At 42.9% G+C, this 72,089-nt stretch overlaps 1 long non-coding RNA gene across 2 annotated transcripts; it reads left to right on the top strand.

The window, feature by feature from the left end:
* The first annotated feature begins 43,374 nt into the window (after positions 1-43,374).
* LOC116783905 lies at positions 43,375-55,162 on the top strand. Of its 2 annotated transcripts, none has more exons than XR_004355892.1 (3): positions 43,375-43,493; positions 43,804-43,867; positions 55,028-55,162. It is a non-coding gene; the product is annotated as an uncharacterized LOC116783905 (long non-coding RNA). The 2 variants fall into 2 exon arrangements; XR_004355893.1 differs by lacking the exons at positions 43,375-43,493; positions 43,804-43,867 and adding exons at positions 46,714-46,761; positions 48,343-48,455.
* The last annotated feature ends 16,927 nt before the right edge of the window (positions 55,163-72,089 follow it).

The raw sequence follows: 72,089 nt of genomic DNA, 5'->3' as shown, positions 1-72,089 counted from the left end.
TCCCTGGTTGCCACACAGATGCCATCATTTGGGAATCTCAGCATCAGCCATTACCGTGGAATACGACAGCGTCCAGTGAGACACGTTGGTCAATGGAGCTGAAAAATAATTCACAACTCCAAAGTTGTGAATAACTTTGCCCTTGTTGAACATCTGTGATTAAATCCCAGTCTCTTTATGTGTGGTTGTGCTGAATTCAGTCCCAAAATAAACCCAGTCATTGCTGAGGAACACTCGGGCATCGTTGTCTCCGTGTCCAACGGATGGTGACGTTGCAGGAAACCATCGGGGAGGGGAATGTTAGAGCCAGCACTGGGTGCTGGGGATGCTCCTCTCTGCCCAGCCCCTGCACTCCAGGATTCAGGCAGGTGGAGCTCTGCTAATGGAGTGGGAATCAGCAGAGAGGGAATTGGGCCAAAAGACAAGAAACTCTCATGTGGTGCTGAAGAGGCTCCACAGCAGCCAAAAGGAGAAGACACAGGCTCAGCTTCCTTTCTGGAAGCACTGCAGGTGGTCAGGGCTGGCTCCAGGAGGGGGCATTTCCCTTTCCACAGCTCTCTGAGGAGGTTCAGAGGGAATGGAGAGCTGCTGTCACCAACCCCTGGGTTATCCCAGAGCAAAGCGCACGGGGGCTGGAGGCTTTGGAACATGGAAGTTCCCTGTGGATCAGGATTTCTTCTCATTTCCCCTGTTTCAGAGACCCCTGCAAGAGTCCCGCTCTGCACAGGCCTCCTCCCCAGCAAACAAAGGCACCAACATTCAGGGGTGCTGTTCCCTCCTGCCTCCTTAATATGCAAGCTCCTAATAAAAAGGAGATTGGAGGGAAGGAAATAATCAGATCAACTGCTGTCATTTACATCATTTACATTTAATTGCTGCCTTTGCCATTTCAGCACCGAGCACTGAAATGTGCTCGGGGCGCTCGGAGAAACCCAGTTTGGTTCAGTGGCTGTTCTTTAAACAGGACTTATTCCCATCCCAACACAAGATGGAAGGTGCTCCCAAGCAGAAGGAAGAGCACAAAGCACATCCCAGATTTTAGGACGTGCGGGTAATAAATGTAAACGAGCCAATTAGAATATATTGTTTGCTGGGATGAAGCTTCAAAACCCAGGGTGGTTGTACACAACCTGTAGGAGATGAAGTGGAAGCAGTTCAGTGTGTGTAAAATTGATAGGCAGTTTTTATCTTGCTATCCTTTTTATCTGGAGCATCTGAAACTCAGTAAATATATTCACTTGCCCTACTTTTGAGAGTAATTTTTCATCACATTTTCAGTAATTGGATATCACGTATTTTACGGTCCTACTCCGTGTTGTTGGAATAGCCAAAAAAGGAATAAAATGATAAATTGAATTACTTTAGGTTGGGCAGTTTTTATGGGAAAGTAAGATAGGCTGGGTGCCTTAGGTGTAATCCTCTGGACCACGTTTGAAAACTTTCAGGGCAGTAAAAACCCCAATCACTGGCATGCAGTATTTCATCTCTGAAACAGGATATTGTTTACTGAAAGGAAAAAAAAATCAACAGTGTTTTAGTGTAAAACCTGTCTAGATTTTTAATGAAATATTGGAAGGAGGAAATACTTTTGTCCTGGCAAGACCTCAAGAGTGCTTTTCTTAATTTCTCAGTCTATTTAGTTCTCTTATCTAAAGTATGTAAAAGGGATTTTGTATTTCAGTTATGAAAATGTGCATATTTTACGCCACAAAAGAGAACCCTTTTTTTTTTTCCTTTCTTTCCTTTTTTTTTTCCTTTCCTCTTTTGGTAAATATTCTTTCAGAAGAAACACAATCGATGTAGTCAGAGCTAACAAGCAGATGGATGTATTTGAATGCCATTATCTTATGTACAATGATATTATCTCTTTCATGAAAAATTCAGCAGTTTGGGCTGCTTTAGTCAAGGAGAAGGAGGAATTAGGGAAGAAAAAATAGTGAGAAAAACATGATCAGACTTGGAATCCCTGAGGGGGTCACATTGCATCATTTAGCAGCAGAATAACCAATGCAGAAGGAGCAAAGTTGGTGGAGTTGCTGTCTGCTCTCCTTATGGCGTTCTTGGCTCCGAGCTCTCTCCAAGCCCTGCAGCTGTAGGTGGGCAGCTCTTGGGCCTGCTAAAGCATCACACCATGACATTTTTATCATCAGTCTAGGAGAAGAAAATAAATTTGCTAACAGAATATAGTTGGCAGGCTAATACTGCCTTGTCACATTCCAGACATCTCCAGGTCTGGCCTGAGCCAGAGGAAACAAGGACGAGGGCCAAGAAGTTCATGATGGACATGTTATAGAAAGAACAGAAATGCATTCAAAGGGGGAGAGGCTTCTCTGTAGTAGAAATTGGGTATTCCTGGTGATTTCAGAACTGGGAGTACTTGCACCTATGGAATACTTACCACCTGGGGGGTGGAAGGCTCTGTTTCTGTAAAAGCTATTCTTAATCCTCTCTGAGGGCTGCAAAACATTTTACTCCTTTAATTGAAAAAAAAAACCAAAAAACAATGAAACAAAACCAGAATTAAAACTCCCAGTGGAAAGTCAGACCCTGCTCTCAGGTACCTGCTGGATCCAGTACCTCCAGCAGCTGATCCAAACCACTTGTACGCAAAGGATTAGGCTTTGCTCCCTCTGGGAATGGTGTGTGGGAATGTTTCCCACTGCTGCTATTTGGTGCTTGTGGCATTTTCTGCTGCACAAACCTTTATCTCTGTGACCTCCCCAGCAGTGGTTAAATGTGCAGAGTAGAGAAGGTGGGAGTGTCACCACACAGTTTGCAGGGAAGAGCTGGCCAGAGAAATTTAAAGTTCTCCCCAAGCAACTCTAGAGTTGAAGCATGTCAGGAATGGATGTTCCAACCCACAGGTTGCAGCAGGAAAGCCTGTGATGTGGCCACTCTCTTGGGCAGCCTGGCTGTGCCAAATGTTTGGCAGAACAGAGGAATAAACGCTAAAATGGGGAATTTCTCCTGGACACGTTGATGGGCGACAGAAGAGTCGCTGATAAGTCTCACTCCCTAATTTACAGTGTGAGATGATTCCCATCAGAAGGCAGACTGGTAAATGAAATGTATTTTTACTTGCCTATCCAGCCCAGTGGTGTTCTTGAGTCATGAGCTCTGTACTCCAGAAGGATCCTGTTCCAGAGGGTCCCTCTTCTACAGGACATATCCAGCCTCTGCCAGTGCTGAATTTACCTTTGCTTGTGCTAAAGACAAGGAAAATTCAGGGAAATGAATAACTGAAAAAAGACATTATGCAAACAGTGCAACTTTGGGGTGCTGGATGTATCACAGGATGTCTTAATGATGAATGTTTGTGAAAATTATTGTCATAAGTGACCAGGTAGATTGACTGAGCTTCCCAGAACTCAGGGTGTGGGAAGAGATGTGTAAACCCAAATTAGACCTTCAGAAGTCCTTGCCCAACCTTTGGTGTTTATACCCAGTCCTGCTGCCTTTTGCACTGTGATTTGTCATATAAAAATAAGATTTATTTTAGTGTAAGGTCTTGAAAGTCACTGACATGTTCTGATTAACTAAATGGTTTCTCTGTGTTTGAATTTTATTTAAAACAGTACCTCAGGCTTAAGTATAAAGGTTTTTTTAGCCAACCTTAAAATTATTGTGTCTAATCAGGATTTTTTTTCCCCCCAAAATGCTGAGTTACTCAATTCCTGTGTCACGTCCCTTTAGAACAATAAAACTGTTAGTTAGGAAAATATTCAGGTCATTCCTGTAAAAATAACCTCCATTTTTTTTTACTTTTTGATGAAATGGGTTTTGTTGAAAGTGCTGGCATTTGGTGGGCTGAAAGAAAAAGTAGGACTGAAAAAATATTTAATCTAAGTTGTAAAGGAGCTTGGAACCACACCACAAGCATCATAATTAACTTTAATAATTATAAATGTAAATGCAGACAAGCCACAAGGTTTTAATGGTGTGCCACATGCTTCTGCTAATTATTTTAGAGTTTGGACACATTCAGTGCCAGCTAATTATAAACCCTGCTATGGAAATCATCTGTTTATATTAGACTTATTGATCTCTAGTGTTTAAGCAATATGAAAAGGGAAATCTACAGTGCTGTACCATCTGCTTTGTATTCCTAATTGCTTTTAAAGAATCAAATATAGAAATAGTCAGCTTTTTATACGTTGGGCTTCAAACTCATTCAAGAAACACAGTTTGCAAATCTGAGCGAGCGAGGAAAAGATGGAGCATCACTAATTCCTCTCTTCCCCTCCAACTTTTCCCATCCTTGGGTCTCTGCAGTTCACTGACCTCAAACGTGGCAGGACAAACCCCGTGTCTCCCACAAGTCCCACTCGTTGGTCAGGCCAGCTGAGAAGTTGTGCAGTTTATCATTTACATCTTTTAACTGCACATTTTCTTTTACTCCTGCCATCAAACGCACCTTATGGCCGGGAACATTCCTTGTTATTCCACCTAATGGATACACAAGAAGAGGGGAAGGGAAATTAATGTTCAAACTAACGATCACCTCCTCTGGGAAGTGCTTGGTTTTATGGCAGATTAAGCCTATCGGGCTGCATGATGGGCATTTGCTTGGGGGGGAGGATTCAGACTTTGATACAGTTCTTTCTCTTTCCTTTCTTTCTTTTTTTTTTTTCAGAAGTACCGCTATTATGTATTTCTGCTATTTCACAGTCATTTCTTTGTAAAATTGCTGATTTTCATGCCGTATAAAATAACTGTTGTCAGTGCTTTAACTGCTCGCAGTATCACCTGGGCTGGGATAGGCTCTTTGTTAGATATTTACCGTTCTGTGAGCCTTTGTTGTGGTTTAACCCTGGAGGCAGCAAACACCTCACAGCCACTCCCTCCCTGCTTCCTTTCAGTGGGACGGGGGAGACAATGAGGAAGAAAAAAGAGTAAAATTTGTGGGTTGAGATAAACATGATTTAATAGGACAGAAAAGGAAGGGGAAAAATATACAAAGCAAGTGATGTGCAATGGAATTGCTCATCACCCACTGAGAGATGCCCAGGCAGTTCCAGAGCAATGGCCCCTGCCCAGCTTTCCACACAGTTCCCCCCAGTTTATCCACTGCCCACGTTGTCCTGTGGTTTGGAATATCCCTTGGCCAGGTCGGGGCAGCTCCCTCCCGGCTCCTCGTGCAGCTTCTCACTGGCAGAGCACAGGGAACTCAACAGCCCTCGATTTAAGGTTCAATGTTTTTCTCATCCTAAATCCAAACCACAGCACTGCACCAGCCCCCAGAAAGAAAATTACTTGAATCCCAGCAAAACCCTTTCTTTTGATAAAGTTGGGGGGGGGGGAGAGTTTAAAATTTTTTTCTTTTCTGAAGTCAGAAATTTCCATGTTCTAAAATTAGACATTCTAACGTGACCTAATTGATTTGTTCCCCCAAGACGAGGTGTCTCCTTATGGGGTTCAGCACTCGTTTAGCGGGATGTTGCTTTTGGAGGAACCCTGCAGGGGACACAGGAAGGACAGTGAAGCTGCAGTAGGGTATCTGGGGTGAGTTGTCACTCCCCTGTAAGTTTTGAAGCCCGGGACGTTGTGATAATTTGCACAGGACAGGAGTGTGCCCTAAGAATGCCCAGCTCTTTGACAAATGGAGGATCTGGGCCAGATCCCCGGCTCGTGTGAGTTGTGGCGGCTCGTTGCAATCCGTGGAGCGGTGCCAGGCGGCACCAGCTGGAGTCTGGCAGTGGCCGCCTCAAATTAAACAAGTTAATGCACTTGACTGCTGCACTTAAGGGGTCCTGAACCGCGGCTGCTCCGCCCCGGGGGGAGCTGCTCGCACAACTCCCCGCCTCTCCCAGCTCTGCGAGGTGTCAGTGCTTAGGGTGGGGCACGGTCCTTGAAAACACACCTAAGAGCTGCTGGGTGTGCCATCACCCACTTTTCAAAACATTTTATTCCTCTGTTTCTTGTGTTTGTTGAGTTGCTCTGCTTAGCCTGGCACTTGGAAACAAAACTCTGCCTCTTATGGCTTTGTGCTTATCTTCTCCCAGGGCCCTGAACAGCCTCGTTTGAATCTCTCTGTGTGTACATGAGTAGTGCAGGATTCCATTATTATCGGGGTTTATTGTAATTAGGGCTCCTAGTTTTCTGCAATTCAGCAGGGAAAGAAGTGCAGCTTCGGGTTTCTAGTTTTAAAATTCAGGCTTCTTCCCAAAAGTGAGATACCAAGCAAAGAAGCAACACTGGGATAGGCTTTTGAATGACCTTTCTAGTAAATCTCACATTTATAGTGAACAGTGTAATTTGGAAGCTTTCAGAGAGCTCTCCCAAGTCCTCATCTGTTTTCCAGAGAATGATCACCTTTTTATCCATCAGCACAAACAGTGACAGTGAGAATAACCACTGCCCATGGAGCATCATCCACGTGTTCTCCTGGTGATGGGGAGCAAGTAACAGAGTGTGGCAGGATGGGTTTCCCTTGGTGACAGGTGCTACAGGGCACGCTGGGACAATATGGGGTCTGGGCTGGCAGCTTGCAGTGGGCCAGAGCCTCTGATTCTATATGGAAAGGAAAATATCTCAGTTATCTAGAAGGTTTTTATCTTGTAATCCTATTCCTAGTGAATCCACCAGCACTGCACCTTCCCTAGGGAAAAGCCAGGGGTCCAGTGGAGACCATGCAGGACTGGCACAAGCATCTTCCTTTCTGAGGATGGACACAGGAAGCATTACTGGTTTTTCCTACTCACAGACACCAAATATAATTATTATGACCTGCTCTTGTTCAAGTCCCCTCTTGGAAATCATCACTGGAGTCCGTGATGATCTGTCTACATGTAGTGTTTAACTTCTCCGGAATGTAAATGTTACACCTCTCCTGCAGTACTTCCAGAGGGCTCTCCTGGTGCCATTAGCATTTTAACATTATTATTAAGGACTGGATTACTCACTTTGTACCTTCGGATGGCGAGGAAAATGAAAGTGAAATGTCAGATGCAATTAGGAGAGATGCCACCTCCCGTATTCCCTGGGTTCCTTTGTTTGTCGCCTTTCCACATGACTCCTGTTGGGAATAAACCCGCAGTAGTCCTCAATGAAGTTATCATGGATGAGGCTTGTGCTGTAAGCACAGCTCTGCTGTGGTCTGGATTACTCAGGGCTTTTGAAGATCATAGAAAGCACCTAACATTGCATCCAAAAGGGTCTGCGAGCAGAAAAGAAGCAGCAAATTAATTGCACAGTTTTATCGGATAAGGAAAACACAATTCTAACCTTTCAATAGCCTTCAGCTATAGCTCGAGGTACTGTCATGTTAAATGGTTCAGTCTTAACTTGCCAGAGGTGGGGATTATTGCTAGTGCAGAGGCAACATTTGATGGCAGAAGTTGGAGGTGGAAGTGGTGGTTTTTTGAGGCTGCTCTTGTCTGGGCAAAAGGAATTTGCTCTACAGCCTGAGATGGCAGCTTTGCACTTGGGTTACACAAGTCCTCACCCCCTCAGCCAGCTCACAGGCATCCCACAGATAACCTGGAATGGGAGATTGCTGCCTAAAAGCTCTGCCAGGATCGTGGTGGGACCACAAGCTGGGATGGCTTTGACCATGTTGTAACTCCAAGGCTGTGTCACCCCCCGGGGCGAGGATACGGCTTTGGGCCAGGATGTCTCCATCTGCCTGCACCTGAATGTCGTATCCTCCTCAGGGCAAACAGACAGCCTTTCATGTAGAGGCTGCCATAAAAGCAGTAAAACCTCCGATTTTTGGCAAGCAGAAGCTGTTTAAACTAAACTAAACTGCTGTAAACCAATAATTTTAAGGAGTAAACCAGTGCTAACCTGCATGGCGAGTTGGAGCTGACACGCTGCGAAATGGCAAAGGCATTAAACTCCCCTAAGAGAAGGGCTAGAACAGGAACTTCAGTGACCCTCCAGTACAGTGGGGCTTCCGTGGGACTGTAATTAGGGTTATTGCCATGAAGTCAGGCATATAAATGTTAACATTCTGCTCATTAAAACAGCTCTTTTCCGAGAATTAAGGATTCTGCATTTTACATTCATAAAGTGAATAATATAAACTTAACTTGCAGTTTCTTTGATTGTGTGCTGGAAAGAGTTAAAATTCTCTATGTAGATCACTGTAGTTTTATTATGTAAGATGACCTTAGGAACTGTCATCCCCCTTGAATTTATACAAAGAATTCAAAGTAAAGGTTTTCTAGGTTACACTTCTTTTTTCAACCCTTTGTCCTGTCAGCTCAGTCCTAGATATCTTCATCTGCCGACATGCCCAGATGTGCAATGAATGTTGATTTGAGCTGGCCCCTCAACCCCTCCCTGCTGGTGTCATTAAAACCAGGGAGGTAGCTGCTCCCCTGGCATCTTTGGCAAGGCTTGGCTTTACACTGCGGACTAAATTATTGATGAAGAGCACTTCTGTCGCAGTGTGTTTTACCCACCTTTAAATGAAACAGTGCGGATAGAGCTGTCATTGCCTCCTCACTCCCTGCAACTTCTACATGACATTTATGATGTGGTTCAGATTGCACTGAAGCAATTAATTTCCAGTAGAGCCTGCACTCAGAATGAAGTTCCCTGACAATTACCAAGGGCTGCGTTTGCAGGGAGCACACCACACAGCCATTGATACAGTATACAAAAGAAAACATCACAATGTACTGCCAAGGTTTGTTGGTCTTTTTTTTTCCCCCTGAATCTGATGCTTAGTGCCTGAACACCCTTTTCACGCCACTGCCTTTTCTTAACGATGTGGATGAAGCCTGGTGTTCAGCCCCATGGTTGGGCCTGATCCTGCTGTGAGCTGAGTGTCCTCAGATCCTGCTATGATCAGTAGGACCCAAGTTTTGCCATCTGCTAAGAAAGCTTTACCAAAAATGCCTGTCATTTTTGGTGAGAGACAGCCAACATCTTCACATCAGACATCTGTCTGCACCTGGAAGCAAATCCCATTCCCTAATTCCACACTCAGCCATTAAAGTGGTGCTGGGGCTGTAGGAGCTCCTATTTTATATCTCTTCCAGGTGCTATCTGAACACAAGGACACGTTTTTCCATGGAGAGGGTGTGCTCCTTGCTTAGGATTTGTGCAGGACAAAGAACAGAATGCATTTGGTTTGGATATGTTGTTATTCTCACACTTAACACTCTCCCTCAGACCTTAGGAGTGAGTTTACCACATGATCCGTCTCCCAGTCCGTGATGAGGAAGATTTTTGTCCAGGCTTGGGATTTATAACTTGTTTGTTGCAGAAGGGAACAGTGACCTGGGGACAGGACTAGACCCTCTGCTCCTCTTGTAGTGGAGCCACCAGCTTCCAGAGTAGCTGCCAGAGATGGCCCGGAGTAGCCGTGGTTTTGTAATTCAGCTGGAGCACAGTCAGCTCTGCTGACAGCGCTGTCAAACCAACACGGGGTGAGAATTCCAACTGGCACCTCTGCATCAGGCTGATGGGCACTTTAGGAATGCACAGACAAAAATACAGACAGCCTATTGATGGATAAACTAATGTGTGGACTTGTACTTACATGCTCAGGCTCAGAGGTGACTATTCTGACAACTGAAGCGTTTTGACACAAGTACTTATTAACAAAATGTGTGAACCGGTTTGGAGGAAATGGAATGTGTCTTTACCCAGACCATGAAACAATCTGCTGGAGATTTGGAAAGACTACTGTGTCTTGCCTTTCCTACAGTTCTGGTACTCCTGCAGTGCCTCAGGGGTTGGCAGGATCAGAAGGTGACCTGTGAAATGTGATCTGATGTGGTTTGGCCCAGGGGATGCTCTGGTGTGAGCACTAAGTTCAGCAGAGGTGGATGGATTTAGGAACCTCTCTTTAAGCACCTCCCTTAACTGTCCTGCACTTGCCTGTGATTTTTTTCCCAAATACACGATATTTGAATTTCCTTTGACAAAGAGGCACTGGAAATAAATCAAGTGAAGGTATATTTTCCCCATGACACAATTAGCTAGAATGAAACTAAAAGTTCTCAAAAAACACCCAATGCCTCTGCCCTCCAAACCTGATTTAGACTAGGGTTCAGAGTGGCAGAGCGTCTGAAATATTTTGAGGGAAGAGCTACTTCCTTCTCCTAACAAGGAAGCTCTTTCCCTGCTGCTTATCTCAGTTTTGTGGGGAGCTAAAATGTGTGTGTAACTCACACTCAGAAGTTGCTGTGTCTTCAAGCTGCCTTAAAATATCTCTTTAGGATCTACCAGAGATCAGAATAACTAATGTTGAAATTGTTGGAGCCCGAATAAGATCCTATAAAAAGGGAGTAGGGAATTCACTTGCTCCTCGTGTTTGAGTTGCCCCCTCATGCTGCAGTTGGGGTGAAGCACAAAGACTTGTGGGAAACATTGCAGGATCATGTCAGAGAATGAGGGATGCTCATCCAGGAATTTTAGGAGAGCAAGCAACCTTTAAGGAGCGTTTCAGAACTCCTGTAGATATTTATCACGAGAGTGAGACACGAGGAAAGTCTTCTAACTAAACCATTCACCTTGAAGCATTTTGCCACTTTTGCAAGCTGGGGTTGTAATGCAAGCCTGATACACATTTTTCATGTGAACACACCACCTGTCAATCAGCATTTTGAAACCCCAGTGTCTGTATTTGGCAATCTAAACAAAATTGCTTTATTTTCAGAGCTTTAGGAACTATGAGGGATAAGGTATTTAAGGAAGGAATCACCAAGTGTGTGAAGAAATAGCATAACAGCTCCAGGTTTTTTAATGGAACAGCTTAAAATTTCTTATTGAGTGAAAGTTAATATATTTAAATACATATGAGCAAATTCCCTTGTCTCCTGGAGTTAGGACATGACTGTGCTCTGTAGTAGCACTTTTCTGCTGGTGCTGCAAATGTGCTTTGTACCTGAGTTAAAGAATGTAGGTACAAAGCAGAGAATTAGACCTTGGTATGTAAAACAGGGAGATGATGCAAAGTCATTTGAGTAGGAAATCCTGGGACATTAGTGATGCTCCAAGTGCAAATGTTAGTATGGATTTAACTGCAGAGCTGCTGCTGGGGCCTGGGTAATGTTATTTTAAGGTTAATTTGGAAGCCCCGCTCGGGGTTTTGGCTGCCTCACAGCCACTGTCATTAGTGGAGCCACATGGGTGGGTTCCAGGCTCTGCTCTGAAAACCTCCCTCTCCACACTTGTTTATGTACATGGAAATAAATGAGCAAATAGCCCATCCTTTGAAGAGACGGTGCTGTGTCTAATAACACGGGGATGTTTTAATCCAGTCAGCTGTACTCCCACAAGGCAGCCAAGGAGCTTCAGATGTGAGTTCTGAACCTTCCCTTAATGACAGATTTCTTTGGTCAGAAGCAAGTCAAGCTCTCCCTTTGTCATCCTGGCTTATTTTTCAGTCTTGCTGTCTTTCCACGAGACAGCAGTGAGAGATTGCTATGAAACTAATTAATGTCTGACAGGCAGATCGAACCAAATATCCAAAGGATTCACAGGATAGTTCAGCCCCCTTTACAAAACAGAATGCCACGAGGCAAGGAACATAGAGATGACATTATTATACTAACAAATAGCTGAGGGAATTTTCTTGCTCGTTTTAACCAAATTAGACAATTTAAGACAATTATGGTTAAACTCCCCTCCCACCCTGCAGCTCAGTTACCTTGATGTGTTGGTGGTTGTAAAGAGATACATATGAAATATTACCTAAGAGGGGAGCTGTGTGCTTTAGTGGACCTCTATTGTCTCTCAGAGTGCGACCACAAGGGAGAAATAAGGGTCATGTGTCATATATGCATAGCCAAAGTATAGAAGATTTATGACTTAGTGAATATGTAGATAGGCTGGTGTTCTTGACCAAGCTGGGGAAGCTGTCCTTGAGCGTGGCTCAGGTTTTACGGTTTGAAAAAAAAAAATACTTCAAAGCAAAAAAGAGACAAACAATTATACACGCGGAGTCTTGGAACACTTGGGCAGTGTTCTCTGCAATCACAAAAATAATGACTGCTCATCCCGGTCTCTGGGGGGAAAAATTTCCATATTTTTGCTTTCGAGGCACTTTCAAAGCCATTTACTGCCATAATTCATACACCGCTGGATTAAGAACCATATGCCTCTTAAAATCAGCAAGAGGCTCTGCAGCGGATTTGCTGATTTAAGGGAAAAGGCAAAAATAAAAATAAAATAGGCAGATTGAGACCTACTTTTACTTCAAAGGATATAACAATACCAGTTTGGAAGTCCACTCATTAAGAAATAGTTCCTAATTAATTGGGTAGAGTGACAACAAAAATTATCAAGCCCCAGTATGTTGACCACTGCATTTGATTTTATACTCGCTGTAGTCTCTTGTGGTCACCAGTTACCTGTAATGGTTGGCTGTACATTCAACACAAGTTGCATCCAGAGATTTAAGCAGGGCTTGTGGATCAGGAGAGGAACATCCCAGATCCCTGGGATGGTCCTGTGACATTCCCTGTGAGCGATCACAGTTTGCTACATGAGATTACAGCGTGAGGCAAATTCCCTGTGCTTTGCAGCAGAACATTCACTGATTTCACTGCTCTGAGTTAAAACACTTCTCACTGGCATAATTACTACCAGCATGTCTTCTGGATTATCTAGGCTGTTGTCTGGAAGTTTGTGTCTTTTGGGATCTGTGCTGGATTCTCTGTAGTGCAGCTGATGACCACCCTCACACTCTGGTGTCCCCCATCTGTATATACTCACCAACCACCTCTGCGGCCACAAAGGAAACTTTTCAAATAACAGGCTCTGAATGATTGTAAAAGTGACAGCCTGAGTCTGCAAACAGCCTGAAAAAATTGTGCAAAAGGTTTCTGTGAAGGCCAATGGAACTTCCAAAGATGGAACTGCCAAACGCAGCCGTAATCTGCCACAGACAGTGGTTACTGCAGACGTTTAGCCCGTGGAGCCATAATTCCTGTGCCTGGCCAGGAGGCGGGGAAAGGTGCATTTGCATAACTGGCAGCTGCCAAAATCAATAAAACTTTCAGACTCTTCAACTTAATTTGAAATTATTCATCCCTGGAAGCGTCCAAGGCCAGGCTGGACGGGGCTTGGAGCAACCTGGTCTAGTGGAAGGTGTCCCTGCCCAGGGGCAGGGAGTTGGAACAAGATGAACTTTAGGGTCTCTTCCAACCCAGACCATTCCATGATTCTGTGATTGATTCTATGATTTCTAATCTTTTCTGCAAAGAGAGATGGAAAGAAGATGTGTTCCTTCATCGTCTTGATTGCTTTTTCTATTTAAAAACAACTGGCCCAATGATAACGTCATTCCCAGCAGACAGTATGACATTAAAATAAAATCTGCATTAATGCAGAGAACACGGGTGCAGATACAGCATTTGTATCTTCTTGGCTAAATTGTAGTTATTACCTTTTCCTAAACTTGTGGCTGATGTTTTTACAACAGGTTTTTTTGGGTTGTTTATTTTTGGCACCAAAGCACTCTTAAAGACAGGTTTGTTCCTGCTTAACTTAGACCTCTCTGATGCCTAGACCCACTTCTTCCTGGACAAGGTCAGGATGGCTAGACACACAGAAATCAAAAGGCACATTCCCCTTCCCTTTGAGCTGGTTTTGTTCCTGGTAGGAAATGGGGAGTGGGGAATATGAGAACATGTTGGGAGTTGTGTCAGTGCCGGCTGTGTCACTCTAGTAAGACTGGGTTTTGGGATAACACAGTAACTTGTTTACCCGAGTATTTTGTAGAAAGAACCTTGCTGATATCCCTCTTTAGTTTTAGTTCCTGGGTAGCAGCTCTTGGGGAACATTTGTGAGAGGCTGCATTGAATTCTCACGTCCCAGGAGACCCCAGCTGGAGCCTTTCATCCTGTTTGGGCCAGTGTAACTCAGAAAAGATTTGGATCACTAGGACACAGTTTAGACAAGAGCAAGGAGGATAATCAGAACCTCAGAAAACGTGGCCCACAAAGACTAAAAGAAATGGGTTACTGAGCCTGAGGCACTGATGTCTGCAAGCAAAACTCTTCTTATATATGTATATAAGTGCTCTCCCTGTCTGTGCTGGACAAAGCAGTGGGACTGAACTGAGACTAGCAAGGTCCAGGCTGGATTTTAGTAAGATCCAGGAGGTTACAGCATCACTGCAGTCTCTTTTACTGTGTCCTGCTTGGAAGTGGGTACAGGAACACCTGGTAGAAAGAATGTAATTTATTTTCAAAGGGAAAATGACCTTTATGTCTCAGGGTCTTCTCCTGCAGTGTGATTCTGGATCTTCCCATGCAGGTCCTGAAGCCACTGTTGTTACGGTATATTGTATTGTTCCTTCATGGAAATGAAGAATTCCCTACTTCCCCTCCTTTTCCTGGACAGATGCTGTCAGTAGGTGGGAAACCTCACTCCAAAATGCTTGGTTTGAGTAAAGGCTGTTTGTTTTCTGAGAGTTTTGTAGGGGCCAATAAGTTCAAAAGCATCTAGAAAAGAGAGATTCCAGGGATCTGGGAGGCAGATCTGTCTTCTGTTAATATATATCGTGCCCCAACATGGACTCATAAGTGCTGTACCTGTCACAGGGCTGTGAGTGTTTACAGAGCAAATGATGGACCCCTGCAACGAACCGATATTTCTTTTCCATTTTTCTCTCTTTTTTCCACCCCTTTTTTTTCTCCCCCTGGACCAACAGAAGATCATGGCCTAAATATTCTGTTTTCCCGTGTTTCAGCCTTTCAGAAATGAATAGAAGAGGGTCAAAGTGTGTTGCGTGTCAGCGCGTTTGAGGGTTGCTCTACAAATGTGTTTGCTGAGAAAATTTAGTGCAGAAAATTACCCCCCCTTTTTTTTTTTAATGAAGAAAAGAAACCTGACCTAAACCTCCAGTTGCTTCCCTTCCCTTTGACAGACATATAGGACATCTGAGGGTATTGACTGAACAAGCCCCCCAAACACATGCCTCAGAATTCACTTTTTCCTCCTACTGGAAAGAGCAAACAACCCGGTCTGCAATAATGTAAATTTTGCTTTCATTATGACTGTACTCCCCTGAGCTAATTACATTTCAGACACAAAGCCTGTCAACTTCCCTGCTCTGTGGTGATAAAGGAACCTGCTGGGTAAAATAGCCACCACTCATGTGTCATTTCAGGAAATATCCAGCCAATTGTGGGAGAGAGTCCTTGTTTTTGTGTTGAAGTAAAGAACCACAACAGGAAAACTCTGGTAGTTACAGTGGCTACAATGATCAATGTGATTGGACAACATGGTTTAAAATTAATCATAGTCTTTGTTTAAGGAACCTGTCTGGTTTTGCCTTGTGTGTCCTTTTTCGTATTTATTGAGAATACTGACTGAAATTGAGACCCTTTCCTCTGGGATTTAAGGTTGCATGTTTTCCTCTGCTGGAGCTATTCCAGGGGAGTGCTGCAAGAGCAGCTTAATTTCCTCCCAGGTGATGTCCTGGAAGTTATCACCCTGACCAGCCTAACCAGCTGTCCAAGGAGCAAACCCCATTCCATCAGTCCTGCACTTCGGTGCTCGTGTAGCCACTTCACTTTGAGATCCTTTTTAACTAAGCCACCAAATTTTTTTTTGTTTGTTTTTAGTTAAACAGATAAGAGCACTCTCAGGTCTGGCTTTGCCAGCTGAAGTGTGAGGGTTACAAGGAGCGGGGGGTGGTACCAGCCCAAAGCAGAGGTGAAGCAGCATCTTTCCCTGCATGGCCCTTTCCATAACAACCTTCTATGTGGGGCATAAAGGCGCTTCCCTGGGTGGGTTTAGAGGCCCAGCTGACAGGTGCTGACTTGTTCAGCTGCTGAGCCTTGATTGCATTTGATTGTGTGCCCATAACCCGAGCAGATTCCAGAAAGTAGGCACATTCTGCTCGTGGCAAGTTCCTCCTGCCGTACATCACGGCTTTGGTGTGCAGTGCTGGGGGAAGGAGTGAACCCCAGGGAGTGGGAAGGAGGTTTGGAGAGGACTGTGGGACAGGACATGCTGTTCTTTGGGTCGGTTTTAGTGCTGTAATTTGGAGGAGGTGCCCAGCCCCAAGGCATTGTAGCTTCTGTCTCACTCCACACCTGGACATGGGGCTGGGGAGCTGCAGAGATGGCTTGGGGGTTGTCTGAAACAGAGGGAAAGGCTGGGAGGGGAGAGGGAGTGGGAGGAGAGGGGTGAGGAATTCTTATTTAGCTGCCCCCAGTCCACGAGCCCCAGCTCCTTAGGAAGATGACTGCTGTGCTCAAGCAGAGGCTGATGTGAATGGCCCTCTCTGAGCAGCTGTCCCGCCGTGAGTTATTAAACACTCCACCATCCTCATTTCAGCAGCACTAAGCATGGTCAGGGAGATCAAGCTCTGCTCTGATTGTTCAACTTAAACCTTTGTTGATGTCTTCAAACCTTCAGATTTCATCACACTACTGATAACCTCATGTCCAACAACTTCATAAAACTTAGGTAAATGTGCAGGTATCTGGTCAAGCCGTGCTTGGTTGAACACTTTTTTCCTTAAATAGTTGTTCTGAACTTGTTATTTTGAGAGGAAATGGTGAGGACACGGTGGCTTAAAAAAGCCTTAATAGTGCAAAGTAAATTTTTTTCCATACATTTTCATGAGTATTTTTTATTATGCATTACACACGTTCTAAATACATAATTACATGCTGTCTTGGCCGATTGAGTAAATAATACATTTAAAAAAAAAAAGTATGAATATTTAACAAATGGAGTGCAATGGCTTCAGTGTGGGGAACATAATATAGGTTTAAAAATCCTACCTAATTATGCACTTAACCAAGACATGAGGACAGTTCCTCTAGAGCCACTCTGGCCTGTCAAGTAAATAATATGCATTTTACAAAACCAACTAATTATGGATTTACCCACGGGACTGTAAAAGATCTGAAGATGCAGGTAAGTAATACGCACTTTATAGCTAACCATGCATGGGGAATTTAATTTAATTAAAAATGTGGTAGGTAAAAAAAAGAAGAGTAAATAATGCCTATAATCGCTCAAAACCCAGGAAATTCAAGTTAAGTTTCCATCTTGACAAAGTCAATATACCAGTGCAAAACATCACACGGGTGGAAGTATTTTGAAGGAGATTTTATTGCTTTCCTAAAGTTCTCCATGATTCCAAGTGTCTCTTCCGGCCGCCAGGAATTCCGGGTGAGGAATTGCTGAGCGGCCGCCATTTTGTGTGCGGGGAATGCTGCCATTTTGTGTCTGGGGAATGCCGCCATTTTGTGTCTGGGGAATACCGCCATTTTGTGTCTGGGGAATGCCGCCATTTTGTGTCTGGGGAACGCCGCCATTTTGTGTCTGGGGAACGCCGCCATTTTGTGTCTGGGGAATGCCGCCATTTTGTGTCTGGGGAATGCCGCCATTTTGTGTCTGGGGAACGCCGCCATTTTGTGTCCAGGTTACGCCTGGGACCGGAGCGAGGAAATGGCCGCCCTCTGGGATGGCAGTGTGGGCTCAGGGCCGCGGCCTCTCCAACCCCTGCCTTTGGTCACACTTGTGCATTTTTCCCAGAGAGTTTTGTGTGAGATTTCACGGGAACAAAAAGAGAATGGAAAACTGGGTTCGTATTTGTTTTTATTAATGTGCATTTTGAAAGGTGCTGGAGGAGTTTTTGGTCTGTTTAGGGCATAGAAAAATGACTTGTTTTAAGCTGATGTTGTGTTTATTCTGAACACCAGAAGAGAAACACTGAGGCTTGAATGCTCCGTCATGTGTCTCTTTTGGAAATGGGTTGTACAGAAAATAAAGCAAAAGGTGCCATTGAGACTTTTTAGAGTTTTGAGTGAGAAAAACATTCTAAGCTTAATCCTGCAAAGTCCCAAGAACTTTGTCTTAGTGTGTCATTAATCCTCTGTACACGACTACACAAAATTGGTGCCCAAGGAAGGCTGAGGTTAGAACAGGCTGCCTGATAACTTATCAAACCAGGTGAAAGTATGTTTAGGAGTGTTAATTAGGGTAAATGAGTTGTGTAAGTGTTTGTATGTACATACACAAACTTGGAGATACTAAACCTAAAGAGGCTTTGACAGGTGAATCTGAAAGACTCCAGGCAGCACATTTCCTTAGGAAACAGTCACTCAGCAATAGAGCACTAAAACAGTTAATGGTGACCCATCCTTTTCACTTCTCAAACAGTACACAAAGCAATTTTTGTGTTTGTTTGGTTTCGTTTTCTTCTTTTTTTCTACCATCTATCAAACCATGTCAGGACAGCTCCAATGCCCCGTCCCCTCTCAAATTTCTGACTCTTCAGATTGTCTGACATCTTCCCCCAGTTTTACACACCAAAGTTGTGTTCTGAATACAAACTCCTGCCAGCTATTGAGATCACAAGTATGAAATCTGAAACTGCTGGTTCTATGATGATAAAGGGACATGCTCTTTAAAGGAACCCATTTTTGCTGCAAGCAATGAACATGCGTTGAGGAAGGAGACCTGGATTTGAAGTAGAGTTGGAAATGCTGCAGGGATTCCATTACATCCTTCTAACACTCTCCTCTTTTGGTCAGATAGAAGCTTTTTTTTGTTGTTTATGTGTTTACTGCGAGAATGTTAGATTGGAAAACTTCTATTAACCCTCTTCTTCTTGGCTCCCTTTCTTTCCCTGCCTTTCCCCATCACCCACTCCCCAGCATTTATGGAATGCAGCAGTTCTGTTTGGGATCTGAAGAACTCTGTTGTTTAGCCACAAACTCATCTCCTCCAGCTTTTTCTCTTTCCTGTAAAATACACTATTCTTTCAAAAATGCAAAGTAGGTTTGTGGCATTTGATTACTTACTGAAAAAAGATACAGAAATTTTTTATTAGGAAATCAAGTTTCGTGCATGGAGAGACTGGAGCACAGTCAAATTAACAACCTGGATTTTAACTACATTATGGTCTCACCATTCTGCTTATGTTTCTCACAAAATAGCCATGATTACCGAAAAAAACCCAAACACCAAAACCAAACCCACAATTGCTGTTTGTTGCTTAGAAATAGCTGCTTTTACTTCAGATACTGGAGAAAGCAGAGGAGTGAAATGAGCCCATGGCAAGCTGTGAGGGCTTCAGGACCTTACACTGCAAACAAAACTCACCTGGAGCTTTTGAGGAGTGCAAGATCAAGACTGCAGCGAACAATTTCTTGCCAGCAATTGCCTTGACCGTTGGGTCACCACTGGAAAAATAATATGATAATCTTTGCATTAACTTCAGTGGCTTTCTTTGTGCCAATTGCTCCTATTGTGGCTGGGCTGAGCCGAGCGGTGCGACTGCACTGCTGAAGAGAAGACTTGCTTGAGAACTCAAGCAAGGTGAATAGGACTTGGGGAATCTGACAAAAATGTTTTATCTGAGCTGTTCTCTTAATTTAATTAGTCCCATTCCAATAGCCAGCTGAATAGTGATGTCAAGGAGGAGACAGCCACCTTGTGAAACCTCTCCTGTAAAACTTACTGTATTTTTAGATTCTTGGATTCTTTCAGTGCCATCTGGAGCTCTCACATCACATTCTTCACCGTGCCATTACCTTCCAAAAGTAGATGAAAAATCAGAAATTATTCTATCTAGGTCAGAAAGGGAATATGCTGAGAAAACTCCTTTGTGAAGGGGGAAATCAAGCCATTGCACAACATTAGAGACTTGCTGATTTAGATATTCTTTTAGTATCAGTGATTTTAATAGCAGCATGTCAAGATCATGTAGCAACCAATGCTGATGTTATTACTGCCTTAAAAAAATTCTGGCCTCAGCCTTAATCATTTTAAGACATATTTTGTGTCCTCGCTTTTCTGATGGCTGGATCCTGTTCCTTTGCCTGTTGGGAAACTCTTCAACAATTGGTACCTTTTGCTCCATGATTAGGACCCACCAGAATTGTCCCTGAGACCCATGGGATGTGTGGGAAGGTTTCCTAGGTCCGAGCATGGAGATCATGGCTTTTTTCCCCCTCTTAGCTTTCTTCCTAAGTACACCAGTAATTCAGAGGGAATTAGAATAAAATTTCGGTGGAATTTTCTTGAAGCAGAGGGGAGAGTTGTGCTGGCTCAGGGCTTGCCAGCTCTGGAGAGCGGTGCAGGGTGGCTGTTCCATAGAGTGTGAGTGCCCTCTGCTGCACAGCCCGGAGAGCTTTTGCTTCAGTCCTCTCAACACAGAGGAAAACCTAGGAAAAAAAAAAAAGACGTTTCCCCTTCTAAAGCACATCTGGTTGCACCAGAACTTTTTAGGGAACGGGCCACATTCCAATCTCAGAGTAGGTGGTGCCATCACTCAGTGGAATTTACGGCATTGACACCTACTGTAAATATCAGAATATTTTCAAGAACATTTACAGGGGCGAGTGATTTCCGGAGCTGTAGTAACAAGCTCAGTGAATAATTCCAGTATCTATATGTGAATAACATAAAATGCTTTGAACTACTTAAAAGTAAATTTTAATATATTCCCTTAGTGCTCAGGTCGTTTGTGGTCATAGTTCCTCACTCATTTATTTAAAACAACAAAAAAAATAATTCAAGTTTTTCAGGTGCAGTTTCTATAAAATCTAGCAAATCAATTTTAAAAAAAGTATTTTATGAATACTATTAAGTATTCATATTATTTTGTGCTTTTCCACATAACTTATACTGACAAGAGCTTTTATGGAATACTAATATTCTCTCACACACATTGCATATCTAAAGCTGCTAATTACAAATCACATTTTACACAGGCTTTGAAAAGGAAGCCCCAACACTTTGTAGAATATTCTTTTAAATAGCCTGGTACAATATTAAATAATCATTAGACAAAGATTATTATAAAATCAGTCTACCAAATTACTGACTTTGTGTTTTCTGCAGCCCTAATCTTTTATTTCTTCCTCAAGCAAAACTCCCACTGATTTGAAAAACACAAGATTTAGGTCTATCACAGCGAAGTGGAACATTCCTGAGATGTAGCTGGGTATAAGATTTCAGTATTATCCAGAAATTGGGTGCAGATCCTATTTTGGGAATCTACAACTGGGAGACTTTTCCAAGTGCTCTGAGGATAGCAATAGGATGCAAAGTCCCTGCACAGTAACACTTGTGAATGGCAGTTGGAAACAACTTAGAAGTGAATTCCAGGTTTACAATAATGAACATTTTGGAATCTGCTGTTAAGGACAGTTCTCCACCTCTGGGGCTGTTGCTTCCCTGGGATCCATGGAAAAGTGCAGCCTGTGTTACTCCGCGCTGCACGGAAGCTGCTCATGGTGGCCCCTTTTGAGACACTAAAACACCTCCTTGTTTTGTCCCAGTTCAGCATTACTCTGGATAGAGCCTTAAGCAGTTTAAAGCCTCACCATGAAATTAATGCCGTGGAAAATCAATACAATTGGAATTTTACCCCACACAAGCTCCAAGTGCCCGTGCTGTAGAACCCACTGGAAGGAGCATCCCAGGAGCAGCGCGGGCGGCACAATATATCTGTGCCTCCTGACACCTCAGTTCAGATCCGTTTGTTTCCTTGGCTCAGCCCAGTATTTCCTCGTGCTCCCCACAATGGTGTAAATCAGAGCTAATTTAGCAGTCCCTGCAGAAGAAATGTGCGTTTGCACAGCTCTGCAAATCAGGGCTGAGGGGCCCTGACAGAGCCGTGTGTGGCAAAGTCACCCGCAGATATATCTTCCCTGTGCCGCCTTCTGCTCCCTGCTGTTGTTCTGGTGCTTCCACAAGGATTGAAACTCACCTCAAATCTTGAAGGTAAATCAAATTCATAACCTTAAGTGGATATGCAATTCCACAGAGAGCAAGCCCGACAAAGACAATGAGGCTGATACAGTTGTGAGGCAGCCAACGAGCCCAGGGGTTTCCTTTAATGTCCCTGCCTCTGCAATCCAACTTTGCACAAATTCAGCCCTGGGACAGGCAGGAGCTCGGGATCTACATCAGATCCTGGGCTAATGAAGCTGCTGGAAGCAGGAAACACTGTGATCTTGGGTGCTGGAATTTCCATGCACTGGTAGGTAGTGCAGGCATGGCAGAGGAGGTTTTATCTTTCAATTCCATACCTGGTTACTTCCTAATGCAAGCGAATTCCGTCTGTTTGGATAGCAGATCCTTAGAACACACCTCTTAATCTCACCTCTTACACAGTCAGAATTTTAAGAGCAAAACTTAAAACTGAAATTGTTTCTTGAGTGTTGGGATTTAGCCCTTTGTCTGAAATAGATGTCTGGACCCAGGCACTATTTAATAAGCCTGGCCTTCGTATGAACACTGTTTGTCTTTTGTGTTTAAAAACCCCTCTCCAGGCAGCCAGGGGTGATCAGGGCTCCCAAGAGCCGCCGTGATACAGTGCCACGAGTCATGGAGTGAACTGGCTCCTGTTGAAACCCCTTCCCCTCCAGTTCTATCCCCCCTCTCACCCCAGCTTTGGCTGTGAAGGCCTGGGAGTGGCTCTCACGAGAGCTCCAGGCCACGTGAAATATCAGAGGGAGTTTCTAAAAGTGCATCTCCTTCAGTATCACAAAGTTCTATAAACATTTCATGTAGGCTCTGTCACATAATGTGTCTGACATTAATTTACAAGCTGTTACCAAATTGCTGCTCTGGAACTGGAGAGAGCAATGCAAAGAAACCAACTTAAGCTCAGCCTCAAAATGGGAAATAGTTGTTACCAACTTTGTTGCCTTTTTGATGCCTCACTCAGAAAACTAAGGAGGTGTCAGACAACTGCTGGTGTTTTCCTTAATGCCAGGGTTTTCTTTTAAGTGTTTCTCTTTAGAAAAATGGGATTTAAACAGTCAGAACATATGGTCTTGTAACTTTAGAAAATTGTAGCTTTATTAACTTAGTGCAAGTTGTTAGAAGAGGAATTGAGGAAACTCAAGAGTTCTGTGCAGATGCTGGAATTGAAATCCATAGTTCTGCAGGAACAGCCACACTGATCTGAAGTCAGCGTGGCACAGGGCAAGTGTTTGATAGAATGCTGTCAAAAAGTGGTGACAAGCCAGAAATGAAGCACAAATTCTTGTTCACGTGCTCTGTCCCTTTCCTGCCTCCCACCCAAACCCCGGAGCTGCAGCTTTCCTGAGTCCCTCTGCATTGCTCTGTTCTGCATCTCCTCCTGCCCCAGCCCCGTGCAAAGGACAACTTCAGAAAACTCGTTCCCCAGGCTCTTCAGCTGCCTTTTCCACCAATTAGTTCCAGATTATGTCCAAGTGGGATGGGCCCATCCCAACCCTATCATTACGTGGGATACCTTTTCCTGGATGGAGTGTTTTCTAGTCTTCTTCTTGTCTCTTTTCTAGCACAGGGAGATTGTTTGGCATGTTCTTCTCCATCTCGAGCTTCCTCCTGGAGTTCTCAGTCTGCTCTGTGTCTCTTGTGCTTTTCTGGGGATAGCATGGATATTTCTAATAGCTCTGATAGAGAGGATACCTGTGGAAAAGGAGTAGCAATCCTGGCCACTGAGGAACCCAAGAAGTCAATAAGGTTTATTTGGTCCAGGAGCCAGATAGAATATTTTGGGCTGTTTTAAGCCCCCTCCAACTCTAGGCTAAACATGCAAATTTGTGAGGATAATTGTATATTAATTTCATATACAGGTGTCTTTATGGAGAGGAAATATCAGAAATTAAACCTTACAAGTATCCAGAAGCAATTATAAAATGAGGAGATTATAGTGGTAATACTGTAAATGGAAATTCACTGAAATGTCAAAGTACTTGCCATAAAATGTAGCAATAATATGATACTAAACACAATACAGAGAGCTTTCAAATATTAATACCTTTATTATTTTCTCTATTAATACTGATAAAGTTCAAACAATCATCACCAAGCTGATCAGGGGAATAATAATATCATTACCATCATCTGCTGGAGGGAGCTATAATGGTGCTGTCATTCTGTCCTGCTGGAAGATCACTTAGGAACCGAGTTGGAGTCTGACATAAATCCCTAGAGGTAAATGTCAGGACATTACAAGGCTCAGAGGATAATTGTAAACTCGCATTCTAATGACACAGCCTTGTAAAGATACCAATCCTAACAAAACTGGGAACAAATAGTAAATTAATTTTTCAGCTTGCTTGGCACTGTCTGCTCAGGGAAAGAGTTCTCTGTATTCCAAGGCCCAGTGAGCTGCACTTGCTGTATTATTATTTCCTTTACAGTGATCTGTACACAGTGTTTATTTAATGACCTGATCTCCAGGCAGCTCCTGGAGTTCCAGCAGGGTGGAGATGCCTTTTCCTTCTTGTGGGAGCAGGGCTGGGCAGGCAAAAGTGGAGATGAGTCCTTCTGTTCCTTGAGGCCACACCGAGAACATGATGTGGCCTTCCTTGGTATTGATAGAAACTATCTGTGTGTCTGGGGGGGATTTCCTTACTCTGGGTATCTCCTTTTACATTTACATCAGATGGTCATGAAAAAATGTGGAAATAGGGCACAACTAGTCTGAGTTTTCCCCTCTTCAAAGTGGTTTTCAAAATTTGGCATTAAGATACACTGATTTGTTTTCTGCTTCATGTGAGCTGTCAGTCACATCGATGACTGGTTGTTCAAAATAACTATATAAAAATAAGATATTTACATTAATATATATATGAATATATATTTATAAACCACTATATTCCTTATGGGCATAGACACCTTCATATATATTATATATCTATAACACAAAGGAACATATTTTTGGTAGCAGGTTTAACATCAAGGGCATTACTAACTGCTATGAGTGGGTTGCAACAGGGCCTCAGGCAAAGCTGTGGGCCACGTTTATTGGAAGGGATGGATTACATTGCATGGCATGGTAGAGGAATCTGTTGCTGGGCAGGTACTTCACAGGTATGTTTTAAAAGTTATTTTTGTGTTAGAAATAACAACAACAACAACAAAAAGAAATTGCAGGAGAGCAGCCTGTGCATTTAATTATAATACTGAATATTAATTAATAAAAAACATCAAAAATAAGTTGCTGGCTGCTGTATAATTAGGTATCTACACCCATCAGATCAAAGTATGTAAATGAACTACATTCTAATAAGCCCCACTGTTTAGCTCAAGAATGATAATGAATCTAATTTGCCTGCCTTAACTTAGCCAAAGCCACTAACTATGTGATTTTCTTCTCTTTGTACCTTTTTTTGAGTTGGTACCAAACTGAGCTAATCAATAATGGGGGAGAGTCTCCTGAGTGATTCCCACTAATGCTAATGGGAGTTAATTGCTTATATTTAGAGGAGACTGTGCAGTCCTGGCACCCCAGTGAATATAAATTACACAGATTGCACAATGGGCTAAATCATCCCCACCCACAGGAGGAGGGAAGTTCCGTTGGGAAAACCGCTTTATTCCTTCCGTGGCATCTTGTCCTGCTGCTCACGGGGGGTTTGTTGGCCAGGTGAGAGAGGTTTCATAGGGAATGTCCCCGGGTTCCTCAGTGGTCCTGGGACCTGTGGGATGTGTCCTTGGTGTCCATGGCCCCCTTGGGGGTTGGCAGTGCTGGATAACCACAGAAAGGGAACAGCATCTTGTCCCTGCTCCCACCTTTCCTGTCCTTAACTTTCACTTGCCTTTTATCGTCCTCTTCACTTCCTTGCACCAGCCCCAGGGCACAAATGGAAACCCTACCATGGACTCTTGGCTCCAGAAAGTCCCCAGAGTCACTGGCACAGGGCACAGCTGCTGTGGGCTTTCATTTGCCCTTTGTTGTGTTGGCATCTGCTCCCAGTGGTTTGGCATTGAAGGGCTTGGGAAGTGCAGCTGGAAGAACGGGATCAGCTCAGGGCATTTACAGCTCCTGAGGCTTCGTGAGGTGGGGTCAGGAAGCCACAGGGTGCTGTGCTCTTCCTTCATCCTCTGGGCTGGGGAGAGGGCCTGGAGGAAGTTTGGGGCATTAGTCTGGAACCTTGGGGGTGTCCCATGGTGGAATCAGCCTCTGCTGGGTGACATCCCAGGAGCAGCCCACTCTGTTCCCCTCCTTGCTGGCACAGGCCTGGCACTAATGAGGGGAAACCAAGTTTGTAATGTGATCAGGAGTTTGTCAGAGCCTGTTTGGAAGGGCTGTGCAGTGAGGCTGGATTGCTAATTCTCCTTATTAGCATCATGTAGAACCCAAGTTCTGCCACTTCACTTCTCAGTCTCTGAACATCCTATTTAAATTAAATCGGCCAGACATGCCTTTATCCATTTTTAAACAAGAAACAAGGCAAAACAAACAAAGGCTATCACAGTTTAGCTGAGTCTGTGAAAAGTGCTGTATTATCTGAGCTAAAAAAAAACCCTGTAGACTTATTTGAAGATGAAATTTTGCATATTGTTAGTCTGTAATTTAGGCACTTCAGGGTTTAAAAAATTATATGGCTGAGTTATTTACAGCAGAAGAGAGGGAGTTGTGTGGAAAGATTAGCTTCTTGTCATCATGTTTTTAAATCTGTAATGGGCATAATGGATCCGGCTGTACAATGGTAATTTGCAAAGCCCCATTGATTTCAATGAAAGTGCAATGAGGGCCCTTAAAGGTATCGGGAGGGCTGGTGCTTCCAACTGGAGGGAGATTAAAAAGGCCAATATTAGCAAAAGGAACAAATAGAAATGAATGGGATTAGACAGAAGGTTTATTACACAGAACTCCAGGCACAGGTTAGCTGGTCACTGCAGCAAAATCTCCCTGCATTTAAGCAGAACACAGAAGTTTTTGTGCTTCCATTGCAGGTGTTTGAGTCATAAATTTCATTGAAATTTCATTTCTTATGCACTTCAAACTGATATTCACTGCTTTGAAGGTCATTCATTGCTCTTAATTTTTATCAAGTGAGCAGGAAAGGATGAGCTCCCCTGCAGCTTTGCCAAACCTGTGCTTGAGCACAACTTGTCTGTCTCCCTGTAGCTCCTACTTTTGGAAAGCTTTGGCTGAAGTGCCCCAGCTGTTTCCAGACGTGATGCTAGGAAGGAAGAAAAGGCAAACTCTTTGGATGTACCTCGGGAAGCTCCCCACAGAGGGAGGTTGTGTGTTGGGGACACTGCCAAGGAGATCTTGATTTCTCTGCCTTGAGAACCAGCCCTGGCTAAAGGAAGCTTTTGAAGCTCTGTGTGGGTCAGGAGTAGAGGAAGTTAGAAGTGTTTTCAAGGACTCTGTTGGTTACTGGGCATAGAGGAGTGGTGGAACAGCAGTAGATGCACTGAATTAGTGTCCTGTCTGGTTGCTCCCTCAGTTCCTGACACATCCCAGCTCAGCTGTTCCCCCTCTAGCACGATGAAATGAGGCTGCTTTTGAGCTCCAGTGCTTGTGTTTACTGGCAAAGTGTTGCTGACATGACCCTCCTTCCCTGATCCCACCAGTGTGAGAGCTTGTCCTGGCCTTCCTCTGCCTTCCTGATGGGTGTGTTTGGCTTCTGCTCTGAGCAGCTTTGCTGGGCAGTCTGGACTCGGCTCATCCTTGTGCTCAACACAAGCTGAACCAAGAGACCCACCAGCTCATTTTTCTTGTAGTGAAGTCACTTCACAAAGGCCTCTCATTGCTGCTTCCTAAATCCTTCCCCTTCCTGTTCCTGGGAAGGGAGGGGTGATGTTTTCCCGTGACATCTCTGTGGCAGTATCTCAAGACCATTCCAAACAGAAATGGTGTTTCCTTTTACTCTTGTGTGAGGATCTCCCCCAAATATTACCAATGGCAGCTTTCAGCAATCAGTGGTTAAGCACCATCAAGGCATAAGCCAGTGAAAAACTGACAACTGATTCCCAAAAAGTGAATATCCAGCATCTTACTACTTCTGTTAAAAATTATCATCTGAGGTTCAATGGCATTCTGTGCTTATATGAGGATTATAAGTACATGAGGACAGTTTCTGCTTTGTTAAGGCCTGGTCTACAGAAGGCACTTTGTGCTAACTTTACATCATGCAGGAGAAGAGTTATTCTCCTTTAATTCCTCTCTTAAACTCTGTTGGGACAGGCTGTTATGCAAAAATGTAACACCAGCTGGTGTGCAGGGACCCTAAGGAGTCAAATGCTTACTGTAGATCATGAGTTGTCTAGATTTGTGTTGTGGTGTTAAACTAAGTGAACTGTCCTGCAGTTCTAGAAACAATTTCTTTCATATCAGCTTGTCCTTGTTTGTTACTGTTCTCAGCAGTGACAGAGGTACAGGAAGTTTGGCACTGAACATGAAAAAGGAGCAATCCTGCCAAAGAACAAAAAGAAATATCAAGATAATATCAAGAAATACCACAGTTAATTTCAGGGTGTTCTATGTGTCTGCATTTTGAGGGCTAAAACCACCAGAGCAGCTAAATAGTTATGTCAGTGCTACTTAAATAGAACTGGTTTTACATGACTGAGCTATAGAAGGTCTGAATCACCAAACATCTCATTTTAGCAGTTAACAATAAAAGTAATACAATCTACCTTTGTAGATAGTCAGGGGTATCTAGATTGCTTTTAAATTCCAGCTTCACTCTTGTAAATGGTGTTATGAATAAGGCCCACAACACATAATGCACACAAACACAGTGGAGCTCCTGGGTGACACTTCTCTTTCTTGTGGTAAATCTCTGGACTTAAATGGGGATAACTCGTGTAAAGGACGGACATTCAGATCAGAGATAGAGTGCTGGGAAGCTGATTTCTGTGTGCTTAAGCCTGGACATAAGTGCAGTTTTTCAATCCAGAGTGTATTTTATTGTGAATTATGTTCTTAGACTTGAAAGTAATGCGAGCTCTTTATCTGGCGCTGACAGTCCTGTGCAGGGTTTCAGTGGAGGAACATCTCCCCTGCATCAGTGAGACTGGCACCAGTGACAAATCCATGATCCATCCTCACACTTACACACCTCTTTCCTTTTGGCTTTGGTTTCTCCAGGAAAAATGTGCCAGATCTTTAGAGGTCAGGTGGAAGCAGCAACAAATGGGCTTAATTCCGGAGTACAGAGACTGGTTCTTATTTTTGTATTTCAAATCATTGTATTCCAAGATATAGGCTGAGACATAACATTTCCTGGCTAAAAGGAAAAGAGGAAAGAAAAGTTGCATAATAAATTTAAAGTTAAGGTATTTCCCCAGAACTTCCTCTGATTATTAATTGTAATAATGCCAAAGCCCCAGATATTTTCCTTAACTATGAAGTTACACCAAGTATACCTCAGCTGTGTCTCAGGTATAGTGGTTTTTAGTTATTCTGCAGAGAGGGGGCTCCTTTTTTTCAATTTATTTGTTTTACAAACCCACAGTTTAGAGTAGATCAGTATTACACTGTGTTGTGTGACACTCTGGTGTCTCTGTGGTCCTTCAGCTTTCTCAAAATCCCACTTCCCAGAGAAGTGCAGCGTGTTTGCAGCCAGGCCTGAGGTTGGCTGGGTGATTTATACCTGTCCAGTTCCTCAGAGCATGTGATAAATGGTCTGGGACAGTGTTTCTGTAGTGATTCCAACCTTAAGGTGCTTTAGGCAACTTGCAGGATGAATGCAAGGAGTGCCACAGCACAGAAACATGGGAAGCTGATGGAAGCCAACAGGGAGCTGGTTAAATCTACTTCACTTGAGTGGCCAGCCTAGGGGTACAAAAAGGTCAACATATCCATAATTATTATTATAATTTACTGTTTAAAATATGCCAAGTTCTTTAGGAAGAAAAAAAAAAAATAATTTCTTTTAAAAAAACCTTTTAAATTACAGCTTCAAAGCGTTAACTTGTCTAGTAGCTTCCTGATTTCCCCAAGGATCTAAGAAACAGGCAGAAGGATTCCTAGAGCAAGACAAAGACTTTTAAAAATCTAGATTTTTAATATACAAGCATTTTATACATGTTCCTGAAATGGAGCAGCTAATTTGGTGTGACTGTAGCTGGTTCCTGGAGCCTGTACAAAAGTACTTGTAGTTGTAGGAAGAGTGTGCTGTGTTTTTACCTTCAGCATTTGGAAGAAACAAACCTATTTCCATTTTGCAGGGCTCTTTGGCAAAATGTTTGGCTTGTGGAGAAGAATGACTTCTATTTCTGAATTTGGAAGGTTGTACAAGTTGTAAATAATGCCCATCTTACATGTTCAACATGTTTATTTTCTATGGCAAAGAAATGTACTCTGTGGTGATGACAATGAGGGAAAAATGATGTGCCAACTGCATCCTACTTGCTCCTAATTCACATTAACAAGAAGCATTAAAAGGAAAGAGATTATTAGGAAAGGGGAAAATTGAACAGGAGCATTGATTCATCACAGCACCTAAATATAGAATAAAGAGGCTGCCATTTCTAGTGAGTAGAGTTTTCAGTAGAGTGGACTCTACTGAAACAGGTAGGAAACAATTATTACTGTCCTTACACTGTGTTTATCTGTGGGGCTACAGGGGCAGCACCTCAGCTTGGCTTGTTGTTAATTTGGTTAATTGGACTTGTGGTATTTTGCACCCCGTTGGGTTTGGTTCCCAGTATGAAGATATTGTTCCTTGGACATTTAATTTCAATAATTTGTTTGACAGGACATTGTTTCCAAGGCCAGTGTATTAGGCCTTTATGTAAATGCTGAATAACTTTTATCAAAATAAGAAAAAAGAAGAAAATCATTATAGCCATGCTATTATATGTAATTTAAATGTTGGCCTTAGAAGAGCACATTGTAATAGAACTTTGCAAGGTAAAATGTGTCCTGATTAAAAGGCTTTATGAACTTGAAGCTACACAAGTTACTCATTTGAAAGGTTAAAGCTTAATAATGTCATGAAATCAATACAGATACGTAGAAAATATTTGCTTTATTTTTCAGGTGCAAATTAGAAGTTCATATCTATTATTTTTCTTTGAAAATGTGGAAACATTTGGAGAACATTGATATAAGAGGTATTAATAGTCTGAAATACGTTTGATACAGTTTATCTTTGGCAATGGATTTGAGGTCATTTTATTACCTCCTATTTCAAGAGCTATCCTTGGGCCCCATAGATTTCAAAACTGGGTGGTAAAGAAATGTATGTGACATTAATTACGCTATGAAAAAACTGCCAGTTCTTTTCAAGCATTTTAGAAGACTGTCATTAAATTATTCCCAAGCTACAAAATACTACAAGAAAGAAAAGAAAAGATATTGGTGTTGGTTCGGGGGCTGATGAGGGAAATTGAGAATCTGGTGAAATGGATTTGCACAAAATTGTGATTTCTTAATTACTGTTTCAATAATATAGAACACTGGATTCTGGGAAAATGTGGGAAACTGGACAAAATATTCTCTTGAAGTAACGTCTCCTGGAGGAAACAGTTATTGCTGTAGGAATGGAGCAGCAATCCCATCAGAAAAGGGCTTGCACTTGTCAGTTCTCCTTGTGTTCTCCATCCTCAGCTTGACCTGGGCTGATGGACTCCTGCTATGAGAGGGGACATGAGCAGTAAAAAAGGGACAAAGGCAATAAAAAAAATGCAGGATGCAGCATGTAGAGGAAAAAGTGTCAGAAAAGGCTGCAGAAAAATATGCAAGTTCAGCTTCTTACTCTAGGGAAAAGCATCATATTTAGCTCTCTTAATAAGAACTAGAGCCATATTTCATTTTAGATAGAAATATTTTCTTTAAAACATGTTACACGAGTGATTTACCATTTTAAAACCATTTATGGGGAGAAAAAGCAAAAAAAAAGAGAGAGTTTTGTTTCCTGGATGAAAGCATAGCTCAATATTTAACTTCTGGTTTTATTTTGATGCATATTTTGATCCTCTGACCACAGATGTGAGAAAAGAAATCTTATTTTATATGCATATAATACAATTAGCCTGCTGCACCCTCTAATGTAAGTGTGAGCCTGGCAAGCCCTTGAATATTCCATAGTCTCCGTTGCAACTTCCTGTCCTGGAGCCTTGGAGGTTTTAAAGCACAGATTCAGAGCTCATCCCTGACAGAAATCAGGATGCCTGGAGTCTGTCCTGTTGCACAGCCTAGCTCTTTTCCAGGATTAACCTTTTCCCAGGATTAGCCCCTTCCCAGTCCTGCAGCATCACTGTTGGTTTTCTCCTGGTCCAGAGCTTAAATACCAACAGTTTGGATCCCACCTGTGGCAGCAAATCTGCAGAGTAGCCCTGTGATCTGCTCCTAGGACATGGAATGCTGCCCAGAGGGAAAAGTCCTGCCTGGGATTTGCATCCCACATGAGCAGGATTTTTGGCACAGGGGCACGAAGGGATTTTATGGGAGTCCCTCTGTTTCCTACAGGTGGTTTGCAGGGACTGCTGCTCTGGGCAATAGGAGGAAAGCAAATAATATGGAAAAAATGTTAAGTCCTGTCTAGTGAGCAGGGGGGAGGTTCCCATTTTGGCAGCCAGGAGTTTGCTGGGAGGTGCTGGGAATCTCCTGGGCCGTCGCTGGCAGAGTTGAGGGGCAGATCCTTCCCCTTCCCACAGCAGCCCTTTCCTTCAGCCCCAGTGCGAGAGTGGAGGGGGCCGTGGGTGTTCCCACCCGTGTGCTGCCCGGGTGGGGTGGCCGCGATGGGAACGGGGGCTGTCACAGAAATGAGGCAGATAAATACGAGCTGAGAGGCTCCAAATGAATGCCGAGCAGTGCAGTAATCCCGGGCAAGCTTTGCTCTTGGCAAACATTTATTCAATGGCTGTTTAATAGCTCCTGACTGACAGCAAGTCTGCAGTGTAATCCAAGTCATTCCCTCCTCCCGTCCCTCCGTCACTCTGGAGAGAGTTCCCTCTCCTGTGAACTGCGAGGGAGAAAGGATATAACTGTTCTTTCTGGAAATTCCACTTGAACCCGGGTTCAAGGATAAATATTACCTCCCCTCGGATGTGTTAACTATTTTTTAATGATGTGATCTGATATTTTACCAGTGTGCTCAGAGCAGCAGAGCTTTGGGTTTGTTGTTTAAATATCTTTGATGGTATGTCATAACAAATTAGTTTCTAAATGTTGCCAATTTGGCAGACAAAGCTGATTATTTCCTGCAATCACACTGCATATGTGCACAAGATTATAATTAATGACCAGGGATGCCAAGCACACTTTAATAATGATCCTTCAGCATTTCAGGGACTGTTAGAGTTATTGGCATTTGTGCCTTGTGTTGCAGAGGAGAGGGGCAATGAATACTGATAGATCTATCAGTGTCAGGGAATCCAATAGTTCCCTGATTTTCCTTATAAATTGGAGGATTCACTGGGAGTTATTGACAAAGCAGCTGCGGTGAATATTAACAGTGTTTGTGCTGCTTTCACTGGAGCAGCATGAACTCCTAATTAGGTTGGAATTGCTCTTTTGGCAACTTTGCAAGGCAGTTTTCCTCAGCATATTGTCCATTTTGTGTAAGGATTACAAGGAAATCAGGGACGGGTTTTTTTTGAAGAGCACCTGAATGTCAAGACAGCAGAGGGCTGGATCAGAATAAAAACTGAAGTGGAAAGGCACAGTGGATGGTTAAAGAAAGTAAAGGTAAAGCTTGTCATAAACCCCAACAGAAGGGGGACATGGAACCAACTTCAGGGCTCTTCCCAGGACCCTCCAGGAAATTTCTCTTGTTTAAATTGTTGGCAGTAAGTGTGATCTTGGTAAAAATCTATGCATTTTTTTAAATCAACACTTCATGGACAATCTCTTGGCTATAGATATTTTCATCAATATTGCTGGAGAAGTTTATTAAAAAGGCAAGTTTTTTGTAAAATGGCATAATTGAAACTCTGAAGTGGGGAAAGTTCATCATCAATTATTCGACTTCTTGTCATCTTTGGTTTCCAAATTTGTTTCAGCCGGATCTAATTCTTCACCCCTAAATTTTCAATATGATTCGTGAATAGGATTGTGGGATTTTTGATTATATTTTAAAGGTGAGCTTATTTCAGTAAAGAAACTTTTAAAGGGGACAGATTCAGCTCATTTTTCTTTAGCAACTTGTCTTACATGTCAGATTTTATGGAGACAGGCTTGGGGATTGATCCATATGCCTGAAATTAAAACCAACTTAGCTCAGGTATCTCTGAAGGAGGAATTTCCCAAGGAAGGGAAAGCTGTGTTGGTGCTGATACATCTCATTAAGTCCAAACCACAAAGTTCCAACCTACAGAAAGTTAAATTTTGCTCTGACTCATGTAATTGAACAAAATTTGAGTGTGTGATGGTTTTTACAGCCCAGGCAAGTGCATGTGAGGGAAGAGGAGGGAAATGGGAATTAAACCCCTGGGCTGTTTGCACAGGGCAGTGCTGGGAGTGACAGGAGGGGCTGGAATCTCTGCCCTTCAGCCCCAGTGTGCTCCCTATAAGGGGACACTTGTGCTGAGGGGGTGTCGCCTTTGCACTTCGTCGTGCTGACTTTCAGGGGATGATGTTCTTAATTGTGTGTGATGATCTTTGTGCCTGAAACGCTGCAAGAACTGGTGATGGGAGAAATGAAAGGAACAGTATCATAAAGTAGGTTTGTTAAAGGAATTGTGAAGAGGAAAATCAGGCAGGGCTTCTGTCCTTGTAAATACTGGCCCACCTTTCAGTAGCTCAGCACAGATCTTTGTTGGAAGGATCCAGGATGACCTGGGTGCACACAGAGAGTGGGGCCTCTGCTTCTCCCTGCAGGTCTGAGCAGTTTTGGTTGGGGGCTTCTGAAGCAGAATAGTCAGAATTTTTTATTTATTTTTTTAAAGGAAAAAGTCTCCTCTCGCTGTGAAGGCCCACAGGGACTGGCTTTGCCAGAAAACAAAGTCCCCAGGGCTCAGGGGATCTCCCACCTTCTGCCCTTGGCCTCAGGGGGGTCAGGTCATCTCCTGCACCTCAGCTTTCCAGGCTGGGAGAGGTTTCAGCCCCTCAGGGCACGGGGCACTCAGTACCTGCCGATATGTAAATCTGCTCCCAGTGACACTGCCCAAAACATCTGGTTATTATTCACTAATAAAAGGGAATTAAAATTTCCCTGGTGATAAAAGTTCCATTATTATGAGCAAGTAAGAATATGAGTGAGGGCTGGCATGCAGAGAGGTGCTGCTGTGTGAGCTGCTGCTGCTGCTGGGGATCAATAACCAGCTGGCACTGGGATTGTCCCAACCTGTTTACTGCTGGCCATGGGAGTTATTGATCTGCTCGCTCGGCCTTCTTTGTGTTCTTCCACTTTCTAATTCGTTGCTTTTTTTTTTGTCTCGTGGAGAGTTTAAATAAAAGCTTGAAAAGGATTATCAAACTGAGCCTTGAGAAGAGGTGGCTTAAAGGCAGCATTGACACCGCCCTGAAAAAGTAAATCCATAGTCCTGATGGCCATCCCAGCTTATCAGTGAGCTGTCCAGGACAGCAAATTAGTGCCCAGCTTCACTTTAGAATTTATGAAGTAAAATATGATCTGTCTCATAACTAATCCTAAGAAATCTCTGACATAATAACTTCTTTTGGTATCCTCTCCGGGAGTACCTTTTAATTGTGGAACTGGAGTGGAAATGTGCTGTCCTACCAGGGATGCACAAACTTCTCCTTTCTCACACCTCCCTTCTGAGCAGCAAAACACGTATTTAAATACCTAAAAGAGGATTTAGGGCTTATAAGTTTTTACCAAGCTTGCTGATGAAATGGTGAGCACCCCCATCATGAGCTTTTTGCATTTCTCTTCATAATTTTATCAAGACCTTAGAGCAATACCTTTAAGAGTGCCCCTTCTTCTCCTTTCCCTGCTTTCATCTCTATCACCAGGTATTAAAATGGCTTTTTTCCAGATAGGAAAAATATACATCATATAAAATATCTATGCTTTTCTAAATGGTTTGCACATCTCATTAACTTAATATTTTTTTCCATTGGTCACTTTGGATTTATTACTTTCCAACCATAATTTTTTTAATTTAATTTTGACCTGGCATTAGCCTAAAATTAAATTCTGATCTCCCCTCCACCCGAGACAGGCTGGGGAGGAAGCCATTTTGCATTACATTATCATCCTATCAAATTTAACTAATTTAGAGGTGACATGAATAAAATATTCATTAAGAGTCCAGTAAGCCTTTGTCTGTGATCTTTAGTGATGTCCCCATTAACTTTCAGTTGACTCTCAGCTGGAAACAGCAACCTCTGTTTCTGAGCCTTTCTGGAACAACTTTGATTTACATGGAGAACACAGCCTGTCTTCTGGCTCTCTTAACTCATTATTTGTTAAAGTTCCTTTTTATTGCCTGTCTCTGGGCTAAAATACTTCCCCTCATAACAGTCTGAAGTGCTGGTGCACTGATTATCAGAGCAAAAAGATACCATGGCATTATTGAGCTTCCTTTAAGAACGCCAAGAAAAATATTCCTGGGGGAATTCAGCAGCTGTTTGGGGGATTAAGTGTTTTCTATTTAGTTAAGGAACTTCTCACTGGTTGCTTTGCATCATTCCTGCATCATTCCTTGCTGTCTCCTTAGAAGAAAGGTACTGGAAATCACAAATTCATCTACCAGATAAATTGTGTTTAACCCTTAGGACAGGAGTGATACAAAAATGGATTTCTAATCTGCCTCATTTACATAAAATGCCACAAGGAATAGTCTTTCAGGTATAGTCAAGGATATTTTCTTGCCCTTAAACAGGAGTTACTGCTGTTGTAAAAAGATCTACAATCTTTGAAATGTAATTCCTTTATAAGGAGAGAAAAGTCAATATTATGACACATAAGTAGCTCCACGACTAGTTCTTGTGTTTGGTTCTGCACTAAGGAATGCAGCCAAGTTGGGATATTTTGCCACAGTAATCAGCAAAGTACTTCATTCTGGGCTGGATTCTGGTTGCAGATGGGGATAGCTCAGCCTTACCAGGACCTGGATTAAAACCCAGCACAAACTTTACAGTAGAACACAGGGAGAGGATATTTCTTTTTTTTAATTGTAGCTGGAAATATCTCATACATAACTTTATATTGAATAATAAACAGAAATCAAAATTCTGTTGGGCATTTTAAATTTGGTTTGTGGCTCATATGAAACACTTGGATATTTAGAAATTCTCTATTCCCAAGTTACAGGTGTGATTTTATAACAGTGTGATGGAATCATAACTCTTCTATACACTCTGGTTTTGCCTTATTGATTGTGAAATGGTGGGATAATTTCAGGGGCTTTTTTCCTTAGAGATTGTCAGATAAAGGGTTTTCCTGCTTTCCAAAGTTAATAACCAAACTCAGTTGATGCCACTGGGGTGGGGATTGGTCCATAATACAAACACTTGTCATTCTTCTTCCCCTTTAAAATGGGAGTACTCTGGATTGCTTTAACTGAAGTTCAGCATTTCCTTCTTTTTCAGACCCTAGCACCTGAAGCTTTTATGATTCATAAAACCTTGAATTATTTTAAAAAGCAATTTCAAAAATCTGTTTATCTGTATATGTAATTTGGACAAAAATAGCAGTAAGTTGATAACGGCAAAAAATGAATCTTCCCAGCCCAGTGTCCAAACCTGAATTCTTCCAATTTTCCCACTAAAACTGGTGAAACCTCTGTTCCCATAAGAGAATTTGGGGTAGTCCCAGGGAAGTCATAATGTTTTCCCTCAGCAGAGCTGAGTTTTGAGCAGGCCCAGCCTCCTCCTCAACAAGCCTGAATAACAGGAATCAGAGAGTATGAAATGCAACCATCTGTATTATTAGTGAGGGATTTTAATTGGGTTGTGTAGGAATACAGTGGTCAGTGGTCTCACATTCCCAAGAATCTGGAGTCCCATTAGATTTTCCTCATATATTTATATTCATGGATAGATTGCATATTTGTTTGCCAGCTCTCCATTTTCTGCAAGGATCAGTACTAAAGTGACAGTGATGTTACACCAGCTCATCCAGGGGCAGAGATCTCACAGGTGAAAAAACAAACAACAAAAACCACAACCAGAACAACTCCCAACATTCCCACAGGGATTTAATACCTTTGCAGGTTTGGTTCAATTTTTAAGGAGTCCGGCGAGTGCACAAAAATCAAAATTAAAGTAAAATCAAATTCACTCAAGTCAATACAATGTAAACGAATTTAGTAGATACATACCTTGAAAATTCCTTCAGGGTCAGCCAGGAAAACTCTGCCAATATGTGCCAAAGGGTCAGCAAAAGGTGCAGGAGGAATTATAGAGTGGAGTGAAATGTTTCGTGCTATATTTTGCTTTCTGTATCTTTCCTGTACAAAAGTATAAAGCCCAGGAAATGAGTATTTCTCGTGCTGTGGCAGCAAGAATTTATGAATGCAATAATTTCTCAGATGCTCCTTGAAAAATGTTTCTTTATCCAAAGGTTAACTCCTTTAGGAGTGCAAACCTCTAAATTTTCTCACTTGCTCTATTAGTTGGTACGACTGGATTCGCTGGGGTTATAAATCTATCAGTTTTCTACTCTAGAACAGAATAATCCCTGAAATCTCATAGATATAAATGGAATTGCTAATTTTCAATAAATCTGCAGTAACAGGTAATAGTGTCGTGGTCCCCAGTCCCGATCATTTCTGCAATAATAAATGAGACTATAGAAGACTCACTTTCGGCCATAAAATTTACTGTTCAGGGCACAGGTTTTAACCCCCAGAGTACTTAACCAGTCCCCCTGTCTTTGTTGTTGTCACTTCTGCACCACAGCATCTATTCCTAGGGTAGGATCAGGGCCATCCAGGGCCACACGAGTTATTTATGGGCTGATTTGGGGAGGAAATGGAAAGTGTTTTTCCAGCTTATATTTTCAGCCTGGCAGTTTTCAGTCCAAAGGAGCAAATTTGGGCTATTTGTAAGAGCCCAGGGACAGATGCAATTCCCCCGAGTTTCCCTCCCTGCCCAACCTCCAGCCTGAAATCTGACTTTGAGGTCAGACAGGGGCACAAATGCCACAGTCCCTGAAGAAAATGGGCCCTGCTGCCTGTGGAGGCTTCAGAGCTCCTGCCCAGCTGCTGCTGAGGGCTCAAGGACTCCCTAATTCTCCTGCATTCTCTAAAGATGAGGCAGAACTGGCTCATTTTTCTGTCATTTTTGCCATTCTAGTCTGCAAAACCCAATGGCTTTTTTTGGGAGGGGTGGTACAGGTAGATTGACTTTGGAAGCACCACATTTTGTAGAGAAATTAGCCCAATTCAGCACAATTTGAATCCAAAGAGTCAAATGCTGGATTTCAGAGTAGCTTTAACTCCCAGTCATGCAGTTCACTCAATACCTTCACAGTTTATGCAGTCAAATCCCTGCATTCATCTTTCCAGGAACAAGGCCCAGAAGGGAATGGCTGGGAAGGGATAGGAGGGCCTGAGAGCTGTTCTTCCTTGTCCAAGATGTTAAAAATGGCTCCAAGAGTAGAAGACATCTCTGGAGTCCCAGTTCAGGGATCTGCAGACACGGATTGGGCTTTCAGTGCCAGCAAAGTAACCCTGGAAAATATTAAATATGTTAGAAACAGGCTGAAAGGAAAAGTTATATTAACAAGAGATGTCTCTCTGAGCTGTATCGATTTTCAGCTCTGGGTGGAAGAAACTCTCCAGGCAGACATTTAAACATATTATTGTCTTCTATTTCCTCAGCAGATCTACCTAACACGCTTTATGAGAGGAGTTGAGGAGGGAAGAAGTCAATTAAAATCTGAATCTCATGCAGTTAGAGAAGATTAAAATAACCCCTGTTTGTTACACTGAGCTCAGTGCTCACACCCAAAGCGCGGGAGCACCTGAACCTCCCTTTGAATCCTGGACTGCACTTCCCTGAACGTGTTCTGAGAGCTGGCTTGAGCTTAACAAAGTCCATAAACAACATTCTTTTGCTTCCCACGCTGGCAGTTGTTCAGCATGGGACGAGTGTCAGTCCGGAGGCAGCTCCTGGACTGGACACGGCACATCCTACGCTGCTTTCTGAAGGATTTGTCTGTCTGTCAGGGCTGAGGTATAGTGAGTGAACTCAAGAGCAAGTTCTGCACCAAAGAGAAACCATTAACATGATGAATTTATGGGACTTTCCTGAGCTGTGTGCCTTTGTGCGAGTCACTTTGTGCCTCAGTTTGCCTCTTGTCCAGTGCAGACATTGGTATCATCTTCTCTCTGCAGTACTTTCAGATCTACAGGCAAAACTCCGTTAAAGAGGACTGAAATAAAAAGGCAGTGACCATCCTAAAGAGGTTCTCTAGGAAGAGGGCAGTTCTTTTCACACTCTTGTTTCAGTCTTCTGCCAGCTGGACTCCTCCACTTTGTTCCAGGAAGCTCTGGCAAAAGAATCCCTACCTGGATACCATCAAATATGGACTAGCACGTTGTCCTGTCAATACATGGCCAGGAGCAATGCAAATGGGAATTTTTGCTTCAATAAATGTCAGTTTGATGTGCAAAGCTTTCTGATTCCATCAAGCTTTTTCCAGGGTGCCTGAGGTAACTGCTTGATCTTCCTGAGGTTTTCCTCTAAATAAAGGCTTCTGCTCCCTTACATGCAACAGGCACAGGATTAAGTATTGGTAGCAGGGCAAATACTAAAAATATGTGTATTCTGCAGGTTAGTGAGCAACAGAGAGGCCAGAATCCATGGCCTGGTACTGACATTTTATTTAACATAACATTTTGCACAAAAAAAGAGGCACTGGCAATGCACAAAATAGATCTTATGCATTGATAGCACATCTGGGAAATAGGACTGAACGTACACAAGTGTGGGCACTGAAGGGAAATGCTCAAGAAATGCTATTAGACCAAAATCTGCTCCCTTTGATGTCAGTGAAGTCCCACTATCCTAATCCCAGTGCCAGGAGAGGTGTCTGAGTGGGACCATCTCTGTACAAAGGGGAAAATAAAATATAAGTCTCCCACTGAAATCCTTATAGGGGATATAGGACTTTGATCCTATATTAGAAGTAGGAATGCAGAGGAAAATAAAAATTCTGTGTTCTTCACACCTCAAAATGCAGGGAACTGTGCATGCCAAAATCTGTGCAGAAAATGAAAAGCCAATCACATGAAGGCCCAAATGATGCAGTAAAGGGGCTGTAAATGCAGGCAGGTGCAGGGGGAATTTGAAGGTAAAACAGTCAGAGGTAATTAAAAAGTACAATGGATATTCTGTTAAGAGTATTAGGAAGTAAATGAGAAATGGATGAGTTAAAAAGAGAAAGGAAAAGATCAATAGTGAAAGAGAAGTAGTTAAATAAAATTGCATTGAAGATGTACCAAATGTCTTTGAGCCTGGTGTGACTCAGTGACCTCGGGAAGCTCTGCTGGTTAACAGGGAAGGTGTTCCCAGGGCTCCAGGGGAAGGTGCTGCAGGAAGTGTCAGAGGAAGCAGCACCACATTGCCAGGCAGGGAGGATATTTAGCCAAGAGTCTGGAAGGAATTTGGGAGTGCAGTAGCTGAGTCAAGTTGAATTTTTACAGACTCATTACAACCAGTAAATATCTCAGAAAGTGCAGAGTAACATCTGTCTCATATTCCAGCCACTTCCCAGTACTTCCTGCTTTGTTTGAAATGGGAATCCAGGCTGGAATGTAGAGGCATCTTGGGTAATGCTTTCCAGGAGGAAGGAGCCAGGCCACCTTCTGGAAGCACAGGCTGGAGTCAGTGCTTCCACTGCGGGTCTTGGAACAAACTGCACCTGAACTCGCTTCTGTCCAGCTCTTTAGGACATTTGTGTGCTGCTGAATTGGGCACAAGAACTGCCCTCCTCGGCCACACTCCACACGGATCCCTGGTGTCTGCATATGTAATAACAAAACAAATCTCATTACATTATGTTCATGAAGTAATAGAGTGGGACTTCTAAGATTTTGGCAGTTGTGGACTTCGTTTTCTATTTCTGTTTGCTTCTGAAAGAAGAGGCGAGCCTTTGTGGAAATAGGTGAGATTCCTGTTACTTTTTCTCATTATTTTGTGGATACACACAAAAACAATGCTTTGATTAATAGGCTGCAAATTGCAATAGAAGAATTTTCTGTCTAACAGGCTTCCAAATCCTGCAGAACATCTAGGAGCTGCTCCTCAAGGTAATTCCATCATTTAAAAAAAAAAAAAAAAGGAAAAAAGCAACAGGGACAGATGTCTTTTCACCTTCTATCCACCTGTTAAATAAATTTGTCATTTCTACAGCCAATTCAGGGAAGGAATTATCGGATCCTTTCCTTGGAGACCCAAGTGTAACCCTGCAGGTCTCTGGGGTCAAGCTCATGCCTCCTCAGGAAAGCTCCCTGCACAATTTGCTAGTCAGGGCAGTCATTATCAACCAGCCTGGCACAGGCCTCCAGGGCTTTCCCATTGCCCAGGCTCTGAACTGTGCTGCCCATTCCTCCTCTCACCAATTATAAGTTCTGTACAGTTTTTTAAAAGACTGCAAAAACATATCAACATCATTCCCTTCCTTGTAATGAGGAAGCAATTTTACCTTATTATAACTGACTAAATATGCATGGGCTGACCCAGTAGGACCCTCATTCACCCTTATTCTTTCCCTCTGGAAATCATATTCCATTTTCATCGTTTCCATTTCAAATTTCTCTTCCTCCCCATCCTTCCTCTGCGCTCTCTCTTGATCCCATTCTTGTTCCATCTTTGTCTTTCCCATGCTGAATTGTCACTCCTCACGCTCCTGCTCTCATTACAACTTCCTTTGTGTTTGATGCTCCCTCACAACCATTTGCAACCATCTCCTTTTTACCTTGAGCCTTTTTAACACCTGGCTTAGCATTTATGCAGCGGATTTGCTGCTCAGGCTTCAATTAGTTGATAGGTGGCGTTAATGCTGTTTCCTGCCTCCCCAAATGGAATTCCCCACTGAGTTACTCTGAGGACTCCCAGTGTGGACCTGGATCCTTCCCATGGGTTTGTGTGTAGCTGTGGCTCTGTCTGCAGACCACAGGCCAGACTGGGAGGGAATTTATAGCTTGGTGAAAATCACTTTTCAGCCTCCTTAGCAGCATCTGTTGAGATTGTTTAGCAGAGCGTGTGAAACCCGCTTTCCCAGTGACAAAATGCTGCACATTCTTCATGCCCAGGGCCTTGGCAGGGGAGTGAGGGAGGTGCTGCAGAGTAAGACAAGGAGGCTCTGAAGTGCCTCAGAAAATCTATGCCCTGAAAAGTGCCCTGAGCCTTAATGTCAAAGATAAGAGGGCACATCAAGGCTGTGAATCCTGGTGACCACTGGAGATAACCCCCAGCTGGTGTCAGGTTGGTCTTGGATCTTGCATTTGCAGAAGTGAAAGGGCTTTGAGAGCTTTCCCTGGGATAGACTGGCAGTCCAGTCAGCTGAGGACCTGACCCAGGTGCCATCAAAGGGAAAGGAACAGAGAGACTCCCAAAGCTGGCAAAGGCTCTTAGACCACCAAACATTCCCAGCTGCCCAAATCCTGCACACAGGTGTGGTGAACACTCAGTGCCCACAGGGGACAAAGGGAAATAAAGACTGGACAGGTGGGAGGTGTGAGCAGACAGGTCATAAAGCCTCGGACTGAGGCACTGCCCCTGTCCTGTGACAGGCTGATGGCACGTAAACCAGTCCTTCCAGGCTGGGTTACTGCACTATGCACAGAAGGGGTTTTGTTTTGGTTGACCAAACTCTCTTTTTCTATATTTTGTGCCCCACGTGTGTTTCGTTTGACATTTGAAAAATATTGCTCTTCTTTCAGCTTTTGAAAAGCATGACAAGCAGCCCCATTTTCACATGCAAGTCGGATCTCTCCTGATCTCTGGCAAGGTGAGTAGCCCAGCAAACCTTGGCTGTAGGTGGGGGAGGCGGAAAAATGAGAGTGAAAGCATCCAGATATTTTTGTAATGGGACTTCAGCCTGAGGTGGAGTGTTCCCAGCCACACATTTCTCTGTGTGTGCATCTTGTTTTGGAGGAGTTCAGGCTGAGAAAGGATCAGCCTGGATATTTCCCTTTATTGATCTCTGCTCATGTTCACACGTGCAGGGAAATTCTCTCTGTGCAAACAAGCTGAACTAATAGAGCCAGTGGAGTGAGCATCTCTTAACAGCTCCTTATTATCATCTGTCTCCTCTTCAGATGTTTTCTGCTGTGCCACACATTGAGCTCTGTCTGCTGGAGAAGTAAAAAAGGTCAAATGAAGGTGAGAACACTTCATTCATAATTTTTATGAGTTATTCAGACCCACTGTATCATTACCCCTCGGAAACATATGTTTTCTGATGGCACTTTAGAAAATATTCAGCACATCTTGACAGTCTTTCCTAAGTGATACAGATCAGTTGTCACACTTTGTCATGTGGCATCAGGTTGTGCAGTGCAGTGAATTTGCTGTGGTGTGATGTATTACAGCCATTTGAGAGCCCATTCTGATAATTCCTGTGTCTCTAAAGGTAATGCTGCATGATGTGTCTTCCCAGGAGTCAGAAGTGTTTTAGTGTATCCCCACTGGAGTTACAATTTAAAGGTTTTCTCAGGAAATACTTGGTCACCCACCTCCTACTCACTCTGATATGAGCATGTGAAACATAACTTTTCATTAAACAGTTATCTCAGAAGGCATAGGATTTTTTGGCTTTTCAAGGTGAGTGTTCTCAAAACCCCTTTTTGCCCAGGGAAGCTGCACCTCCCACATCCAGGTGTTTCAACTTGGCTTTTCTCTTAGGGAATCCCAGGGACTGTGCTGCCAGCAAAGACAGACAGAGGATAAAATTTTGCCAAATAATCCTTTCTGTTTGCTGTTGTCTTACAAAAAAAAATAATACCCATAACTGGGTTTAAATTTATTCACTTCCCAGAGAAGATTTTCACAGTAGAATTTTGCAGCAGTTGGACAGGGACATTAACTAATATTCTGTTAATTTGTGATAGTTCTCTGTTTGGATCAGAGTTGAGCCACTAAAAGAGAAAGCTCTTTAAAATTATGTGTAACCCAGACCATTATGAAGGTTATCAACATCTCAGCTATCAGGAAAGTTAAACTGGACAGAGCACACAAAGCTGCATTCCCAGCTCCATGGTCACCCAGTTTGTTGGGACTAAATCAAACCTTCGTAATCCCAGGTGCACAATGTAAGGCTCACATATTTAAATCTGGTTTCCAAAACCAAATACACATATTGAATATGGCCCCAAAACCTCTTGAGTGGTGTCTGACAGGTCACAAGCAGCCCCTGGATCCTCCCCCACACTCAGGCCCTCACTGTAACACGGTTGAGCTGAAGGAACCGTTTGTTGTTTGTGCCCCCAGTTGGTGAATGCTGGAAGAGTTCACTGGAGATGAAGCTTTCCAGCCTTCAAAAATAATCCACCTTTATCCCAGCACTCAGAATGGTTTAGAAAAAAAAGTGAAATTGTGAGAGTTTACTGCCTCATTTACAAACATCTGCTTGGCAAGGAGAGTTTTATTGTGGCTGTAAGAGCTGACAGAGGCTGAAAGGACAGGGCTGTGCAGCTCGCTCGTGCTGAGCTCCGGGGTGAGAACAGCAGTCACTGCTCCTGTCCTGGACAGAACAGGTGGGAGAGCAGAGACACCACATTTATTTGGGATGGCCCAATGGCTTTCCTTGCTTTTCTTGCTAATTGCACCCTCTGAAATGCTGCAGGGCTAGAAGGCTGCAGGCTCTTCCCTCAGTTGCCCCATAACACTGGCCTTAAACATAATTCTTTTTAGGTCTCTGTGCCTTGCAGTGCCAACTCTGTGGGGCCCCACACAGGCAGAGGGGCTTTGCTTTATGATTAACACATTTCTGAACCTCTGCAACCCCTTGGTTTCCCAGTCTCCTGCTGAACGTTATGAGGTTTGTGGAGGGCTGAGCCAACATATAAGGTGCCATTATGGATTCTGAGCCATCCATTCCAGCGCTTAACTGCATCTGCTTTCCTACCACCACCTCATCAGAGGCAATTTGGAAACTGTAACCACAAAACAAGTAGCAGGCCAAGTGTGTAACCAGCACATCCAAATGATCTGAACCCCCTGGTTTCTATAGGTTCTAATAGCCTAATAAATGGGTTTTTGGTACTGAGCTAAGTACAGTCATATATAATTGCCGTTATTCTCACATTAAGCTGCAGGGAAGTGGCAAACCCAATTAGATTAAATCCTACCACGTCTCCTTGGGATTTGTGGTAGACATTTAAGCAGAGAGACGTGTCACTTCCAGAGACCAATTTGCTTGTACCTGTCTGCTTAGATTTATTGTGATTTGTCCTTGGTTTTGTGTATGTTTGTTTGCAGAAGCCAGCTCCAGATGCAAAGCACATCAGTGGAGCTTTGGAACATTATTTTTAATTAGCTGGGTTCAGTTTCTAGTAACATGCTTGAATTGCTTCTGGGCTACTAATGGAGTGTGGAAAATAAATATTGTTGCTCTCAGATATGTTTTTTCTGGTAACAGAAAACTTCCCATGCTTTGGCAGGGAGGCTTTATGTGCCATGAGCCTCAGAACACAGGGCAGCCAGTCCAGACAGGAAGTTACAACTGAGTTGTCCTCAGTTTTGTTCTCCTTTCTGAAACCCCAATAGAAATCCTAATTATACCAGAAAATATTACAGAAACTGCAGGGAAAAGTTGAATTTATTTTTGTTTCTTTCTGCAATTGAACTGAAATGGGCAAAGTTTACCTCACTCGACACCTGGAAGAAATAGGGCATAAATCAGATACTGAAATGTGGGTCCTAATGCCAAGGAAGAGGATTTGCTTCTCTCTGCCAGGTGTAGTTTTGTGCTCTCCTGCACATTTGTATGAGGAAACAGCAAACCCTTTTAGTCTCCTTTGTATTCTGTGCTTGTGGAAGTGACTGTACAAGGAGCAGCAGATGAAGGGCTGAGGATGGGATATGCAGACAATTGCTTGTTTTCTTTGCAGGAAAACATCACTCAAAAATCATTTCCAGGCTAAGACATATCACACAGGACACCTTTCTTCTTTCAAAGGGAGGAAACAACGCAGGTTAACACCGAAGACCAGAGTTCAAAGTTTCCACAAAGCAAGGGCTGCCTCCATCTGACAAATCACACAGTTAAATTCCAAGTCAGTGAGCCTGAAGCCCTGCAGCGCTGAAAGCATTTGGATTAGGATAATTGTGGTTGCAAATTGCCTTCCTTGCAGGGAGTGTGAACCTCTTCAGCCAGGGAAGCAGCCGTGGAGTGACTGGGTGTCCATCCATAAGGCATTTCCATTCAGGCTTTCACCATGGGAAGGGATTTTACAAAACTCAGGTGGTCACTGGCTGGGGCCCACAGCAGACTCCAGCGGGCAGGCTGAACTTACCTGGAGTGATGGATAACCCCAGAAACCCGGGAGAGGTGGGAAAGGGCAGGATCTGTGCAGGACGTGGGGCTGGAGCAGCAGCAGGAGCTGCCGTGCGGTGTGAGCTCGGCGGCCGGGAGCAGGAATGGCAGTAGGGATGCCATCTGCTGCTCGCAGGGTGAATAGCTGGGAATGAGGCTCCAGGAACATTCCTCTCGGAGTTTTTGCTGAGTTTATGTGGTTTTGTGTGTGTGCACGGATATCACATTTTCTCCGTGGCTATCCCGTTGCAGTGGTGTGTTTGGGGCAGTGCAGCTCAGCAAAAAGTCTGAGGCTGCAAAAGGGGTAAAGGCAGAAATGAAGTCACAGGGTGAGAGAGCAGTAAATGGAAATTCCACGTCTCGTGATCCCGTTTGCTCATCCCAAATGCACTGAAAATTTCTAATGCATCCCTTAGATATTTTCCTGATTGCTGTAGTGTCTCCCCTGGGGGACTCCAAACCACCACAGTGGCTGAAGGAGCACAGTGAGGCACCTGCCAGTCACACTCACATCCATGTGTGCCATGTCAGGGCCATCAGATCCCAGGGCTGTGCCACTGCATTTCCAGTCCTGTGGCAGGAGAAACTTCTCCCTGAAATGTGGCCAAGGAGAATTTAGTTTAGTCATGTCAGTGGTTATTTAGATACCAGTAACAGACTGTGGGAACACAATTACACCATTATTTATATCTGCCTGGTGAACTACTGGGACCAGTGTGATGGTTTGGAAAACAAGTCAGAAGGTGTTTGTTCAATGGCCTCTTCTACTGATTGTTATCAAACAACAGCTCATGATTTTGCACAGTGAGAATTTTGTGACTGCAGTGATCTGAAGAATGTCTCTGCTCACAAACCAAGCTGCTTATTTAATTAGGTCCTTCTGGCTCTTTGGATTTAATAATTCTAATTAAATTGTTATGGTTATGACTTGCATTTGGATTATGCCCACAGTCTCAATTAGGACTGTGAGAGGACCTCATAAGCACAGGGAAGGACACATGGCATTTGGTTTTATCCAAACAGTGCTGAGCACAACCACCTTCTGCTGCTTTGTGGCTGCTCAGTGAATGTGAAAAGCAATATGGTTGTCTCAAAGAAGAGCTAAGAGTTCAGTTTTAGACACTTGAGTTCAAAAATTCCTCTGGGATTGTGAGCATTATCTTTAAATATAGTATTGACTCTGCTCTAGCTCTGTTTTGAGAACCCACCATGACTGAGAAACTGGGGTCTTTAAGCAAAGACTACCAGCTGCTCTGGCCAGGCAGATGTGGGCTTTTAAATCTGTTCTTCATACTAATATTACCTGTTGTTTTTATGTCAGAGCCTTGCCTGCAGGAGGCTGATGGGGCAGCTTCTCCAGGGACTGAGAGGGGCAGATGGACCTTGGGGGAGAAGGGACCGAACGTTCGAAAGGGAAAACCAGGGGACATGGAGGTGAATGTTTGAATTGCTGGGGGACAGAGAAAGAAAAACTTCTCTGCGCTTGCAGTGTTAGGCAGGTGGTCACACGACCAGGAGCTGCAGTTGTAGGAACTTTGGCTGGAAAAGAACCACGTTTGGATAATGGCAGTTGGATCTCATGGAGCACTGAGGATACTTGGATTTTTATAGCCAGCAGTGAGTAAAATGCACTTGACACTTCCAGTTCCATCACTTCAAAGTGTGACAACTAGAAATCCTTTCTTTTTCTTACTCTGAGAGAGCCATATGCTCCGAGATCCTACTGTCCTTCTGGATGGCACCCAGAGGATGGGAATCAGTGCTAATGGTTGGAAGGAGGGCTGTGACTTGTCCGTAAGAAAGCAGGAGCTCTCCTGTCATTAGAAATGTTGGTAGAAATGTGATGTCAGTCTGGTGATGGTCCCACAGGGAATCCCAGCAGACCTTATCCTCAGGGATGCAGAGGCTGCTGAGCCCCTCAGATCCTTCCTCAGAAGAGTGTTTTACTGTGACAGTCACTTCCTCAACCCCCAGAATCATCTGGATCTCTGTTCCTGGCCAGTTACACATCCACTGAGTGACTGTGGCTCAGCAGCTCTGCAGGATTACAGAAAATGTCCCGTCTTTACCTTCTGCATCACTTCTGTTATGAAACTGAGGTTCAGCAGAACTATTACTATTAATAAAAATTAGGGCTGTTACTGATCTGGGCTTCTTTCCAATGTGAACAGTGTCTGGATGAAATTACAGCAATTTGAAAACTTAATTTGCGTTCCTGCCTTTGCTAGATGGTGGGTTAACCTTTTTCCTAGCATTTTTTGTCCCAGGTTGTTGTACATCTTTGCCAGTTTGACACTGATGCCTGAAATCACCTCCCAGGTTGTACCTCCAGAGGCTTGTTGGGTTCCCAGCTCTGCATTGGCTCAGACACAGCAGCTTTCAGTGTTTTAGAAGCTTTTTACACATGTCAAAATAGGAAACCAAATCCTGGTTGGAGCACTGTGCACTAATCCATTACCTCGTGTGAGGCTGACAGCGTGTTCAAAGGGAGTAATTTCCCCCTCCATATGAAAGATGGGATCTTTTCAAACTTTGTTTTATGCCTGTCACTAAGTTCAGCAATGCTTTTGTGAGAGGTGTGTGAACCACAAGTGGCAAAGCTGATAAAAGCCAGACCAGCACTGAGTGGAAAAGTCAGGTGTAGGGGTTGAAATTTGAAGATGTATCTCCAAGTAGAGCCAGGCGAGGTTTGACCCTGGAATTTTTGCATATGGAACTTATCTTTTCATGCTCTGACTCTGCAGAGGTAGGGCTGGGGATGCTGGAGAGAGGGGGAAGCTGATGGTCATGACAGATGACCCCCCCAGCTCTGACTTATGAGGTTCTTCTTTAAAGGGAGAACAGGTTTTTCCAAGTGCTTTCCTGAGATAAGCCTTTAATGGCAGTGCTGGGAACTGGCTGGTACAAGGACCACACAAACCTGCCTTGGGAAATGCTGTGGCTGGTTATGTGCCTTTGCCAGAGCACTGCTTAAGATCTGGGAGTGTGGAGAGCAGATGTCAGGATACACAGTGGATAATTTAGGAATGCTCTGATACCATTTGCATGTTGATACCACTAAGAAATTTTAACATCTGCAGAGAAAGAGTTGGTTATTTTACACAACTTAATTGTATTAATTTATTGCAATCGTGAGATATTAATCAATTTCCTACAAAGGGAATGAAGGAATATTCATTTTATGTTTTTTGTATAAATAGGGGAATTCTTGGTTTGAATAAAAGCTGCTGCAAAACTGGTACCAACACATCCATCCCTATTTCACCAACACATTCATCCCTATTTCACCAACACATTCATCCCTATTTCACCAACACAGCTATCCCTGTGTCACCAACACATCCATCCCTATTTTATTTATCTACTGTGCCAAATTATCTACATTATTTTTTTATGAAGACCTGTAATCTTGTCAACTTAGTGTGGGCCAGGTCCCACTACCAGCACACCTGTATTCCATTTACTCTCCCTGGTATCCCATTTTTCCCTTTGCTCTCTTGACATGTTTTCATGAGCTCCTTTAATATGTACTTTGGCAAAGCTTCCTCATCCTCCCCTTGCTTTTCTTGAGAAGTTTACATAAGTTATTTTTTCCACTTGTTTCCCTCCTCAGCTTTTTCTCTGTCTGTGATCCTGCTCTGGAAGGTGTTTTCCAAAGTCTGACATGATACATCTCATGGACACCCATGGAGGAGATTTTCTCTGATCATTATTAGCTTTGGACTAAGATTTATTTCTCGTGAGGTCACGTTTCAGATCATTCACTCTCTTCCCTGAATTGTTGACTGCTTTTCATACTATGGCAGGCACAGGCCACTAGAGGACTCTGTTTGCCATCATAAAGCAGTGCTCTGGAATCAGGCTTTGCTGTTCTGTATTTTTAAGGTATATAATTTTACAGAGTATACAAATATACTCATTTACACAACTGTACTCATTTACAGGATGCCATTCAGCAATCAGAAGTGCAGTCCAAATGATGGTGAAGCCCCTGCAGAAAATGTGGTCTGTGCTGTGCTTCCTTTAGAACAAAAATACAATATCTGGGCAAATCTGCTCATCTCTCTACGTGAGTATTTGCTGCAATATTGAGGTCCTGTCTGCAGTTCTGGCCTGCACTTCCTCGTTTGGTTCTAGGCTTTCAAAATACCTCAGTGATGTAAGGAAGGAGATTTCAGAAGCTCTCAAGGATTAATGATTTTTAAAACCTTTCCCCCAGCTTTTCCCACTGGACTCTCACAGGAAGCTTTCCCATCTTGAAAGGTCCGTTGGATTGGGATCCGTTCCAGAGACTTCCAAATCAGTTTTCAGAGTAAGGAGATCCCTGCTGTAATTTTGAAGGAAAGGAGCCAGAATAAAGCAGATTATATCTCTGTTGTCTTTGGGCAGACAATAGAAATAATTGCGATTCAGAGCCATTATTTGGGGGTTTTCCCATCTGTGTTTCTCCCGGAACAGCAGAGGTTGTGCTGTCAGTCTCCGTGGCTGTTTGCCCAGCAGCTGCTGGCCCTGCCCACCCAGCAGTGAACATTATCCCGCTCACTGCAGCCAAGGGAAAGCTGCCAGGGGGGCTCTGCCCTCTGTTTGCTTTCAGTCACAACAGAGCCCAGCAGAGGCACGAGGGCACTTGGGCATCCGGGCAGGATCTGCAGCTCATCAGCACAAAAGGGGGAAGGGAACTCGATGGAAAATAACCAAACTGCCCCCCCCGGGTTCCTCAGTCCTGCAGGGAGTGCTCAGAGTCTGCTCAAGTGAGCACAGAAAGCCCTCAGAGAACCTCCTGCTAATGGCTGGGTTTGTTTTATAATCCAGTGACATGTTGGAATGTTCTACTCCCGTGAACTCACTCTTTTAAAAAGAGCAGATACTTGGCATTCTAAGAACATTTCAGCATAATCTACTCCAGGCACGTCAAGGCAAAAAAAGAGCCCGGGATGACAACAGCTCCTGCTCTGAGGAGGGGCAAATGAAGCCAGCAGAGAGGGCTCTTTAGTGGGTTTTTAGTGTCTGTGATGCCTTCCTCGTTTCCTTCTTGTTTGTTTGGGCTTTGCTTAGTCCTTACCAACAGCCTACGGTTTTGGAAGGCAATTTAGAAATTATTTCAAGTAGGAATGATTCGGTAGCTATTGATGCAGTGTTTTGATGCCTTTCATAAAATCAGTCAGTTCTGCAGTCTGTGAAAAAAAGAGGAAAACTTGAGAACATTTTTCTTAGATTTTTATGATCAGTAATTTTTATTAGGTTTTTCTGGACTTACTGGAATTCTGTGAGTAGCTGAGGGTTTTTATAGAAGAATGACACAAGAAAATGAACAAACCCCCTTCAAGAATCAATTTTGAGTATTGAAAGCACTGAATTAGATGCTTTCTTTGGTTTCAAGAGACAGAGCACAGGTATTATAGCCCAGACCGGGTCATTTTCTATCCACATTTCCTGACCACAACTTGTGCTTATCCAATTTCTTCCTTTTGAGAATGTATTTGTGTCTTTTTATGGACACAACACATCTACTGCCTTTGAAGTCTGTAATGAAATAGGAAATAATCTTGTCTTTTGTTCCATTTCTTATCTCTGCTCTATTGAGCACAATATAAAGAATGCACAAAGGAACCCAGCAGAAGTATTTAAATACCACTTGTGTCTTGAGTTGAGTTCTGGTCACCCTTGCACTGGGATGCAGAGGGTGGGAGCATCTTTCAAGTAAGAAATAACAGCTCTTAATATTCCTAGAAGCTTCCAATGAAGAAAAATATTAATTGATGAATTTCAGCGATTTCTTGTTGAACTTTGAATATGAAAATACCTTGACATGGGCAGTGCCACTTTCTGTCAAGGCAACCAGCATCATTTTTAAATATCATCTAAAAACCTAAACATCCTCCTCAACAGGGCATAGAACTTAAATTGGAACAGTGTCTGTTTTAATCACTCTAATTAAAAAATCTCTTTTGTCCATTTGAACCCCAGGAGTGGAATTTGGCAGAACTGCCTGTAAAACATGGCATTTGTGGCTCACATTTGACACGTCTCTGATGTTGTTGGCAGGGCCAGGGCACACCAAGATCAGAATCAGATCAGAATCAGTCCTAAGGGATGTGCCCATAAGTGAGAAGTTTCCATTACAGTATATATTGTGTGAAGCAAAGGCCCTCAAATCAGGAAAATGTTCTGCTTGTCAGAATGTTTGGAAAGCAGCTGAGAGAACAGGAGTGCTGTGCTATGACTGACTAACACTTGGAAACCAGTGCAGGCACCTTAGTGCAAGACAAAAGGTGCAGTGAGTGCTGTTCAATCTGATTGCTGACATGAGCATTCCATGGAATCCTCTGCGAGGGGGAATTCAGATCCCCTGGGTGCCAAAGCCCAGTGACTGCCCCTCACACCCCTCAGCCAGCTGTTGGTGCCTCCCCAGAGGGGTTCAGCTCTGTGGTGCTGACTTCAAAAGAACATATTAAAGTGAATTCCTGACCCACAGTCAATACTTGTGAGTAGATCAATGTCATAAGGATTTATGGAGGTGGGAAAACTACCCAGTCATCCGTGGCTGCCTGTCTTTGATATCAGAGTTGGCAGAAGAAATAACAATTCTGTTTTGCAACAAGTGTCATGATTTCCAGATTTATTTTTACGTCAGACTGAAATAAACCCAAGGCTGCTCTTTTTTTAAATACTGACATGAAACTCTCCGGGTTTCAGATCAAAAATATCAGGTTTGCTCCACCTAGAAGGGAGTTTGGCCTGCACATATCAAAATGTTAATGTCTGTAGTCCCTGTAGAATCTCTCAGCTTTCGTGAAACAGAGTTTCACTGATCAAGTGATTCCTGTCACCTCATTCAGACAGAGGCATTTTTATACACTGAACAAGGGTTTAATATTATGCTAAAGTGAGGGATGTGATTAATTATTGCCTAAACACTCATATTTCCCAAAGGGCCACTTGACATCCCCTCACTCATCGCTCTGCCTTTGTCTCTGCCTGGTTTGTGCCTTCCTTGGGGAGTGGAACTTGTTTGGTTTGTGATTTCTCTTGGGCACTTTTACAGCACAGTCAAAGCACTGTGCAAACCTCTCACACAGGCTGCAAATGGGGCTGACAGCAAATTATTTGATTGCCTAACAATATATAATAAATATAAATAAATACAAGTGCCAGCACCAGAGCAGGAGGGCTCATTTTACTTTACAGCCATCCTCCCTGAAAATGGGAAATGCAGGAATGCTGTGTGGGAATGATGCTCTGTGTGTTTGCAGCTCCCTCCCTATGGCTGTTTGTGTGATTGGAAGTTACAGCAAATGCTGGCCCAGGTTTCAAGGGGAGGATTTGTGATCCATGAGCACCACTAGGGGCTCATTTGGCTTTGCCAAGCGCAGGGACAGCCATGGCTGCTCATGGATCCATGGGCTGGTGCCGTCCTGGGACTGAAAACCCAATCCAGAGTCTCTCTGAGCTGTAGCTCTTGCCCAGATGGAGCCACAGTGACTTTACTGGAGTTGTGTTTTTGCACAGGAGGGAAGTTGCCCAGCCCTTGCTTGTCCCTAATGAGACAGTGGGGTGTCCAGGGAATAATTTCTGAGACAATTCCATAAAAAGATGGGGGAATGAGCCACAGAGCTGCTGTTGGATTGTCCTGAGGGAATCTCAGATGCACAACTCCCCTCCCATCTGCTACAGGCTGTGCCTGGAGCTCACTCTTTGCCTGCCCTGAGTGAAGCAGTTCTGAGGTGCCTGGTGGTCTCACTTGAAACTGGTTGCAGAGAGAATGTTTCCTGCATCATTACCTAGTCCTCAGCTTGTGGTATTGTGTTCACAGCCAGGAAAAATGACTTTAGGGGTGTGCTGTCAAAGTGAGTGTGAGGAGGAACTTGGCCAAAACCAGAGTACATTTTAATAGCAATCACACAGCTAATCCAAGCTGACCTTCACAAATCAACACTTGATGTCTAAATGTTACATGTTTTCTTATTCATTATGTCAGATTTGTTGCTTTTCTCATCTTTAAACAGGGTTGGAAGTGCTTTACAAGACTGGGTGTTTTGTTCCTTGAGCACTGGTGTGAGTTCAGTGGTTCCCCAGCCTGGACACGGCACCGTGTGTCCTTGTGTGGGTCCGTGTGTGGCCATGCTGTGCTTCTGGGGCTGCTGGAGGTGAGAAAAGGACTCTGTGCTTGACTTCATCAGCTGATAGAGGCATTATTATTCATCTCCCAGCACCTTGTGTAGGAATGCAAAGAGCTTCTGGAGTTACTGACTTCGATTCCCTGGTGGGAGCCATTCGTGCCTCTGTCACACTCATTTCTCTTCCAATTGGACTTTCCTGAGCATTATTTCTCCCATATTTCCCTTTCCTTCCTAGGCCCAGTACAGCCCTCAGCCTTCTGATCCCCTGATCTGCACAAGTTTGCTTGGCAGTATTTCCAGAACCAGAAGACAGTTGTTTTCTTATAAATTAGAGTATCTGTGGCCTTGCCAGCAGTAATGACTGAGACTGAGCTGCTCCCACCCCACTGAATCAGGCTGGCAGTAAGAGGATGGTATTTGTGTTACACTTCCAGTGGTTCAGGCTGAAGTGAAATAAAAAATCATGGGGCAGTTCAAAGCAATTAAAGTGTGAGGGCCTGGCTCAGCTTTCCAAACATACCTGCATGTTTATCTACCCTGCAGCATAAATCAGCTCTGGCTCACGGAGCTGTGCTGGATGAGGAATGGCTCTTAACAGAGACTCTTGCAGTCCCAGTGTGTTTATTTAATGTGGCAAAAGAAATCTATAACTCCTTGTATGTCTGTGTGTAAGAATCTCATCATTCAGACAGTTCTGCTGTCTTGGCTTAGCAGTTCATAACCGTTAGTAAGATTTCTCTTCCCTGCACTGCAGCACCATAAAGAACACTCTGCCTGGAGAGGGCGAGTCAGCAGAATTGGGAACTTGCCCCTGTCCCCAGGATGTCTGTGCTTGGGTACAGTTCAACAGTTGTGCCTTTTCCCACAGGGATAGTTACAGAACGAGCTCCTTCCACTTTCTGATCACCTGTGGGCACATGAGGTTTAATTCCTCTTACCTTTTCATATCCAACCATCATTTAGTGGAACACCCTTTCCAGCAGCAGAGGAGGCAGTTTCCACTGGAAGGAAAAAATCTGTAAGATCTATTCAAATCCACCAGCAGGTCAGTTTATACTCCCCAAGGAATTATCAAAGCCTGCAGGGGCATCCACAATCCCAGATTTCAGCCCACAGATTTAAAGGCTGCTGCCTGCTTTCAAAAAAGAAAATACTCTTACATTTCAAGTCTATTTTAAAATCGCAAACCTTCAGTTTGGTGAGCTCACTTTTTTTTTTTTTGCTTTCAGGATATGAGAGCCTTGAGAGTGTGTCGGTTGTAGCTGAAAAAAATACTCACCAGAGGAGGCTTAAAGCAGGAGTGGGTGCCCAGAGATGTCACTGTATGGGAAAGGTTTGTATGATGGTTCTGGATGGATTGCAGGACCTGGAAAAACGTGCAGTTAATGTGGGTGAGTATCTCCAGGTTCCTTCTGGAAATGTTACCCCGTCAGTGATTTCCCACTTTCCCTGGAGTGTGAGAAAATTTAACAGCAACTTTGTACATAATTTCTTTGAAAACTGTATGAAGAGGCTGGTTTGTATTAGCCAAGAGCCTCAGATGACATTTCAATGGATGTTGGAAATTTCTGAAAGTGTTTTAATAAATTCAAAAAGGGACATGATTCTGTCTCATATACAAACTCTTAATAAATTCCACTGTATTATTCCATATTTCTTCTCTTTGAAGTTAGATCTTTACCAGGCTCTTCAAGACTGATACAGACATGGAAATAAATATGGAAAAAAATTAAATATTACTTTTTGTTTTATATTTTGGCCCAGTTCAGTATGACAGACAGTGTCAGTTTGTATGTAGCTACCCACTGTTCCACATAATTTTTGGTAGCTGAATCCAGTTTTCTTGGATTACAGAAGGGGGCAGTGATGGTTCATTTTTTGGAACTGGAATCCCCAGCTAAGAAAAGCTTTGGCTTTATTGAACACAGAAATAGAAGAGCCCAAGACTACTCTTGCTATTTTGCTTCCTCCTGTTACAATCATTCTTCCTACTTGTTATTTTATTTTCTGCAAGGAAAAAGGTCCCATCTTGGAGGGAATGTGAAGGCAGTGGATTGCACAGTGTTCCTGTCACCTTAAAGTTCTGAGATATTTCTATTATTACTAAAATACAATAAAATAGCCCCTGGAAACTGGGTCTTCATGTTTGTTTGGTGTCTTGCTGCATAGCCCAGCCTTCTTGGGCTGAATTCTACTCTGTCATGTTCAGTCTCTGCTGTTGGAGAAGGCTGAATACTTCTTTAAAAGCCTTATAAGTAGTTAACCAAATTGACTTTCATAGAGTGGAATCAAAATAATGCCTGTGATATGTTTATTTCTGACCAATTATTAAAACCTTCCATTCCAGATTTGATGAGATTTTACACACACAGCCCTCAACACATTCCTGAGGTGAAAATGCTTATTGATAACAATTACTTTATTGTGTATACAATGAATTTCCAAAAGAATTCTCCAGAAACAGAATAGTTCTGGAACATTTCTCAAGTTACAAAAGGACATATAATCTTCCATTTTTTTACTAAAACACACTGGGAAGAAAAATAACCTTATCCTGGATTTATTTTGAACTTCAGTGCCCACATCACTAATATTTTAATCAGATCACTTCTCCCAGGCGTCCCACCACAGGATCAGGGCTTCTTCTGGAAGTACAAATCTTATTTCTTGATGAAGCCCTTTAGGGTTTGGGGGTGTCCTCTTGGGGTTATCTGACTGTGCTCTGCCTTGTGTTTGCTCCCAGCAGTGTCTCCAGGTGTTCCCAGGGCAGTGCTCCAGCTGGAACCATTTACCTCGTTCCACCAGAGCCTATTTAGCTGGGCCTCTCCCACCTGGGCCCTTCTGGAAAGATCCTGGAGGTGAGAAGATGTCGGATCATCCTCTGTCAAGGAGCAGCCAGAGGGGTAAGTGGGCAATATGTGGCAGCAGTTTCAAAGTTTGCTATAAAAATATCAATAACTACTTAAATGTCCTATCATAAGCTTCTCTGAACTCCAGAAGTTTTTAAAGGGGGCATCAAAGCCCCTGAGATTAAACACAACAGGGGGTTTATGTGTTTAAACTTAACAGTGTTAAGTCTGTAGACCCAAGCTGGGAAATTATACCAAATATACAGTTGATAGCACTTCAGAAATGGAACTGGAAGAATTTCAGGTGGTGTTTTTGAAAGATGGTGTTAATGAAGTTGCTATCTGCTTTTGGTAGATCAAACAGTCCCTTTATTTCCCTTATTCAGGGATCAGCAGGGTGACATTAAGTATTTGTGGATGCTCTGCTTTGCCAAGGTCATTTTAATTAACCAAAATAACAGCAGGCAATAGAATATTGGATCTAAAACCCAGATAACAGTGGGGATAAACGAGGAATAATTCCAACTGCATGTGCCAGAGGTGTTGGTAATGGGTAAGTGGTATCACACTTCATTTTATACAGAGGTATGTGCAGAGCCTTTAAAATAAACTCATTTATTTAGGCAATCAATCTCTGCTGAACAGTCAGTAATGTGTCAATGGCAGCTTTTTAAATGGCTTTACAAATGTCTTTTGTTTTCTGGTTTTTAAGCTCCGTTAAATTGGTCAAACTGATGCTCCCTGGATGGGTGAAAGAGGCAATGCAGCAGCAGAGAAGAGATACTTGTGATTGAGGGCCAGCAAAGGCTGCTGGGGAAATGATTTTTTTACATGTTAATTTTATTAAGACAGTTGAACTCTCTGTAACTCCAAGTAAAGAATTACTTCAGAATTATTTTTATTAGGAGGCAGATTAATAGGGATGGCATCCATAAAAGCCCTGCAGTTGAAGCAAATCACGTCAGGGACAAACTGAATGCGTTCCAGATACTCATAATTCCACTAAATGCATGGTCTAGCACTACATGTGTAAGGATGGCATTCCCCATATGGATTTGGCTGCTTTGGCAATGCACACTCTGCTTCTCTATCCCCACTTTTGATGCCAAATGCTTGGAAAATATTCCTTTAATTACCTAAGGTCAGCTTTATTTGAAAAACCGAAACTGTGGCCCTGCTTACGCTCAGGTGGCCCTCAGAGCTTGGTGGGGAATGTGGATTTAACCCAGAGCAGCTTCACATGGTGTTCCTTAACTCAGATCCCTCAGTAAGAGCTGTGCTTCTGCCCAGCAGAACAGCCCTGGCAGCTCTGCTGTGTTATAAGAGATTCATTTTTCCCTCTACATTTTAAAGCAAAGGCAGAACTTAGGGGAATTCCTGAGCTAAACAGAGTCCCCCTGGAGGATGAGTGGCAGGAGCTGGGGGAAGGTGCTGTGGTGGGCAGCATTCCTGTCTGACATGGGCATTATTCATGATTGTAGCACAGCAAGTACTGATTAGTTGAACAGAAGGAATTAGAATGAGTATTTAAATACTACTAATTGTGTGTGCACGTCTCGGTGTTTCCTGTAGCACAGTAGGCTTGTTGTGTAGCACTTGTGTGCCATGTGTTCCAATCCAGTACTCCCACTGTCAGACCACTCCTGTCTTACTGCAAGGGCTGGGTTCAAGTGCCAACCTCTCCTGGTTAGATCTGCACAGCCTCCTGCCTTATTTAGGGCTGAATGTGGCATTGGGGGAGCAGTTGTGGCCTCCCTCTTCCCATGTCTTCTGTGCTCCCTGTGAGTGGAAGTGGTACATCTGTAGATAAGGGTCACGTAACACTGGGATGAGTCAGGAGGCTTCTGTCAGTTATTTTGGTTTAGATGTGTCATTAATTAATGAATTGAGCTGCTCAAAACAGTAACAGTAAATATTTTCATAATCTGTCAGTGTGACATGTTATTACCTAACCTGACAACATTAACATTTCCAACTTTTTTTAAGCTAAAATGTTTTGTTCTGTAATCATTTAGCATTTATCTTTCTATAAGACTCGAAGTGCTGAGTGATCTGGAGGGCTCCATGGGCACATCCACACTGTTCCAGCAGTGCAGGGCTGAGGGACAAGGAGCTCCTGGGTTCTGTCCTGTTCCCCTTGACAGCAGCACACGTGTCTTACCTACAGTGAAGTGTTGCTTGCAGTCAGGGGTCTGAAGTGTTGCTGTTGTGGCCAGAAATACCATCTGAGATGCAATTTGCTGCTCAGCAGTTGGGTTTTTACAGGTGTGGGAAGGTTATGTGCAGGATACAGACAGACAGCACCTGCTTTTCACATCCAGAGAGGTTTGAAGTGGATTGATCAGATCTGCAGAGGAACACGCTCCTCTCTTTCTTCATCATTAGCATACAGAAGAAACTACTTTATCTGAACCCAAGTGCCAAACAATTCCTTGGAGCTTGACCTCAGAACTTAACACTGCAGGAGGATTGAAGAGTGTTACTTTTCAGAGCCCAAACTTGTTGCTAAACAGTTCCTGACTTTCCCTGGGGGGTTGTCAGAGGAGAAGGTCCAGCTGATGCTGCCAAGAATCCACAGTAGCAGAGGCAAATCCTCAGCAGCACAGAGCACTGGGGCCAAGCTCTTGCCAGAGCACTGGGGAGACACTGATGCTTTTGGTGACATGTGCCTTGATGAAGCTGTTGCTGATCCCTGCCAAGAGCAGCAGTGCTGATTGAAATGCCAGTACAAGCTCCTACAAGTTCACTTTCCCTGTGTTTTCCCCAGAAAAGGGTCACTTATGTGCCTTGTGTTCTTTAACCACGTTGGCACCCAGAGCTTATGAAACAACAGATAGTCTCAATCTGCTTTTCCTTCAGGAGTGATGTTTGCCCCTGGTATGTGTAGATCAGTTTTCAGCCTTGCCTTGTGGGTGTTTGAGCTCACCCCAAGGTTTTGATTTCTGGATGAAAAGTTGCAATTCCTTTGAATCTGCTTGGTAGATTTTCCTGTGTTGATATCACAGTCACTTTGAAAACAAGCTTCAGGACTGAGTCAGACTCTTCATGATATTCCTCTATTTTTTGCTACTTTACCCATAGCTCTTAAACACATTCTTCAAATGCAGTGGTGGGTTGTGGAGGCCTTTATTCCTTACTGTATTATTTAGCACATTAGTGCTTCAGGGGCTCAGTTGTAGCTGTTTAGGTCCATATGTCAGACACAGGACATAAAGATGATGTTTTTACACCTTGTCTCTCCCCAGGGTTTTGATTTCTGGCTGAAATGTTGCCTTTGCTTTGAACCTGCTCAGTAGATTTTTCTGCATTAGTATCATGGTCGCTGGCTGTGAGTTTGCTGTGAACTGTGTGTGAAAGGCTGCAGAAAGGCCCTGCCTTTGCATTATTGTTAAAGGGAAAAATTGGTTTTGACACTTAGCAATTGTATCCTTTGGATTTTCTGGATCCCTCTCCAAGAACTGGAGGTTTACCAGTACTTCAGTAATAAAGTTGGATGAGGAGCTTGCCTTTTTTATTCTTTGTAGTTGTGGCTGAAAAGGAAACTTTATGTTAAACCACTGCAGAAAGTAGGAAATATCACTGAACAGGCTGACAGAGGAAAAAATCCAGGGAGGAATTTCTGATTTTTGAGCACTAGTTGTAGGAACTCTTCCCCAAAGCATTTGGAAAACCTGTATTAGTTCCATGCCTACATCTCTGAACATTACCTGAGTCATATCTGAGGTAATCTTATAATGCTTCATGTATTAAAATAAAATAATTCCATAACCTTGTGTTAACTGCAGGAAAAGTTTCTGATGTAGAACAGTTTCCTAGAAGGGAAGAAACACTCTGGGCATAGTTTGAAAGTGTAAAGAAAACAGAATAATTCTGCAGATCTTCCAAATAGCTCTGGATTTTTTTCTTCAGACCCTGCAGTTTTCCTTTTGTGACTGTTGTAACAAATATTCTGGCATTTTGATGACAAAGAAAATCAAGCAAATATTGATCTATTGATATGAAAGGAATACTGAGTTGCAATCTTGAGTAGTCACACAAGATGTGACTCCCCTACTGCTTCTCCTCTCATTGTAAAACTAGGAAAAAAATGGGGTTTTCAAAATGGTTTTCGCAAATATTTTTTTCACAGCGACCATTTGGGATCCAAAACTTTCATCAAACTATATACAAATTACTACTTCACAGATCCTTTTGTTTAGTAAGTGACAATATTAAGTTGCAGAAAACTGGAGCTTCAGGCGAACTAGGAGTCTCAGACAATGAGAAAATATTCACACTTCAGTTAAGTAAGTTTGATGGGATTCAGGGGAATACCCTTTGCCTTTGGAAAACCCAGTGCAAGGAATTTGCAGTGAAGTAGGTGTGACTGATAGCAAAATATAGATATATAAAATAAACTTTGTTGAATGGAAGTTGCAGGGAGGGGTAGAAGAGTTGAAGGAGCTTGAATTCTTTTCCCTTGGTCTTGGAAAAAAGCATCCAAGTTTTCTGTGAGGGAAGGAGATTGATGTGGGCTGGAGGTAATTGTGTCTTTGGCCTATGGACTGGATTTCTTCATCTGGGCTTGTGAATTGCAAAAGTTGAATTCCTTTTGAAACCTAGTTAGGAAGTACCTCCTGAGAATGAAATAGTGTGAACTAGAGCCCTGGTTTTGTTAGAGCAGCTGCTGGGAGGGTGACTTTGTTTCGTGTAATTGCTTGGGGACCTCTGTCTGATCTCTTCACTTGGAGCTGATACTCCAGGCTTTAACTGAGTGAGGCTCCTCTGGAAGTCGTGATGGTTTTGTATCATGAAATTCATTTCTAGAGCTGAATATCTTGGCCTTTGTCTCAGGGGAAAATTGATTTTACACCCCTGCATACAACCCTGCCAACAGCAGCACTTACTGGTGCCCCTCCAGCCTGGAGCTGTGGCATTTCCAGGGTGAACTCCCCTTTCCAGATGGTTCGAATGTGGGGCTGATCTTTGTCCCTTTCTAAAATCCACCACGCCAAGGGTGTGGACAGCCCAGATCTCAAATCCAAGAAAATAAGATTGGCAGCCTATTAAAAAAAAAAAAAATCACCATGTTGCTTGTTTTCTCACTTATCTCTTTGAGTTGTTTTATGAGCATATTACTAATTCTTCTTAAACTCAGGATTATCACAGAATGTGTGAACTCCTCCTGGAGATGAGGTGAAAATCAATGACAATTCCTTGCTTGAAGTCATGTTTCAGCTTCAAGATGGCAATTCCAGGTGCTGCAGATTTAGAGGGATGACAGAAATCTTGAAGGGGTTTGGGTTGATTGTTGAAAATAAGGAATCCCACGTGGGAAGGGAGCAGGCACAATAAAGGGCAGATAAGTCAAAATAATGCCTACGAATAGCAGCTTGTCTTGTACACATCTCAAAGCCCAGCCTAGTGAATGAGATCAGGGCAGATGGAAGATGCAGGGCACTCTGATCAGTAAAGGTTATCAGGAGAGAAGGATTTGAGTGATCCTGTGCTGAAAGGAGTCTTGGCGTGAATGAAACCATCTGTGGAGGTTTAGCAACAGAGAGCCTTTCTGCTCTCCCGTGTCAATCTTCTTTAAGCAGGTGCTGCACAACCCTGCTCTTGCCAGTTTTCATCTCTGCTGCTGTGAAATGTGGTGCTTTGCTGATGCTTGTAAAACTGCTTTTCACTGAAGGAAAATCCTTTGTGTCGATGAGACGACGGAGTTTTATTCTTAAATTCCTTGAACCTTCTGTAGCTGAGGAAACACAGAACAGTTTGGTTCAGTCATGATGCTGTTCACTACTCAAAAGCAGGTGCAAGGAAAAACAAAAGGAATTCCTGCAGAAGGAGGAACCCAGTGAGAGTATCTGCTTATTATTATTTCTGTTTATTTGTCTGTCTGCCTCCTGTTGCAGGAGGGAAGTAACTGATGCTGGTGGTAGAGCTTTTCTTAGAACCTGCTTCAGGAAAATGCACCAAAGTCTTGTATTTTGGGAGAGTCATTGCTGATCTTGGATCTTTGCAATCCTCCTTTGTGTTTTACACTCAGGCTGTTATTGCAAACACAGCCTGGTTTAAAATAGAAATTATACAGAACTGGTTATGAAGCACATGTGTTTTGTTGGATCAGGGTTGGATGTCCTGGGGTTTTTTTGGTTATTTTCCTCTCTGACTTTCCTTCCTTTGGCAGCTTTCATGGAATAGAGGACTCGTCAGGATAAGTCCAAGGTCTTTGTGCATTTATCATGGGGTGTTGGCTGCCTGTCATCACGTGGCTGCTACAAGTGTAGGTGATGGCATGAGCTTGAGTCTCCAGCCAGATTCCTTTAGTGACCTGCCTTGGATTTAATCTGAAAGGCTTCTGTCTGCAAAGCATTTACATTCCCTTGGGATTTGTCAGGATGATGACAAGGTATTACTGCATGTCTTATAATGATATCTGCAGTAACGAGCTAGATAAATAGAAATGCTCCCTGCAAGTGGAGATGAAATCCTGTCTGAGAGTTACATGTTGCCTCCTGAGGAAAAGTATTTAAGTGGAAAGAACATACAATGAGTATTTGAGCTGATCCCTTTGATCACGTTGACATTCCATATATCCACTGTTTCTCCTTCTCTTTGAGACCGTGGGATGCTATTTCCCACACCCCAGTGTGGAGCACTGGCAGAGAAGAGGCTGCTCTGAGTGCCTGGCACTGGAAGGTACATTTTTGTCAAGGTAAAACTGATTAAAAGTCACTAATGATTAATGTATGATTTGCACACTGAGCGTTCATTGTTGGGGCTGAAATCTCTCCTATTTGACGTCAACCTGATGGAATATTCTCAGGGACATAAAGCAAAACTACTTCAGTCCTTTTTGCAGTGAAAGGATTTAAAGCAAGAAAGATTTTTCAGCTGCTGAAAAATGGAGACCACCTATTGTTGATCAGGTTTCTTTAGACCAACAGAGTTTTAGAAGGGAAGGTTGGGGGTTTAAAATGAAAATTATCAAGCCTGAATTTAAAGAAAAATAACTTTTAAGATAAGGTCTTCTGAATAATTGTCCTTTATAATATATATAATAATTTGTAGCGAACAGATTAATAATTTGAAGCTTAATCAGACAACACAATGTCAGTTTTTAAACCTGAAAAAAGAATTCTGGTCAGAGGAGAGAGCCCTTGATTGCATTCAGAAAGCTGAATGCAATTCTCCACACCATTCCTCATACACTTTCAGATTTCATACAGGCACCTTGCAGCTCTGCTAAATGCTTTGATGTGATTCTCAGATTGCCCAAAATCACAGTCCTGAGCTGTAGAGGAAGAAAGCTGCAGCCACAGTGGTGCAAAAGGGGCAAAGCAGCAGCTTTGCTGCTCTTCACAGAAGGGGCAGAATCCAGGCCAGTCTGCCTGCATTGCTTGGCAAGCACTGCTACAGCTTGTTATGAAGTTTTTTGGCCCTAAGTGGATTTCAAGTCTTGATTTATGTGGCATTAAAAGAAAAAACAAGAATCGATATCAATTTGTAGAACAGCTCTATCTTAGTGCATTCTTTGTTTTATGTGCCACCCACACAACAAAAAAAAAAGGGGAGGAATACACAGCAGTTTGTGTAAAACTTCCTAAAATGGCTTCTTGTACTCTTCTTTTGGTTTGTGGTGAGACTGCCTCCTTAACATTCTGTTTGTAGAATCAGGGCTTCACTGACCTGCTAAAGAAGGATTTACTATCCTGTTCCATCCAAACAGGTTCACAAGAGGTTCTGTGGTTCTGAGCTTAAGCCAGTGTAGTACCCACACTTCCCAAGTCCATCCTAAACACAAATTAAAGAGATGGACTGAAGAAGGTGAAAGGGGATGTCCTCTCTGACATGGCAATTTAGGTGTTTTGGTGACAAGTATAGGAAACAGAACTAAAGGGATAAAGAACTAAGAGTTTTAAAACTGCTGCTATGGATTTCTGCAGAGACCTTGGGGTCTGTCCACCAAATAAAAGGAAACTTTTTATTCAATTTGGAATTATATTTCCATAGGCAGATGAAATATTTAATTTCAGTCGTTACATTTCTTTTCCTCGACACACACTTTTTTCTTTTCCCTCCTTAAACTCTTGATGAATACTGTTCATCCAAAAATAATCCTCCAGTGATGATTTCTTTCAGGAGCACTTCTGTTTTCAGCCTATAGAAACAATTTTATCTTCTTACTCTTACGGCAGTGACAGATGATATTTTCTTTTTCTCTGCATTTAAACACCTTATATTACCCAGCTCACTGAGGTAAAAAAGACCCTTCGTATGTTGAAGCTTCGAAACCCTTGATGTGCTTAGAAAAGGCATTACATTATTTATTGTCATTTTTCCCTCATTTTTTATCATTACAACTGTAATCACTTTTTGCATAAGGTTGTTTCTGAAAGCTATAAAAGGAAGAAAAAAATGGCCCATTTTGCTTGAGACCAGAGAGGCTGTTTTCTGATGAATTTTTGTATTGAAACTGCTGTACTTGGATTGCTTCTGCACTACGAGACAGCTGAGCTCTCTGTATGATGTATCAGAAGGGATAAACAATGCACACTGAAAACGAGATCCTGAATTCTGAAGGTGGGACTTGGGGAACATGAGAGAACAAAGAGAGCTTGTCGGTATGGTAGTTAAGGGGCCTGAGGTTTCTCCTCATGCACACACAGAGGTTATTTGTTTAAAATTCCATGTATGTATGAATTTTGTGGGTGCTGAATTTTGGCGCCGCCATTTTCTAAACTGCCGTCCTGAGTCACGTTACCTTATTTTGGAAAGGATGGACTTGGGGGTGAGGGGGTTTGAGTCCCCACTACCATGAGGGTGACAATCTCACCATCCCAAACCATATCCGCTAGGTAGGTTTTGCCACCAAATCCCTGGGAAGTGTTTTCCCTGTATAAAACACTAAGTGTTTGCTGTTTCAGATATTTTCCTCAGGTCAGGGAACCATTTTGCCCCTCAGATGAGGATGAGGGACCTGCGTGTGCCACACCCACCTCCCCTCACAGCGCCCGCAGCCCCCGTCTGCTTCCCAAAGCATTTAGGGCAGTTTGCACTGCGAATATTTAGGGAATTGAGCCTGGTCCTTGGACCAGGAGGCTTTTCCCACGACTTGCCAAGAGCCTTGGCAGCTGGGCTGTAATTTTTCCCCTCAGAGTTGTGAGGGAAGGTGCGCTGGGAATGTGCCAGTGAGGGCAGTCAATGGCGGCCGGGCTGCCTCAGGTGAGTTTGGGCTGTTCGGGGACATCAGTGTTGGATAACGTGTGTTAGTTTCTGGTTTCATTGCAGTTAAAATGTAAATATTTATTTTTAACCCCCTGAACACACTTAGTGGGTTGCCAAGGGGGTTTGTGTAAAAAACAAAACAAAACAAACAAACAAAAAACCCCAACAAAACCCAAACCAGCATGGGTGTGACTTGCATATTTAGGAAAGCACTGGTAAATATGGAATTACTAGCAAATCTAGAAGTATTGTATAGAAAAGCCAGTGTGTGTCTCTGTGTGTCAGTGCTTTCTTCCCTTAAGTTATTTATTATTGCAGCTACTGTTTTTAATCTTACCCATTGAAGTTCTTTCTTTCATGCACATTCTGGGTAGAGCACTGGATTATTTGTCTTCTCTGTTTTATTTTCACGATACTGTGTGGCACAATGATATTGATAAAACCTTGTTTTATCCCTTTACAATGTTCTTGGCTCAAGGTAACCTTGACATTCACTTTCTGGGACATGATTCATTTTCAAAAGTTAAATGGTTTTGTTAATTAACAAACAATTTAGACTGCTTTCCCAAAATTGGTGACATCAGCCTTTTTGCTGTTGGGGGATCTAAAATGAGTGTGATCCAATTGCTGTTTCTCTGAACTAATTTAGAAAGGGAACTTGAAGTGCCGTGAGGCAAACTTTGTTTTATTGCAGTATTTTATGTATCCCATTAACTTCTTCAGTTGTCTTAGCAATGCAGGGGCAAAATGGTGTCAAGCCTTGGGTTCTTGTTCGTGTTTTAAATAAGGCAAATAAAACCTTTTAAAAGATAAGTATGGCTGATACTTCGCACAAGCCTAACTCTGCTATGCTTCAGGTATTCCTTTGAGTTCCTGTTCCTGAAAATGAAAGAATCATTCTGTGTCAGATATAGAGGGAATTTCCTGTGTGGAAAGGGAAAACAAAAACAACCCACCTTAATTAAACTTCCTGCTGAAAGGAAGTCTGCAGGGAGTCAGAGGAGATTCTCTGAAACTGCCAGATGTGGAATTTGAGTTTTGCGTACTTATTCATAGAAATCACTGGTTTTTTCTGGAGTTTTTGTGTGATCTTTCTCCTGCACCCTCCCTTCTCCTTTAATTAGTGTCATATTTATCATCCTCATTGGTTCTAAACTGGTGTGATTCCACCCTGAATTAAGTGTCACAGTGGCTTCCCACCTGTGTGTGCTGTTCAAGGAGTGTCATAATGGACTGGGACAGAAAATGAGTAGCTGGAGATTTAGGATCAGTCAGTAAAATAAGGCAGGGATGCCTTGTTACTCTTTTTGTTAAGATAGTTAGATTTGATTATTATTATTATTTTGTGGGAGTGGGGTGTAAAAGGAAGTATCAAAAAATCAGGCAAGGGAGATGTATGAGGTACTATCCTAAGAAATTACTGACAGTTGCTCACTTGCTCTGTGTAGTAGTTATTGGCACTGGCTGGCATATAACTGCTTTTCCACATCCAAAGATTCCCTTAAAAAGAAAAAAGGTGGGATGGTTGGGGTGATTCATCCGTAGATCTTTGTTCCCTCCCTCCCTCTTTCCCTTTCTCTCTCCCCTTTCCCTCCAGCCGTAGAACTGCAGCTCTTTATTTAGTGTCTGCTCCACATGTGTTACATCGAGACAAGCTCTGATAAACCACTTAACCTCCTTTCACTAAAATCCCTTTGCAAATAAGTAACACATGGACAACCTTTGGGGCACAGTTCAGGTTCAGGGTTGGGATCCAAGTGTGGTTACGTGGGCGCTCCTCCTTGGCTCTGAGCACAGCGGCCCAATTCCTCCCAGAATTTCCATCTGTGGCTATTTAGGAGCCCATGTCTGTACAGTGGACATGCCAAACCTACCTGCTAAAGTGCTAAATGTTGTCAGTCTTCATCCATAAGCAGCATTACATGGAACTAGTTCCTGGTGTAGGGGTTGGTGCTGTGAAGGTGCCCAGTTGTGTCATGAAATGGCCCAGCCATTGGTGGCACACAGGGAGTTCCTCCTGCTCCTTTGGTCCCTTTCTGGTTTTATTTCCCTGCTACAAATCATTTCTCCAAATTATGTTTTTGAAGTGCACTCCAGGAGGCTTTTTATGTTTCCCATAGTTTTCAATTTAGTAATTTACCAAGTCAGAAACCTCATGCTGAAATCCGTCCTTTCAGCCTGAAGCCCCTAATCTTCTGTAACTGTTTGGTTGAACTCAGCAATTACTGAAAATAACCTCCGTAATTTTCCAACATCTTCCCCTCCCAGTGATTTCCCAATGTGCTTGTCAGATGTGCAGTTTCACTATGAAGTTATGTAAATCAAGCTAAATGGACATTTGTCCACTTTATAGTTACTAATAACTAGTGATAGTAAAGAAGCCTAATTAGCTGGTGTAAGGCAGAAGGGGATGGTTTCAAAGTTGCTAAACTGGTGGAGATACAAAATAGAATTTTGTCGACACGAGGTCAACAGTAAATCACTTATTAATCTTAAAACAGTGTTTGACCCAAATTTACTAAATAATTTTTTCAAACCCATGGAAGTAAATGAGATTTCGGGATCAGCCAGTGTTGGTGATTATTTGATTTCACGGGAAGTAAAAAACCTGAGGCTTAGCAAACATTTGGATTTTTGTTTTTCTTTCTAGTGAAACAATGAATGTGAAGTCAAGCAACGTGAATTGTTTGTAATTCCCTCTGGAAAAGTTTAAAACATGTAGCCTCAAGCTAGAAAAGAAAATGCATCTTGTGTTAATCAGGCAGAACAAGCAATAGGAAAATAGGAGACTGGATGGAAACATTTGACTAATCTCAGCCATGTGGGAAGTGAATATTGCATACATTTGTACTAATTAACCAGCTTCCTGAATTACTGTGAGTTGTGTTATTGTTGCACTGTAACACAAAAGTTTCAAGGTGCTACCAGGCAACACAAAAGAAGGTTTCTTTCCACACACTGTTTTTCTGTAAGAATGAACCCTTCCCTCTCTCCAGGAAAAATAAATTAAAAATTGTTAATATAATGAGAAGAGGGAACAATCCCAGAGGTATTTGTGGATCGATGTTATGTTGAGCTAAAGAAAATAAGAGGTTTGATGTTCCCAGAGGTACAAAGGGTATAAACTGATGTGTAAAGAAAGAATTTCCTCTACAAGAAGCACTTGAAGCACTACCATGAATTCACAGCTGCTTTTGCAGTTGAGTTACAGGTCAGGTCAAGTATCTTCTGAGCAGTGTCTTCTGCTTTATGGCTTTCCCAAGGACTGGGAAACAAAGTTGGCACTGGGGCAGAATTATACTTGTGAAAAGGGATTGAGGGTACTCACTGCATACAGGGAAATCTTCACTCCAAATGAGTTAGTTCCCAAAGGGAGAGGGAAAAAAAAAAAAGGAAAAATAAGTTTAAACCTTCTAAAACACAAGGGATGATGGTTAAGAAAATGTCTCTGGGTGAACAAGGTGTTATTGTAAAATATAACCTGACAGCAGCAGTTAAAATGACCTAAAATTGTGCAGCTGTACTGAAGTTCCAAGTGTCAAGTCAGAACTTCTGGTTTATTTCCAATTTGAGTTCTTGTGCTTTACCTTATAACTGCGTGAAAGTCTTACTGAGAAGAGCAGGGCCCAGATGTTGCTGCTGATTGTTGTGTTTTATTGTTGTGCAGAAGGGAAATAATACCTGAATTATGATAGAAAACTGTGGAGACAAATGCAAGCATCAGGATTGGATTTAAATGATGTTGCTACGAGTGTGATGCATTTTTCTCTTTCCAAAACCCCTCTATTCCCTAAACCCCCTGCAAGGCTTCTGGTGTGATATCCTGCAGTCTCTGTACAATCCAACTTTCCTGAAGTCAGAGAGACATTTATAGTTGTGTACTTTTATCACTCAGAGCAAAGTGAAAACTGTCTCCCAGCAAGAAAACAAAGACTGCTTGGTCTCGAAGCAAAGAGACTCTGAGCACAGTTCCAGGTAGAGTCTCAGACACTGCAGATTCCCAGAAGTGCTCCTCTGTTTTGTCTCTTGGAATCACAGAATACTTTAAAGGATAGATTTCTAGAGGCCTCCATTCCAACTCTGTGCTGAAATCAGGGCCAGCGTTCAGGTCAGTCGCATTGCTCAGGGCCTTGGCCAGCAGAATTTCAGGGGATCCCGTGGCTTCTCTGAGCTTTGTGGTAAAAGACCTTTCTTCCTCTGATCAGAATTTTCTGTGCCCCAATCTATTTATTGCTAATAAATACTATCTTGTCTATACAGGCAAGACAAAAACGATTCTGCCCCCTCCCTGGTGACTCACTGATGTGGTTTGACACCAGATACCGTACACTCAGCTCTATTTATGCACTAACTGACATGTACCATGCAAATAGGATAAATATAGGGAATTCTGGCTCCTGAGAGAGACTAGATGTGATGGGAACCAATTTGGAGTGATTTCCATTTTGTTTGTACCAGGCTTGTCCTCAGTCACTCCTACTAGATCTGTTAATGCACTTTTAATCATAATGTGCTTTCAGATAGTTTACAAAGTGGCCCCACTGTGAGAATCATAACTTGCTGTTAATACAAAACAACCTGCCATTACTGTGTGGTTATCACAGGTAACTCCTGTTTTCTGAGGGGGAGAACCTCCAGCACAGGTATGTAAATACCTGCCTCAGTGCTGCCCCCAGCTCTGTTAATTACAGTAATTACAGTAATTAATTCTGCTTGGCTGAGGGTGTGCACCTGGAGGCTCTGGAGCTCATGGCACACCCACTTCTCTGATGGTCCCTTAGGAAAACAAAAAATCCTCCTTAAAAAGCCTTAAATACTTTTTTTTTTTTTATTTTATTTTTGCCTATTAAAAGTGGCATTTCAAGCACACAAACCTGTGTGCAGTGCAT

Source organism: Chiroxiphia lanceolata, chromosome 3 (assembly GCF_009829145.1).
Source record: "Chiroxiphia lanceolata isolate bChiLan1 chromosome 3, bChiLan1.pri, whole genome shotgun sequence".
Taxonomy (NCBI): Eukaryota; Metazoa; Chordata; class Aves; order Passeriformes; family Pipridae; genus Chiroxiphia; species Chiroxiphia lanceolata.
The sequence above is the reverse complement of the archived record's forward strand: the minus strand, read 5'-3'. Positions and strand labels throughout refer to the sequence as shown.